General features: G+C 45.4%; 1 long non-coding RNA gene across 1 annotated transcript; it reads left to right on the plus strand.

The window, feature by feature from the left end:
- Nucleotides 1-14,244: 14,244 nt before the first annotated feature.
- LOC141416428 (uncharacterized) lies at nt 14,245-45,495 on the plus strand. The gene is made up of 3 exons (XR_012441154.1): nt 14,245-14,408; nt 40,916-41,004; nt 43,976-45,495. It is a non-coding gene; the product is annotated as an uncharacterized lncRNA (long non-coding RNA).
- Nucleotides 45,496-72,089: the final 26,594 nt, after the last annotated feature.

Below are 72,089 nucleotides of genomic sequence, written 5' to 3' on the forward strand. Positions count from 1 at the left end.
ACATGCGCAGGTAGAGGTGGGGTCAAACTCAGGGCAGCCCAGTGACCCAGCCGCTGAGGCCAAGGGACCCTGTGTTCCCAGTGGTAGCAAGTGATTTGAGGGACATAGAAATAGAACCAAGAGAGGAAACAGGAGATAATCCCAACTATAGAAGGGGGAAAGGGGGAGGGAAGACCCAAACTGAAACCAAAAAAACCCACTCTGCATCCTGAGGTCTTCCAAGACTTCTGAAAATCTGTAAGATGGTGTGATGTCTTCTGCGCACAACGACAACGTTGTCTGCTCCTATCCATCTGTGTTTTCTCACGCCTGTGCGCCTTAGAACCACTGAAATGAAAAACAAGTTAAAAAATACACAGATGTATATAGAGTAAGACTGAGAAAGGGAGGACAGTGCTCTGCAGCCTGTGTTTGCTTTTTTTTTTTTTTTTTTTTGGTGCCAGTGTTTGTTGTAAGAAAAATGTGTATTAAAACAATCCTTAGGCAACCGGAGGAAATACTGTTGACACATCCCAAGCAAGTCAAGATCCAGTGTTTCCATCCTTCCTCTTTCTGACATTAATGGTAGGAAAACAAAGGAGGTTTTCCCGCTTCTAGGTAATTCCCTGTTTCTTGTTCTGGGTGAAGAAGGCTCTTTTAGTGGGGGCTTTGCTTTGCAAAATGGACCATGGTGAGGACTGGCAGCTGGTCCAGCAGTTAGGGCTGCATTGAGAAGCCCCCTCTGCAGCTGAGAGGCATTCTGATGAGAGGAAGTGACTAGAAGCCCAGGCATGGGGCACAAGCATGTGCCTGCACTGGAGAAGCTGGGGCCTGTTGGAGAGTGTCAGGGAGGATGAGGTCAGCCTTGGTGAACTCATCCCTGGCCTTGAGGGCTGCAGAAAGTTGCTTTCCAAACAGCACCCCAGCAGCTGCGCCCCTGTAGCCTGCATGGGCACCTCACATGACTTCCTCCTTGGAACTTCAGAGGCTGAGTAGGAGGGTCCTGAAGGGAGTGTCCAGACAAAAGAGGGAACGGGAGGAACTGGGAGAGGTGGGAGGTAGAGGAGAGCATCAGGTAGGTAGGAGAGAGACAGGACAAAGAAAAGAAGTGGAAGAGAACAGAAATTGAAAGAGGGTAGAAGAAAGAACTGAGAGAAGGAAAGATGCAAGAATTAGATGACCATGGGATAGGAGTCAGCTCAAGAGAGGCAAAGACAATTTAATGAGGGCAACTTGAAAGCCAGCTTTGACCAACAGCTGGCGGGGTGCCGGGTTTGATCTCCTTGTGAGTTGGGCGGTTTGATTAATCGTGGCCTGTGGCGGAGGATGGACACCTGGCCCTGCTGCCGAGCTCTTTGATCTCAGGGAATTCTCAGGGCCTGTGGGAGGGGAGTTGCATGAATGTGCTACTCCCAGGGCACTGGAAGCCTCCCTGGCTGGCTCCCTGAGAAGGAAACAGGGAGTTTGGGGCAAACAGCCCTCAGAAAGGCTGGGAGAGGTGCGGTGGAGTATGGGGGAGGTCAGGAAAGGCAAGGGGACACAGGGCTCCTAGAGGTAAGAGGCCTGTGGGAACAAAGGCCCCTGGAGGAAGGTTTGCAAGGGAATGTGGAATGGAGGGAGGCCATTTATAGGGGGAAGTTCACATATATTCTGGGGTGATTTGGCAGTGAGGGACCTCCCACCCCACTGCTCTGTGCCAGGGGATAACTAAACTTTCAGGGAGAACCAGTTGAAGGGAAGGTGAAGTCATTTGCACAACATGGTGCTCTATGGCTGGTTCCACTGAGGAGCAAGCTCTGGTAGGAGTGTGAGGAGAAGGGAGGTGTAGAGCTTCTCAAACTGGCTTCACTTTATACGTGTTGGATGGAGACAGATTTGAGAAAAGAAAGCGACATATTGCCAAAAAAAAAAAAAAAAAAAAGAACTTCAAGAAGAAGGAAAAAGGAACTAAAACCCTAATGCCCTTAAAAAAGAAAACCAAAAAAAAAAAAAGTCATAAATTATGTCTTTGGACTAAATCCATTGGTGGCCTGCCAACTTCAAATAATAGTGTAACTTGATTAAAAAACTTTACAGGATTTAAAGTTACTGGCTTCTCTGACTCTTCCCTGAGACTTCTCCTTAAGTCACTGTCTATACCAGGCTAATTTGTTCCCAGATTCCTTAATCTTCTGTGAGTTGATGATGACGTTTATAACTGTGTAGCCATATTTGAAATACTTGCTCATGACTTCCACCTGGAATTTTGGGGCAACTTAAAACATTACGCTGAAAACATGGTGCTATTGAAACTGTGTGTGTGTGTGTGTGTGTGTGTGTGTGTGTCTGTCTGTCTGTCTGTCTGTCTGTCTTTGGGTCTCTGTGAGTATGCGATTTGGGGGAACTCGTCAAGTTTTGCCTGCTGTTGGTTGATTTTTTTTGACTGCCAAACTGCTGTTTGGGAACCATGTTAAGTCTCAGAAAAGGGACACACATGGAAACAATAAGAATGTCTCCTAAGAGTTCAGCCAGGACACAGGATGTGGTCATTAGGGATATGGGCTCTGATGACTAGTGGCAAAGGGAATTCCAGAAGAGAAGGGCACGTTTTTCTGGTGGGATGGCAGTTCTGACCGAATGATGTTAGCATGATTTGGGAGGCAGAATCTAAAGGCTAGAATTCAAATTCCAGTTCTATGATTCAACCACTGGCTGTGTGACCCTGGGCCTGCCCCCCATGTCCCCAGAGCTTCAGCTTCTTCATCTATAAAATTAGTTCAGGAAAAATACTTGCCTCACAGCCTTGTTATGAGGATTAAATGTGTTAGTGTATGTGAGAGCACCCTGTAAATGATGAAGCCTTCAATTAACAGTAGGCATTAGAATTGCTGCTTATATTACAGAAATCCAGGGCTCTTTAAAACTTGTGTTGACAGCAGAGATGTTTTAATTTCAAACAGGGTTCGTACACGGAGGGCATTAGAAAAAAGGGGCCCCATGTTACCTTCTCCCCTTGGGGTACCTGTTCTCCTTTAATTATTGTTTACTAATAAGTATGTTTTGCTCATAAATGTTTCACTAGACTGGGCTGAAATCCTTTACCTGGCTGGCCAGGCTTTTCTGGATGGGTCAAGGCAGGAGCCCCTGGATGCTGCCCCCACCCCCAGGGGGTAAGACTCTTGAACTATGGGCTATTTCACCTGGTTTTCCCTGGGAAGGCATGGCCAGTAGGACCCTGCAGGTCTCCAGCTGTGCAATGACAATACTTTCAAATTGGCACTCTGGCTGCTTCCTCCCATCCCTTCCCTTCTCCTCACAGCCTGTTTTGCTAGTTTTAAGGGTAATGTTGCATTCCTTCAGCCTGTGCTTCCTAGAGCTTTGTGGTTGTTTGTCCCTGCTTGTCAATAACCCTCCAGTGTGGGGATATTGCTGACATTTACAGCCAAATGGGTGGTGCCTGGAGCTCAATGTTCTATGTTTAAATGCCTGCACTGGCATGTGAACTAAGGGATATAAGGCCTGCCATGTCTGACACGGAGCAATGCCTGCCTTCTAAGGTTCTGGTGAGGAGAAAGAACGCCTCTGAAAACTCCCAATTAGTGTCTGGCACCTAGTTGATACTCAACAAATGATTATTGTTTTAAAGACCAATAGTCTCCATCCTGATTGAACGTTGAAATTACTGGAAATAGGTAAAATTCCAAGACTGGGGCCCTGTCTCTAGAGATTCTGATTTTGTTGGTCTGAAGTTAAACTTTAGCATCAATAGTGTCATAAAAGTTCCCAGGGATTCTACTGTGTAGCCAGGGTTGAGATATTCTAGTGTGTCTGGAGCTTCATGCTTGTTCACATCAGCTAGGTAACACATGGAAGGCAGAGTGTGAGCCTGTGGATGTGGGACAGTAGAGGGTGTCTGCATTTTTAACGGGCATGCCAATGCTGCAACTATGGATCACACTCTGAGCATAAAGTCTCTATCCTTTCCCAGCCCTTTTCCCTCCATGCACCTGGCCATTGCCATGGATGAGAGGCTCTGGGAAGCAAGTGGACACGAATACATAAAGACACCTGAGATACACGTGAGGCTTGCTTAAGGATGTTTCTGCTTGGTACCAATCCTAGAAGCTGTGATCCTCCACACACACACACCTACTACGGAACCCAGTCCTGAAGTCCCGTATAAAAAGCAACCAGAAGATATTTTCCAATTTTTCACTGTCTTCTCAGACTCCCTAGTTTATTCTGGAAGGCAAGGAAATAAAGGAAAGTATTTGTCACGGAACTTTAAGGACCCAGGTCACAAGTTTGAATGCCTATTTGCAATACTCACCTGGAAAAGTAACCCCTAACCTGGATTTATAATACCCTTAACATGGTCAAATGGAGCTCCCATACTGGGTGGTGATAATGCAGCAAACCCCAGGAGACTGCAAAGGATCAGATAATCCCAGGGAGGTGCTTGTTAGGGAGGGATAAAACTGACTGTGGAACAAAGGGCATCTGAAAATGGGAGAGGGTCTTTCAGACCAGAATATTTACCCTCTCCCCAAATGACAAGGATGTCATTTATGTATGACTGTCCTTCTCCCAACACAGTTGCAGAAGGTGCTTGGGGTTAGGCATTTTCGCAGTGGGCTTGGACAGAGTGAGTTTTTCATAGAGTAGTATCATATTTATGCCATATTTCATGAATTTATAGGACAATAAACTAAAAAAGGAATAACTACAGTACATAGCTGATGGAGATCCTTCATTACAGAATGAACTTTGTGTGATTGAGAACCCTCTGAAGTGGAACTAATCCACTAAGACCCTGGAAAGGATGAGGCTGACATGGAGGGGGTCAGGATATATCAGCCACCGTGTATTGCATGGTCTGGTCAAGAAATGATGAACAATCAAGGCCACCACGGAAGAAAGCCCTGATCTGACCTGTGTCACTTGAGGAAAAGATTATGTGGTCAAAATGTTGTCATTTGGCTGAGAGATGGCATCTGGCACTAGAACCACATGGCAGCCATGGCTGTATTTTTGACTAGACTGTTCAGCTGGGTTTCAGTCAAGTGTTCAACAGAGAATATAGAGTTTTTCTTTAGTTCAGATTGGGATCTTCTGTCTTGGTCCGTTTTTATAGCCTCTGTCAAGTCAGGGGTTGTTAGAGATAGATGTCTGGACAAGATGAACACAGCTGTCAGTCACTGTGGAGGCCCTGCCATGTGGGGAAGCCAGGCAAGTGGCCCCTTTCCCCAACAACTTCCTGCACACGGCATATTCTTGCCTTGAGGTGCCACCCGTTCCTTGAACATCCTGCCAGCTTCAATCGGCTTTCTTGAACACATTTGCCTTTAAGAAGTCAGGGGCCTGTTTGCATGCAGAAATTGACATGTGCCATTCCGGAAATCTCATTTTATTGCTCCTTTCCCCTCCAACAGTCCTCCTCCTCTGCCACCTCCTCTTTCCCTCCTTTGGAATCCTAGTTCCAGATGTGACTCGCTCTGTTTCCTTTGGCTGGGAATTTGCCGTTTTCCCATAACCCTGTCGGGTTGCCTGTTAGAAAAACCAAAAAACTCCAACTTTCTGGGAAGACAGCTAATTAAATTCCCAAAGAGGGGAGAGGAAGGACCCCTCTGAAACAGACAGATACGACCTCATAATAGACAATAATCACAGAAGAGAAAGTGCTGGGGAGAAGCTTAGAGAGCTGGTAACATGGTGTTCTGTTTCTTCATGTCCTCTGTGAGCAATCTGGCCCTGGGTTTAAAATAGCCCTCTGGTCAAAGCAACTATTTAAAGAGTATTGGGGTCTGAGAAATGCAAAACAAAGTGTTGTTGATTAAAAACACATGGTTTGTTCTTGAGACGTGAGTAGCCAGCAAAATCAAATGTGACAGTGTTTTGGCTTTTCCTATCCCACAAGACATGATGGTGATTTATTAGAGTGATGTCAGCTGTGGTTAAAAAAGTTTGCTATGTTGTCTTAATAAAAAGAGGCTTTACCTTGGAGCTGTCAAAGTCCCTCTCTCCTCTGGCTTGAGGCAGTGGTGGCTGCGCTCTTCTCCCTTCTGCAAGGGTTTCTCTCCAAGGGCTCACACAGGGCACTGGGTGCATCTTGATGGTGTTGTGTGATGGTCTTTGAGGTGGGCTGTAGCCTGATGTCAGTGTGCATGGTTTATAGTGTTTGGATGCTGCCCTTACCTTGGAGCTAGAGCATGGCTTGACAGTGAGCCAGTGGGGCCTTTGGATGGAGGGAACCCCGTGGGAGGGGAAGAGACCCTAGCCCATGGCCTTCTCTAGGAATGGGTGAGGAGCCTGGTAATCAGCAGGGCAGATAACTGCTGACAGTTGGATGATTAGCTGAATACAGATGCTGCTTGATTGACAACAGGTTATATCCCCTAAACCCATCCTAAGTTTAAAACATCCTTAAGTTTAAAATGCATTTAATACACCCAACCTACCCAGCACCCTAGTTTAGCAACACGGCCATGACCACATGGCTGCTGCCATCAATATTTAAGACAGGATTGTACTACAATCACTATAGCCTGGGGAGAGATCAAAATACAACATTTGAAGAATGTTTATCACTGTATGTACCACATTGCAACACAGACACCATCTGCATAGGGACCATTCTAAGTGGAAGCTTTTTGGTTCTAAGGGAGAGAAACTCTCCCAATCCAAGCAAGCAGGACCCATTGAGAAGATACAACGGTTCATCTCACAGATGCCCAAGAGCAGAAGTGGACACTCAGGACCAAAGCTGTCCCTCTGTCTGCAATGGACACATGAGGCCCCTTACCTGTCTCTGTCTACTCCATTCTCTTCCTGGGGGTGTCCTCTGGGACAGTCTTAGTTGTTCTTTTTCATGACTTTGACTCACTACACTTCACCTCTGCCCTAATTCTGAAGGACTACAATTTTGTTTAAGTACCATCACCATTCTCCAACTTAAGTTTCATTGACTCAATTCCACATTTCTGAGAGAAAATCCAACGGGCTTGACTCAGATGACAACTTCTGGTCCAACTGGCATAGTTTAAGAGCTGGGGCAAAGCGAGATGTTTCAGAGGGGAGCCAGTTCTCTGAGAAGGGGTGGCCAGGAGGCCATGGTGGGCAGGTCAGCTCCACAAAGTAATTGTACATGTTGTCAGGGAAGTGGAGGAGAGTGATGCCAGGTCTGTGGTTTGGTCATAAGGAATGGAATATGCTGAGAGTACGATCCTGGTCTTTCTGTACCCCATGGCTTTCCTGCTCTTCCCCATGAAGAATACTAATCAGCATGGGAAGATGGAATCTTAATGGATGCCTTGAAATCTCTCCTGTGGACACACCCAGAAAGTGAGAAGGCAGCACTATTATTTTTAATTAATAATATGGATATTTTCTCTTAATTACAGAAGAAACGCACAAATGATGGCAGGACACTAGAAAACAGAAACACAGAGATGGAAGTAAAAAGCATCCAGAATCCCAGTTAATGACTGTGAACATATTGGTGTATTTCCTTCTATTCTTTTTTCTTTAAGTAGTGGCTTGAGGCTATGTGAACGATCTGTGCTTAAGATCTATCTTTCTACTTTAATTATATGTCTTCAGATGCTGTAAGACTTTAGGACTGCTTTAAATTTATTCCCATAATTTTCCCTGAGCACACAGGATTGTTTTTCCTCTTGCTCTTTTACCTTTTCCTGTAGGTGGTAGCTCAAGAGGAATCAATATTTGTTAGGACCTTTGTGCTGCTACCCCACTTTTGTGCAAGTCACCAGGCTCCCCTCTCCTCCCCCAGACAACAATAACTTAAGATGCCTTGCTCTTGGGTCCCTTCCATTCCCACCTTCTGGGTGATCTTTTGAAGCCACAAATCTGCTCTCATTATCTTTGCTGAAGATTCTTTGCTGGTTATCCCTTGCATTTAGGGTAAGTTAGAGAAGATATCAGCCACTTACAATTTCTAGCCACGCACTCCTTCCTTCAGCCCTTCAACTAACTTAATTGCTTTCCTGTCCACCCCCCATCCATCATCTGAACAATTTCACTGTCTTCTCCAACTGGTTCACACAGACTCAGTCTTCAGGTCTCAGTTCAAATGCCATATCCCCAGAGAATCCTCTTTTTACTGTGGTCCCTGTTGCAAAAGTCCCCTGTACAAGTAATACTTATCACAGTTTGTAATTATACACGTATTTAATCAGATCGCTCATTACATAGTGTCTGTGTCCCTGAGTCTTGGTTTGTTTTGTGCTGTTATAACAGAATATCACAGACTGAGTAATTTATAAAGAAAAAAAGTTTATTTCTCATGGTTCTGAGAGCAGAGAAGTTTATTCTCAAGGTGCTGGCATCTGGTGATGGCTTCATGCTGCATCGTAACACAGCGAAGTGCATCCGATGACAAAGGAGCTCATGAGAGCCAGAGGGTGGGAGCAAGGCATGTGAGGAAACTGAACACACTTCTGTGACAAAGTCACTCTTGCAACACCTAATCCACTCCTGGGACAGCAGCCTTCCCATGACCTAATCACTTCTGAAAAGTCTTGTCTCCCAATCCTATCCTAGTAAAGTCTCAACATGAGTTTTGAAGGGGGCATCCAAACCATATCACACTGATAGATATGCATGCCCTCAATGCAGGACAAATCTGTTTTGTCAACTGCTGTGCCTACTCCTGCTGACATTTCCAGCTCAGTTCTGGACCCTGGCTTCCTACCCACATGATAGTGCCTCTTAGAGATTTTGTGCTCCCTCAATACTCAAATGACTGAATGGTCAATTGAACCCGGTGCTTGTCTAGTATGAAGAGTCCTGCCATTGATGCGTATTGGATTCAGAGGTTTAGGGAGATAACCTGGTTTCCAATAGACCTTGGTATAATCACTTTTCACATTTGTAGTTGTTGGGTGTCACAAAGGAGCACAGCAAGTAGTGGCTGGTGATTGGTGAGATCTGAAATTGATTTGTTTTTGGCAGTACTGGGGATGAATTCAGGGCTTCACACTTGCTAGGAGGCTCTCTACTGCATGAGCCATGGCTCCAGCCCCTTTTTCCTCTGGTTATTTTTGAGATAGGCTCTTGCTTTTTGCCCAGGCTGATCTGGACTGCCATCCTGTTTTGGCTTCCCAGCACAGCTGCCATGACAGGTGTGTGCCACCGTGCCGAACTTATTTCACCATTGAGATGGGGATCTCGTGAACTTTTCTTGCACAGGCTGGCCTGGACCTGCAATCTTCCTGATCTCAGCCTCTCCTGTTGCTTGGATCACAGCGCACCATGGCACCCTGCTATCACTGATCATGAATTCCATGTGCTGAGATGCTGATGTATAGGGCAGGCTCCCGGGCTGGATAACAAGGTAGATTTCCAGTGAAGTCTGTACACCTTGGCATGGCTTTACTACTCTCTAGAGTTCATTCTACAACATCTCTGGCAGTGGCCAAGGCTCCGGGATTGGACTTCTCTGTGAAACAGCATCTTCTGCCTCAGCATCAGCCTGGAACACTGCTCTAGCTGTGAGACAGAGTTTCTCTAAGTTAGAGACAGTTTTAACTTCTAGAACTGGTACTATTGATTTCCCTCTGTCCTCTGGACAAACATCATGTTCATTCAATGGCTGTTCATTGAATGCTGGCATTGTATGAAACATGCAGGGTGTCAGGCCCTGGCTATAGAGAGCTGAAAAAGACACACTGAAAGAACTCATCTTGGGGAACACCAATTACAATTCACAATGTACCCTCATGTAATCATCTTGATTTGTCACAACAGCGATTTTCCAGTGGAGGAAATGGAGGCTTAGGTTTTTGCATGTAAGGGTGCTAGAGTTCAAGGCCAAGTGTTTTGATTCCAGATCCTTGTGTATTTTCACTTCCTGGAGCTGAATATTTAAGTACTTCTGCTTTGTGAAGAAGAGAACATTTGAGGGCAGCTACTGAGCTCCTAGAATCGTCTCTTCTGATAAACTACATCCCAACGTATGTGATGATATCCAGGAATCAGGGTTGCAAATTGCAAAAGGTCCCACTATTGCAAACCAGGAGGGTCTCAGCCTTGAGAGCTAGATTTTGGAGAGGAATTCAGGGTGGTTATTTTTCCTGGGCAATAATGCTGGTGGCTAATCCTAGGGCTTTTATTCTAGGACAATTTAGGAGACACTTTCCCATCAACCATGGTACAATGAAAGATGATATATGTGCTGATTCCCAGGACCAGACGTCTGACACTAGGGCATCTCACTAAATGGTTTAATGGTTCACATTACAGGGCACTCACGACCCCCTGAGAACTTGCATTCTAGTACAGACAGATCTATTAGATTTTTTGGCTCAACATATAAGGAAAATAATCTCTGTTTCTTTGAAGCTTCCGCTTAATGGTCTTCTTGTAGCGGGCAGCATAAACTCAGTGCCCCTACTCCATGGCAGGCTGTCATGCATTAAGTGTGCAGGGAGTCCCAGTTGGAGCCCAGGCCTGGCCCAGACATGTCTGAGCAGGCCTGGTGAGCTGTAGTGTGGGCCTGTTAGGAGCCTATTCACACCACAGATTGTGGAGCCTCCTGGGAAGGAAGAAGGAATGAGGCACAAACACCTGGCCTGATAACCAGGCCTTGATTACACAGGAAAGGAGCAATTCTGAGCCTGGCTTGGAAAATGGCTCAGGACTGGATCCGCCACATAGGAGACCTATGGAGAGAAAAAAACCCCTAAAAGTAAGTATTCAAAAGTGGAAAGCGTGGATTAAACTAGCAGGTAGCAGTCACCATAACAAAGCTCGTGGACTTGTCTTGAGAGTGAGCCACCAAGGGAAGTGCTCCACTGCACTGCAGAAGCTGAAGATTGCTGGCCTCCAGAGGTCTCCAGCACCTCTGGGATGGCAGAAACTGCAGCACCCAGCAAGAGGTGGTTGTGCCCAGTGTCCAGGCAGGGGACCTGGAGTAAGTTACAGGGGACAAAATGGTGGGTGAAAGAAAACTCTCTGTGTCTTCAGTATACTAGGGCACCCCATAGGCACTCTAGAGATATTTGGAAGTCCTTCTAGGCAGATGAGGTCCGAGTGAGCCAGTGAAAATTAAGTTACCATCACAGATTTGGATGCTCTTGGGCCAATGCTTGGGAGAACCATTATGGCCTTGCTATTTTCTCTTTTCTTGGATGGATGTATCCAGAACCCACATCTGAGTCCCCACCATTTTTCTTACATGTTGTTGTCTTTATTATGACCTTTGTCTGTTTCTCCCTTTTTTTTTAATTAGAATCTGAGCCAGAGGCTTGGATGGACTGGACAAACACACCCATGACCACCTTCTGGTCAGGAATGGTGGACCTTTGGACCATCTGCTAGTTGTCAGAGACATTTGACTTTAGCCCTGTCAGGGAAAGGGAGACAGATACAGATTTTCAAGCAGTTTTATGGAGTGGCCTCTGTCGCTGTGCCATTCTATCTCCTGAGGCCAGTAATGAGGCCAGCCTCAGTGGGAAGAGCGGTCCCTCTCTAGGAGGAATAAGGGTAAGGGCTCTAAAGTCAGTGCTAGGTAGAATGAGAAGTGAATGAAGGAGATACCTGTAGTGATCCCTGAACAAGTGGGACAATTGTCTTTATGGAGCTACTTAACGCTCAGACAGAAAATCCCTAAAAACAACTGATCAGGAAAATTCCTGCAATTAACTGTGGTCCTAGATGGAGGGCTAGGTAGGGCCCACCTCACCAGTGATGTCACACTGATGTCAGAAATGAGAAGGAAGAAAGACATTCTATGAGTCTCTGTCTTTGGCTGGGACAACACTCTGGTAGCCTGCAAAGATGAATATTTATTTCATAGACAACCCTGTTCTAGACCCAGAGTTTACTGAGAATAGTCAGGGTGGGCAAGTACATTTTACATCTAGGCCAAGTCAACCTGATCCATCATGGTGACTGAAGAAGAGTTGTGTTCAATAGAAATCTGAGCCTCAATCTGAGGTAGAAATGAGTGTTCTGATGAGCCAGTGACACCCCTGTCAACAACAAGGAAAAGAATGGAGAGGTTTGAGACCTAGGTAGGTAGAATAATGGTCTCTAAAGATGTCCGTGTCTTAATCTCTGGAACCTGAAAATATGAGATGATAGTTTGTGGGGAGTGTTAAGGATGAAGATGGAATTCAAGCTGCTTATCAGCTGCCCCATGGATGGAAGAATACCTTGATTATCTCACGAGTTTCCTTGCAGTACAAAAGGGAGGCCAGAGACCCAAAGTAAGTGACATTAGAAAAGAAAGACTTGCCTGGCCATTGCTGGTTTTAAAGACAGAAGAAGCTACTAGTCAAGGAACTGGGAAGCCTCTGGAAGAGACAAGGAAACAGCTTTTCCCCAAAGCCTCCAGAAAAGGACCCACAACTTGATGTTAACCCCGTGAGAATCACTTGAGACTTGTGACTTCCACAAGGGTGAGATAATAATAAGATTGAATTGTTTTAAGCCACTAAATATGTGGTATTCTGTTACAGCACATAAAAAAATATTCAGGTCTTCATTATTTTGCACCTATGACTCACCAGGGAAACTTTCTCTAAGTTTAACCTAAGGTTTTCATCTTTTGCTCAAGCCCTTTCTTTAGGATCCCAAGACAGCTTTCCTTAAGAAGGGCTATAAAAAAGGATCACCAGAAGGAAAGCTTTAAAAGGGAAAGACACAAGCTTTGCAATTTTCCTACAAACCTGAAGTGGGCAGGTGAAAAGGAGGGTCCCAGATGGGCAGGTTCTGAGCTGGGTTCTTCGCAGTCGCTGCCACACCACGAGGCACACTGCTGGAGACAGATGGTTGTACTGGGACCCCTCTCATTGCTTCTCAGTTGTCTTATCCATGAGATGAGCATTGGATGAGCTCAGGAGTGTCTTTGAGATTTTATAGTTTTAAGTACTCAGAAATGACGCTGGAGAAACTAAAAATAATGGAAGTTTAGTTCCATGGCCTCATTTGTTGCTCAGAACAGAACTGTGAGGTAGTCATACCAGGGGAGAACCTATTTTACAGATGAAGGTGGAGAGACTCAGACAGTTTAGGTAGTTTTCTAAGTCATCCAGCTGCTAAGAAAAGAAGCCACAAACCCAGTGTGAATGTCAGAAGCCATGTTTTTTCCTCATGACATCATGATATCTCCTAAGCAGGACTTTGACTCTGGATTATGCTAAGAACTAATCCAGGTGACCAAAACTTCAGGCTGAGCTGCAGAAGTGATGCTCTCAGGCAAAACTCTTGGATATGCCAGGAACCTAGTGATGAAAATTTGGGCAACAGTGATAATTGTTTATAACACAAATACCCATGTCTTTGTTCCTTTTCCTACTTTGGCTAAAAACCTGCTGTGTGATCCTGTGTAAGTCCCTTTCCTTCTCTGGGCCTTAGTTTTCTGAATTGGGAAAGATGAACTAGAATCAGTGTTCTAATCATTTTAAAAAAATCACGCCACTTTGTATTAGTTACTTTTCTTGTTGTGACAAAATACTTGACATAAACAATTTAAAGGAGGAAAGATTTTATTTTGGCTCACAGTTTCAAAGGCTTTAGTCCATGGTTACTTGGCCCCATGTAGTTGGGCAGAATATCATGGAGGCCTGGGCCTGAGGTGGACAGGAAGCCGAGAGAAATAGGAAGGGCAAGGACAAGATAGTGACTTGCTTCCTGCATCTGGGCCCCACCTTCCACCACCTCCTAATAATTGATTCACTTTTTAAATCTATCAATGGATTAGAACATTCATTAGGGTAGAGTTCTCATGACCTAATCATCTCTGGAAATGCTCTCACAGACACACCCAGAAATGTGCTTTACTAATCTCGGTTTTTCTCAATCTAATCGAATTATCAATTAAGAGTAACTATCACACACATTAATTAAGGAGATTAAATTGGACATTTCTTGCTGCAGTTGGTAGTCTAAAAGTAATTTATTATTTTTTATTTTCAAAGTAAATCATAAAATATTCTTTTTTCAAACTACACATCCCTACCTACCTCTACCCTCTCTGGGTGATGCTTTTCCTCTATCCTGGACATAGTTGAGACCCCCCCCTGCTTCTTTTGCACTGGTTATAAGATAATTGGAATCTAGGAATATATGCCTGCAGTCTTTCTTCTTCTTCTTCTTTTTTTTTTTTTTGTTTTGAGACAAGGTGTTGCTATGTAGCCAAGGCTGGCCTCACACTCCTGCTCCTCCTACCTCAGCCTCCTGGGTGCTGGAACAACACGTGTGTCTGGAGGAGAGGAGATGAGACAAGACAGCTTTTCTGTGTTGTTGCCCATTTCTCTTCTTGGAACCTCTCCCCCCACCTATTTTCCTTTGCCTGGAATGTTTATCTTGCCTTGTTTCCCTCTAGGCCACCCCTTGGTTTCTCATGTCTTTGGGGCATCAGGCACACAAAGACATTTGAGCTGGCCATCTCTCAGCGAGACTGTGAGGACAGTTATCTTTTATTTCAGGTATGTATTGCAACACGAGTGATTCTGACTTCAGAGATTATCACCTCTCATCTTTTCTTCTCCCCTTTCTTTTTTCCTTTTTCTTCCTGAAAGATAATAAAATTACCAGGCAAGCCTTTCTTTCTTCTTGGCCTAGTCAGAGCTCAGAGATATTTACTTCTTGGGTAAACAGTTGTAATCTTCCTAACCAGACTTTAGCACAGTTAAGCAAATTAAATTCTCCTAGTCTAATCCCCTGTGTGCTGTGGTTTTTTTTGAGGATAAAGCTTTTGACATCTTTTGATGTAAAATGGTAACTCTGGGCCACTCGATGTGATTAGACATCAGGCAAAGAGGTTTCAATTTGACCAGATTGGAAAAGAAGGACCTCTCTGCAAACAGTTTTAGATGAGACAGAAATCTATGGGGAAGAAGCGGTGCTCATGAGAAAACAGGAGGAAGGACTTGTAGGCATTTCACAGGTTCTGGGGACTCTCCAGTCATGCAGGTCATTGGTGGCCAGTCTGGGACACCAAGTTCAAAATCATGTCAGCCTCACACCATGCCCTACTGTGTTTGCCCTAATCATGTGCTGGATGTAGAGGACAATGTAGGAGAGCAGGTGACAATGTTCCTGAAGTCAGGGCCATGCCATTTTTAGTGGCAGAAACAAGATGTACTTGAACCTCTAGAGAACAATGCAAGAGCAGATTAGGATCAAAAGGCTAAAACACACTTGGCTTAAATTTTCAAAAATTTTGGGGGTGTGGGGAAGAACTACAAATGGTTAGAAGATGGTAGATCAGTGTTGTTTGACAGGAAGACGTTTGCATGTAGATAGAGACTGGAGCAAGCCTCGAAGACTGGATAGTTGGTGTGTGTGTGCAGGTGTAGGTGTGCAGTGGTGGAATAGCAACATTCCAAGGGTGGGGATCAGCAGAATCAAAGGCTTGGGAGTCGGAAGGAGCCTGATATGCTCAGAGTCCAGCAGGAGAGCACATGGAACGGCAAGTTCTTGAAGCCCAGAGTCAGCCGTGAGTGCTCTGCAAGTGCAGAGCCAGGCTCCAAAGCACTGCGTTTCTATGTATAACACCGTGCGTTGGCTTTCTTTCCTTTCTTGTCGACCTTCCAGTCACTCCTAAATTCGGTTCCCATTCTCTGCCTCTCCCTGCCTGCCAGTGCTACCCATGCTCTCAGCCAAGCAGTGACATTTCTCTAAGCACAGCATGTGCAGTTCAAAAGCTGGAGATGCGCTTTGGGTTTTGACTCCTGAGAGTGTGGAGAGTGGGGGGCCTTGAGTCTCCATTAAAAAGAACAAGAAAGTCAATTGCCAGGTTGAGGGTTGGTAAGTCATTCACAGACTCCAACAAATGGTCCAGTCATCCCCACTTCTGGCTTCATTTGGATGGAGGTAGACCCATCAGCAAGTCAGGTTTCCCCTCTGAGAGCAGCCACAACACTCTGGTGAGAGTGCCATGGGGGTGGGGGAAGTTCTCTGCCACTCACTGTCCCATTTAGGGACAGATGGCCCCAGGCCCCCTCTTCAGGGGATTGTTCTCCCTTCCTCTGGTTAGGGTAGCCCTGTAGGGCCTGCCTTCTCTATTCTTGGGGTTTCCTCCTCCATTTCCTGGGGATAGGGAAGGGCTGCCCAGTCTCAGCTGAGCCTGGTACTCACTCCTAAGGGCTAAGTGCACTGTGCCAACTGCAGGAAGGGCTTCCAGTCTTTCATGAGCTAGGTGCCTTCTTGCCACAATTGACACATGTCTCTAGACACATTCTTTGCCTTCCCTGCAGCCTGCCTTGGCCTCTTCACTCCTCAAGGCCCTCACTGGAACCCTTTTTTGTTTTTGTCTCAGTGTTTGTCCTTTGCAGAAGTCCCTTGTTATATTTTGCTGAAATGTGTGTATGTTAAGAGAATAAAATCAAGAGAAGGGTGTTGGTTTTATATACCTGCCACTGAAATACCATGCCCTTTCCCCTGTAAAGATTCATCTTTTTCAGTTCTTTCCCACATGGGTAATTTTATTTTGTTTTTTGAGGCGAGGTGTTTAAGACTCTCCCTTCCTTTGCTCTAAGTGCAATAAACTAAGGGCATTAATGCTTCACTGTGAATTGTCCTCTTCTAGGGGCAGCTGGTGGGGGCTGGGTTTGATGGGTGGGGTGGTCTTGCTAAGGTTCTGCTCTGACCTACCAAGGGAGCTGAAGTATTGCCCTTCCAAGTGACCAAGAACAGTGCTGGAAATGTATATTGGTACCAAGAGAGGAAGAGCCAGGGCATTGAAGGCAAAAGGGAACAGACTTTCAACTATCATCATGTATTCTTATTAGCAGCGTGGGGACCAAATCAAGGGGCTGGCAAGGCTGCACTCCTGAGCTTTATCCCAGTCCCGAACAGACTTCCAATTATGAACCCCACCTGCTCCTTTTCCTCTCTCCATGCTTACCTGTCATGGAGCTTCCTTGGTCTCAACTGGTAGGGTGAGAGGCAATGTTCGGGAAGGGCGCTGATATTGCCAGGACTAGCCAGGCTGTCAGCATGGGCCGAGCCCCAGGTGCTGGGTTGGGCTGAGCAGGCAGCTCCCTTCCCAGGGGAAGGCTGAACACAACTTGCTTTGTGCTGTATGTGTCAGGCCTGCCTCTGAGTCCCTACTCTGGTTTGGAGATTCCCTGTCTAAATACAGGATCCCCTCACCTTATGAATTTGTTTTAAATTACAGTTAAATAAATGTAATAATTTTAGCACTATGAATGCTAAATATAGAAATATCTATAGCCATTGGAATAATCAAGAAATCAACTGGAGTATGATTCCTTAAGCACCTATCATGTCCAAAGCTTTGAGCATGCATTGGCCACTGTGGGACTGGTCACAAAATCTACCGTAGCTAGGTTGACAGGTACCACTTGTAGAGTGCCTTTCAGGTGCCAGGCCTGTTCTCCTCCAATCTTGACAATAACCCTTTATCTCCAACCGACAGTTAAGGAAACAAACTTACAGAGCTTCAGTAACTTGCCCAAGGCTACATAGCCTCCTAAAGGGTAAGCCTGGGCTTCACACTTAGGACCAGGGCCCAGCCCCACAGCCAGGAAACTCATGAACACAGGAGCCAACCAAGTCAAGTCAGTAGAGAGCAGTGCGTAATTAGATGCTAATTGACGACAGAGGAGAGTGAGTCCCAGAGGAGGTGGGAGGGAGAAGGTCCACAGAAACTCATGTGGGATGGAAGTTTCTGGAAGGAGTTGAGACTTGATCTGGATTTAGGCAGGCAGGGGGTGGGCAGCAGGTGCTTTAGGATGGATTAAGATATGTGACTGAGTGTGGGTGTGTGGGGGACAGTAAGGAGGTAAGAGGAACTCAGGCCTGGTTTGGGGAATGAGTGGAGCAACAGATTAGTGTGGCTAAATTCTAAGAGTCCTCACCCCATTCTCTGTGTGAATTTGGAGGAAAATTAATAGACCGTCTAAGTCCCAGTTCTGCAAGAGTAAAACAGGGATAATTGTCTTAGTTTGTGTTCTTTTTCTTTCTTCCATTTTCTTTCTCCTCTTCCTCCTCTTCCCCCTTCTCTCACCCTCCCTTTCCCTTTCCGCTCCTTCTCCCTCTCTCTCTTTCCTTCCCTCTGTATCCCCCTGCTGCTTTCTTTCTCAACATGGCCTCATCAGGAAGCCTAGGCTGGCCCCTAACTCTCAATCCTGGCTTAATCTCCTGAGTGCTGGAATTATAGGCATATGTCTTGCTCAGACTGGGTTTTGCTGCTCCAAAGGACACTGGGTCACTTGTATACCGTAGAAGGCTATTTGTCTCTGAGTTCTGGAGGCTGGGGTGTCCATGGCCTTGGAATTGGGTGAGGGTCGTGTCATGGCAGAAGACCAAAGGCCAAAAGGTAATTGAGTGTGTAAGAGAGAAGAGAATCAGGCCAAGCTCATTCTGTTCTGTTTTTTTTTTTTTTTTGAGACTGTTTATTTTGTAGTCCATGCTGGCCCTGAATATCTGATGTCCTTGCTTCAGCCTTGTGGGTGATGAAATTACAGGCATGTACTGCTATACCCTGCATATTAACACTTTGATAATTTCTCAGTTTCTTATGTTTTCCTTTCTGTGTTGGGGCTAGAACCCAGGGCCTCATGCATACAAACACTAAAACTACTTCTTTTATAGGGTCTAATCCCGAGATAATGGACTTACACTGCAGTCATGACATTCATCTGCTCACGACTTCATTGTCTCTTAAAAGTCCCACCTCTTTACATCGTTACAGTGGCATTACATTTCAGCACACAGTAATGATGGGACCTGCCTTACGTTCCTATGAAAGGATTTTGCAATGATCCATGCAAGTGCGTAGCACAGTGTCTGTGCACACTAGCTGTCACACAAATGTCACCTGCAGTAGAAAATGTTCTGCCCTCAGCTTCCTATTATCTTCAGTCTTCCCCCTTCCTCGGTGTCCTTGCCCCTGAGTCATCCAGTCCAGTTGTTGTGTTTGTTTTCTCCCTCCGTCAGTGTCAGTGTTGCCACCCTGTTTGACATTCTTGTCATTCCATGCCTGTGTGATTGTGGTAGACTCTTGACTGGTCTCCTGCTTCTGTCTGTCTCCCACTCTGCACATTATTACTAGATTATTTCTCTAAAGTACTATTCTCCCCATCTTCTTTCCATGCTCAACCCTGCAAGGACTCACCTTGCTTCTGGGATTGAGGCCAGACTTCTGACCAGAATCACCTATGACCTTTCCCCTTCATTTGTCTCTGATCCTCCATGCATGTTGGCCCAGGAATATGCGATGCTCTTTCCTGCCACTGAGTCTTCCTCTTTGTGTCCTGTTCCAGGAATAACTCTCTTCCTCCTCATCTAATCAAATGCCAATCTTCCAGCTTGGCTCCTCAGAGCTCGCCTCCCCATGGAGTCCATCCCTGCACTCTTTCCCAGTGGACCACGCCTATGCTCCTCCCGTGCCTTGCTCGCTTGGCCAAGAGCTGCCTTGCTAATGACAGGCCCTATAGAAAACAAAAAGTGTCCGCAGATGGGCTGCAAGGTCCTTGAGGGAAGGCGATTTCATCTGCCTTTTGGTCCCCTTGGCTCTTGACAAAGGGCAGGGCAGCTGAACTTAAAATAGTTATTCAATACAGTATTTAAAAAATATATGCAGTTTTGAGTATGATGATAAAGCAATAGAAGATAATAAAAAAGCATCTCTTTAAAATATTATTTGTAGTATCATATTATTTTGCACTTACAAAAGATCTTGCAATATGTCAAATACATCTTGCTTGAATTCACCTCCTCCATCATTCTCCTTTACCCCCCCACCCCACTCCTGGAATAGTTTCAACAGGTCTCATTTTTCCATTTTCAAACATGAGTACGTAGTATTTCCATCCTATTCACCCTCCTACACCCTTTCTTTTATCCTCCCCCCTTCTACTGGTGTCATCCTCCAGATAGGACCTGTTTTACCTTCCCGTTCTCTGCTTTTGAAAAAGACATTTTTGTTTCTTAAAGGTATCTATACAGCGAGTTTCATTGTGACATTTCCATGTATATATGTATTATAACCTGAATTGATTCGACTCCTCTATTTTTCTCTTTTCTTCCTTAGTCCTTCTTAAAGAATCTCTTTTTCAGTGAAGAAGGGTACAGAACAGAGCCACTCTCCCTGATCCCTGCATATGCAGCAGAAGCTTGTGGTTCAGGTTGACCTGTGATTCATGCCCTGGAAATCTGTAAATGTTTCCCCTTTGTGCTCCTGTCTGGGCCATTTTCATGTCCCCCCTAGCCCCCAGCCTTGCTTCTACTCTTAGAAACTGCTCTGTCCCACACTCTGTCTCTTGAAGAGCTTTTAGTCCTTTCAGAAGGCAAAAATGGAGTGGCACTGGTGTTCAGATGTAAGTCCTACAATTGACCTTCCCCAGTGAAGCTCACTATTGGTTGGGAGTGTTTGTTGAATGCCTCACCAGATGAGTTTAGAGTACGGGAATGAAGAATGGCACACAGTGGAATACATGCAAAGCCTTTAACACTAATATATGGCCATTTATTATGTTCCTAATGACAATACCAGCAATTATAGTGATTATGATGTGATGGGAAGAGCCAGAGCAGGATGGATGATGGGTGGGGACACCAAAGAAGCCTGTTCTCATACTGGGGACTTGTAGTTTCAAGCCAGTTTTTCCTTTTTTTTTTGGGTTTGTACGCCATGCCCAGCTGGCAAGATGCCTCTCTGATCCAAAGGGGGAAGAAGAATCCCTCACTCGGGATCTTGGGGACGTCAAACTGTTCCTTACGCAACAGCCTCCTAATGAGTTAAGTGTAAATGAATCAGAAGCAGATGGATTGGATTGTTCTGGAAATACACCCGAGGTTTAAAAATTAAGGGAAAAAGCGTTTGGCAAAAGGCATTTTGGGGTTTGCCAAGACCCAGAACATTTGAAAAACAGTTCAAGATTTTTTTTTTTCCCCTTTTTCTTTTTCTTTTCTCTTTGGTTGCAAAACCCAAAATGCTGCCTGGAGGCAGTAGAAAGAGATGGGCCTCCATTCTCCTTTCAAAGTGAAGTTCTCCTGCCGTGTGGGTAATGGGCCCCAGACAGGAAGCAATGGGCTATGGAATTGCACCAGGGAGAGACTGTCCAGGGACAAAGCAGCCTTTCTATTTGCAGCCCCTTGAGCCTGCAGCCCCTGGCCTGGGCCTCAGCCCTCTGGGCCTGCTTTGGGCTCTACCTAGGCCTTGTGCTGTGCTCTGGCCTCTCATGACTTAACTCACCTCCTCCAATCATGGGGAGGCTCGTTATGTAAGGGAAACAGTCTTCAATTTGCTAGGCAAGGGACTTTGGAGGTTAGCAAACACCAATCCAATAAAATATAAAGTGAAATGTTTATTTTAAAAAAACCCTTTAACGACTTTTTTCATTAGTCACATTTGGCATAACTGAGGCTTTCCCTGGAGGGAACCATCTTGCTGAGGGAAAAGAAAGAGAAAAGTGTCTCAGAGGAAAACTCAACTCGGCAGTTTTTAAATCTTCTGCTGACTGGCTGTGTGATTGTACATCATATAACAACCTCTCTGTGCTTTGGTTTCCTAATAACTGTCCAAGGATTTGCTCTGATTTAATCCAAATATATGACTCAAATAGGTTAGGGACTCTGATAGTGGCAATTCATGTCAGACACTGAATCCTTATGTTGCAGGCACATTAGGTCCTTTGTGTCTAATACAAGGCCCACTTACATTTCAGTAAAGTTGCTCCCTCTCTCCTCTTTCCCAGGCACCTGTCTATAAGGGGCAAGATGGCTCTTAGATCCTGTGGGTTTAAGGGTGGTGAACCTGGCCATTCCCGAGCTGCGACTAGGAGGGAGCAGCTTGGTGACCTGGGATCCCTCTATGGAATTTCTATCCGGCTGTCCTCATTTGTGTTTCTGCCCCACCCTTGTCTGTCAGAAGCAATATTGGTGCTCCCTTTGAGTGGCCTCTTGCTGTTCTCACCTTCACAATCGGCTGCCTTGCCCGTTTGTGACGGGCAGGGGACATGCAGGGCTTCCTGCACAGTGGTGAAAGGCTGGGAGTTGCAGCTCAGGCTGTGGTGCCAACGTCAGAGCAGGAGCAGAGGCCTGGCTTGTTCCTTCATTTATTTGTTCATTTGCTCCGTCGCCTGTCGTGTTTGGTGCTGGATCATAGTTTGATTCCTTGGTGAAGACAGGCCTTTGCTGGCCAGCCTACAGCGACGATAACAACAACGAGCAATTGCACAACTCTTTACAAAGACCTTTTGAGCATAAAACCTCCCAGCTCCTCTTCTCAAAAGCCCATGGTAGAGGGTCAACCATGTCATTTAGTGGAGGCTTGTTCTCTACCAGGTCTCACAGCCATTTGCCAGCAGGGCTGGCTCTGGTGACCTCTTCATGTATCAGGCTTGCTTTCTGAACTTGAACTTACTTTGTTCTCCATCAGGATCTGTTTTGTTCTGTGGTATCTTGTTTACATCACTGTTTCAACACCCAATACAGGCTGAAAACTCTTTTAGGACAAGATCATGTTTTGCACTTCTCTGTAATTCATACTGTGCTGAGCAGAGTGTCTTGGACATAAAATGTGCTTAACAAATATTTAATTGGACGGAGTGGTGGCAATCCTAGTTCACTGCAGAAAGATTGACATTGCAGTCCCTAACTGAAAAGACAGCAGCTCTGGGTCTCTGGGTTTGTCCCCATTGTCAAGTCAGACCCCTTATAGTCTGGATCCAGCTTCCTTGTCCTTATCACCAGCATTCCCGTGCTGAACTCCTAGAGCATGCCCAGAAATAGAAAAGAAGGTGTTAGCGTTTAGATTTTGTCCCGGCCAAGTGAAATTAGGCAGAAGTTCTGGAATTGGCGGGAGGAATTGACTAGGTGGGGAGGGAAGAAAAGGAACATGTGGTCTCCTGGCTGGCCTCATCCACACCCTCAAGTGCTGGGTGACCCCATGTCCCCCATCTCTATCTGAACCTGAGAAGAAAGAGTCTTTCTGTCCCTGCCAGCTTGTTTCTTAACTGCAGGAATAAGAGGGCAAGTGAAACCCCATTTTGAAGTCCCAGGAGGAAAGATGGCAGTAAGAACTATGATCTGGAGGTTATGGCTTGTGCAAGCTGTCGCCAAACAGAGAGCAGCTTACCCTGAAGGGCAAAGGAAAGCCACATGCAGGAGCTTTTATTTACCTCTCTGACTTTGGAGGTAGAAGTGACACAGGCGGATGGACAAATAATTTAGCAAGAAGGTTTGTTTCAGACTTTGCCTGGTGTTTTTGGTGTCCTAAGCAGATGGAAAGCCTACTTCCCCCACTTTCTTCCTCTAATCTGTGAATTCTGCTTCTCCAACACTTCTGATGAGGACAAAACTGGACTTCTGAGACAGGAAGAGAAAGGTAAAACAAAGTAAAGATAAAAGTAAAATAAATGGTTAGCCAGGATTGTACGTTCCTCTCCCCTTACTTGGTTCTCACCTGTACTTCTCATAAACATCCACAGCCTTCAAACAAGAATCCCCCAACAGTGCCCAGATTGGGAACCAGACTTGGAGCTCTAGGGAGAGTGTCTGCCCAGGGGGAGTGGGGTGCCCTCAGGGTCCCCAGGAGGCAGGGCTGAGGGCAGCAAGTCCTGCCTCACCCTGCAGTCTGCCGCCACTGCCTTGGTTCCCCCTGCCAGCCAGTGGGGGAGCTGCCACCCGATTGATGGGCCTCAGCTTGAGTGGAAAGTCTGGATTCCAGAGAGACAGCTAAGTAGGTAGGAGGAGAGCCACTGCTAACATCTGCAACAAAATTAAAAATTAAATAAAATTTGTTAGTTTACAAATAGAACTGTTACTTGTTACTCGGGGTATTAACAATCTCTTTTTTGGATTAAATTTTTTTTTTTATTTTTAATTTTTTTTCAGTAACACCCGTGAAAGACGTTTGTTTCAGTTGCCAACATTTCTGCAGAACTAATGTGGGTGGATTGTGACAGATATAATTTCTCCATCCTACAGTTTCATCAACTTGAGTTCTGTTAAACTATACCCGCTGGGCTTAGCTCCTTTTAAAGTTTCCGCTTTGACAGGTAGATTTATTAGTCTTGAAATTTGTACAAATCAGATGTCACTCGTGGCAACTTGTCAAAATGTCAGTCTGGCGAGGCGGCTTGAAAGGCTTTCTGGAGAGAGACAGACGCGAGGCAGGCTTTAAAGAACTCCAGCGTGCGCTGCAGAAAGGCACGGGAGGGACGACAGCCCCTTGATCCTGAGGGCTTTATTTTATTAAATATCTCAAGCTGTACGGGGGGACGGGCCTTTGGGTCTGGCTCTTCGAGACATCAAGTCTGACAGCTCCCAAACGATAGCTCCTGCCGCTTACAGTGTCAAGTTTCTTGGCTTGTTATGTTCACTTAGTGGCAGAAGGCGAGGGGTGCTTGCGTGGTGGTGCGGGGAAGCAGAGCAAATCCAGGTCTTCTAGTTTCAACAAATGCTGAATGGCTCTGTGGAGCTGGACTGGTGTCACCTGGTGGGCTCTTTTGGCCAGAACTAGGGGGTGTCTTCTGGCCCATAAATGTAATCTCCTAGTTCTATCAGGGAGACGAAGAAGCCTGGATGGATGGTGAGCCTCAGGTGCAGGCCCCTGGAAACAGGCATTCTCTGTTCTCCCACATTCATGGAGGCACAGTCCCAAGAAGTCCTAGGAGATCCCGTGCTCACCTTCAGTCTGTGTGCTTCCCAAACTTTGCAGACTTCCCTGTTCGCCAGCCTCCCATTAGTCAACGATCCTGTGATTTGGTAAGCTCCATAATTATCTTAGTTTGACATGGCAGGAAATGTTATTAATAGTCAGAAAATGATCTGAATGTCTTCCCTGGGGTGGGGCAGGGCGGGGGAGTGAGGGAGCCAGGGTGCTGCATGCGGTTTCCTCCACAGACTGCAGGAGTCCCTCTGGACATGGACCCTGGGACATAGGTGAGAGGTGAGGTTAATACTGCTAAATGATGGCCCAGAATATCATTTTGGATTATTGTGCTGTTTGCCCATCCATCTGTGTGTTTACTGGGGGAAGGTGGGAGACACCAAGTAAAGCTGGTTTCTCAGTATTCCCACAGCCTCCCTCTTCCCCTCCCAGAAGCCTGGAGGATTTAATGTTGTTTGTCTTCAGAGTGGGTGAGGATTCTAGAAGATAGGTGCATGCCCCCAAGTGTAGGTTATGAGGCTCACGTCCACACCCTGGGTGCCCCCCTCACTCTGCCTCAAGGAAGGGTGCTGGGTCACCCATTGCCTCTGAGAGGCACAGTCAGTCTCCACACCAGGACGAGGCATGCCTTGGCTTGAGGAGCATGGGGCTTGCTCTTCCCACCCATCCCCTTCCTCCTTTCTTCCTTCTGTTCTGTTGCTTTGGGCGTTGAATTATTGAACTCCCCTTTCTTCATAAGTTTGCAGAAACTCCTGCTACAATGCAAATCCCCTTTGAAGAGTGACACTCCTTCCTTACTGGGGATTAGGTGACACATTGCTGAAAGCAAGAAAGCATTTTGAGGGAAGGGAGTGGGGCCAAATCAGGGCAGGGAAAACATAAGGCCCACTGGGAACGGGACCCCTCCCCCCATTATATTTCTGAGAGCCCTACCTGCTTGACACACTCTTACCCTGTTCCAAGAGCCTGGGAGCAAAGCTCACTTTCAGAAGTAGGAGGGAGAGGCAAGGAGGGGCCTTCTGCAGCCTCTCACTGCCTTGCTGGGATGTGAAGAGAAGGGAAGGGAAGGGAAGGAAAGGGGAGGGGAGGGGAGAGGAGAGAAGGGGAGGGAGGGGAGAGGAGGGGAGGGAAGGTCCACACAGAGCCTGCTCCCCCAACAGCTCAAGGGCTCAGCACACTGAGTCATTTACTGCCAGCAGCATAGAGTCTAAGGCATGAGTGGGGATTTTCCTCTCTCTGGGCCCAGGAGGCCGCTTTGTTGGATTCTTCCTGAGAGGGAGAAGGGTCAAGTCCACTGTTTATAGTTCTGACAGGGTGTGGTATGGTGAACAACTCTACTGACCTGGCAAGTGTGTGAGATTATCCCAGGTGAAAACTTCAGACATCAAGAGGCATCATAACGATAATGGAATGATGATGGAGCAATCATGGTTAATTACCCTAAGAATCCCACAGGTGTACATCATGTCTCAGGGCTCAAAGCACTTTTGTACTTGTGATCTCATATAACCTCAGCCTACTTCTTTTGGAGCCATGTGGTGGGTCAGGCTAGGGTAGCTACAGGGGGAAACTGAGGTATGAGTTTCACTATGAGCCCTGTTACTTAGCCACCTAAGTATTGGAAAAGTGACTCTTCTTTTTGCTAACATCCAACTTGAGTTATTGTCCTATCCTGAAAGTAAAGCACACATACACTGAGACACATAGACACACACATATGTATACATTACACACAAACACACAGACACAGACACACAGATCAGTGGTTTCCAGCTCCTCCCCCCGCCCCGCCTCCAGCGTACAGAGGTCAGAGGCTCACTCACCAGCCATAGCCCTGCTCTGCTAGTTTATCAGAAGGGAACAGGGAGGAGGCAGAGCTCAGGAGCACATCACAGGGAGGACTTTCTTGAGAAGGAATTGCTTTGTGACAGTGCAGAGTGACTGATTTTCATGTTGCAAATGCATTCTGATGGCGGCTCCCTATTCCACATTAAATCAATGATTAAAGTACAGGCGAGTGGGCGAGTTTTCCCAGCTCCTCCTCCAAAGCCAGCTCTGCCTACCCTACTCCGGTTTCACAGGAAGAGAATTGGTCCTAAGAGGCCAACAAGTGGAAACTGAGCATGGGTGCTCACTGCTAGCTGGATCCCTGTGTTTCTGCAATGTGTCTCTGCTTAGTAATTTCAGGGCAGCCAGCGGGAAGGAGTTGGTGGGGGGTGGGGGGGAGGGCAGCGAGGCAGGGAAGAAGAAGAAGGAAAAAACCCACCAGCCAGTCTGGCATTAGTTCAGAAAGCTCTCCAACTCACACATCTGGTTCTTATATTTCAAAGTTAATTAGTCATATTGAGGCTGTCTGAAGATAAATTTATCATCCAGAAAAAACACAAACAGTTTGAAAAATGAAAGGAAGTGAGGTGACATGGCTTGACGTTTAAATAAATCATTTTAACATGATTAAAAAACTTGTCCTGTCTGACACCCAGCACTTGGGTACTTTGTAAAGATTTTTTTTTTTTTTTTGACAAAGACAAGTCCCTGTTTGGTATACAAAAGCCCTTGCCATTCAATTACTCAGAACAATCTTTGCCCAATTGCTTTTCTGAGTGACTACTGGGGCATACAGCCCACAGCTGGCCCCATTCTCTGGGGTGGTAGCTGGGGGCTTGGGATAGGCAGTGATTACCCCAGAGAAAAAGCTGGGGGAAACATTAAGGGCCTGGGCAACTAGAGAGTTTTTCTGAAGGAGATGTGACAATAAAGTAAATTCCTAATCCTGCCCTCTTTGACTGATGGTTGTTTGAGGAGGAAATCCGTTCACCACCCAAAGAGGAAAGACCCTCCTCTAATGCCCAGGCAGATACTTCCAAGAACCAGACGTGTCCTGCTCCTTAACCTCCCAGGGCATATGTGACAACTTCAACTCTGTACTGATGGAATTGAGAGTCAGGGCTCTCTATCACTTTCTCTCTGGTCAGGCTGCAGTGGGCAGAGGCCCAATGGGGTGGTAAAAATGTAAGTCATTGTGAGTTCTCATGTGTTGGTTTATTCTTGAGGCAGATAGAGGAGACCAGGAATCTAGCACTCTGTATATTCAGATGCACCGCTGTCCACTTGTCTCTCCCTCCTCTGGCCCTGCCGGCGTATTTTGTGTGCTTCTCAAAGGTCACTGGCTCCTTTTTTATGAAGTGACTGACTGCCCTTCCCAGCCCAGCTCAGCCATATGAGCAGATGCCAGAGGGGTAGAGGCAGCAGTGCTGGTGATTTGGGCAGGTGTTCCTGTTGTGGTGGAAGAGGGAAGGCATTCTAGGGCCTTTCCCAATCTTGTCTAGGGTAAATTGACACTTGGGAGATTTCTAGGTGACTTTTGACTTGTCCTTGGGTCATTTTGTCTACCCAGCACAGGCGTGATATCATACAATGTGAACATTTTCTCCTATTAGCAATTTGATCTATTTGGTTTTGTTAATGGGATAACAAGAGGTGCTGGTTATGGTGCAAAAGTCTCATCATGTTGGTAATTGTCACTGTCACATGTTAGCAATCTGTCACTATTTGTTTCCAGCAATACTGGCAAAAGTCTGCTTATATCGGGGGCTCTCATTTTCTCTCCACACCACAGACTGTTCTTTCTTTCTCTGGCTACATTGCTTCCCCTACTTCAATCTGTCTCTGTCCATTTGGCTGTGGCCTTGTTTCTCTGCCTCCCTGTGTTTCTCTCTTTCCCTCCTTCCACCTCTCGTCTATTCCAAAGTTGTATGAAAGGGGAGTGCCCCAGGCCACTGGCAATGATGGAATTTGAGAACTGGAAGCCCCAAATTATCATTACCAGAGTCTCTCAGCTGTCAGATGGAGAACAAAGGCCCAGAGGACAGGGACTTGCCCAAGGTACCATGTTACTTTAGGTTCAAGGCTATGACTAGCACCCTGGTTTCATGATTTCAAATCATTGTGCTTTCTACTAATTACGTGCATCTGTCATATAAAAAAAAATGACAGAATCCAACTTTCTTACCTAGGAGACTACATCCTGGTGAAGTTAAGTCATAGAGAGCATGGAGTCCCCTTCATCAAGTTGATGAGGCCTTTCAAAGCTTAATCAGGAAGGGACCCTCAAGCCAGGTGGGTTTCTGGGGTGACCCATCCTACACTGTGAGCTGTGAGGCCACGCAGACTCAGGGTCTTGGTGCTAGAATCAAAGGGAATGCTCTTCTGGGAGAATCCTGTCCTTTAGTAGCTAGACATAGCATGTGGTCCCTGCTGTGTTTACCAGCTGTCTAGCACAGAAGCCCTGGACATAAATAGCTTTTCCTAGGTGATCCAAGATGTTCCTGCCTGCCTTCTGTCCCTAAGTCCCTGTTGTAATTCCAGGAGCCATTCATCTTGCTCTTGTGTATTTGCTGGGGTGGCTGAGGTCTATTCCTTCCCATAGCTGGTGTTCCAAGGTGTAGAGGCTGGAGAAGCCTGAAGCACCACCCTCTCATGCAAGGATACCAGATTTTGAGTTAAAGGGACTAGGGTTTGAATCTTAGTTCAGCCACTTGGTGGCCATAGGACCTTTCTAGATACAGAAGCTATTGGTCTCAGTTTCTTTACTTATGAAATAGTAACTCATCATTGTTTGCTCGTAGACTTGTAGTTGAGAGTAGAGAAAATGTATGTGAAGTATAAATAATGTCACAAGGCATCTACCAAGTCTTGGTACGCAGCCCTCATGCACAGGTGGGCAGCATGACACAGATGTTTTCAGCACTTAGGGTGAGAGCTGACTGTGTACAAATGGTGTGGAGTTAAAGCGGTGGTTCTCATTGAGGGTCAAGGAGAATTTCCATGGTTGAGGGATTCAGAGCATACATGAAACAATTGCCAGTGGAGGGAGGAAACAGCTGACTAGAGTCACCAGAGATGTTGATAGGTAGGAGAAAGAATGAATATTCAAATTTCAGTGGCAAGGGAAAAAAAAAAACAAACAAGAAAAAATGCTCTGACTTGGGTGCTCATGAGTGCTACCAGGATTGCACACGTTGTCTCTGTTAAAACCTTCCCATTAATTGTCCAAATCTTCCTTGATTGCTTCTAATGAAACCGCCAGCCGACTTTGAAATCTCAGAACAGTCTCATCATGCCCCGCTGAATAATAAACACTGTTCACAGGGGCAGAGGAGTTGGTCATGTAATCCTGGGAGGGGGCTGGGTGCCTCCCTAGGAGCTGGCTTTCCTGCCTGCCCCGAGAGCCTGCCAGGTCTGCAGGAAGGCAGATACTGGGCTGGCCCAGTCCCTTCTCCCCTTGTCCTTAAGGCAATTTGGCTATGAGTTCTGACTGCCTGTTTGCCTGTCTGCTGCTGCCTTTGGAGTTAACAGATTGTGACGTGTGTGCAAGTACACATGTTTGCATGTGCATTTACCATATCCTTCCATGGGATCCAAGTCTCTACTTAGAAATCGGGAGGATGGAGGTGGGACTGTAGGCTAGTCATTTAGCCTCCGTGGGCCTCAGTTTCTATATGTCGCCCTTCTCGTGACTAGCTGGTGTTTGTTCTGTACCTGTATCTCCTTGGAGGACTCTCTGAGCATACTGCCTAAGGTGTCTCTTTCTCATGACTCTATATATAGATATTTTAAATTATTAACACTTACCTGGATTCTAACTGCTTTCCTATTCATTTGTTTCTTCTTCTGGAGATTGTAAATAAGTCTAGGGCAGGGCTTTTCCCAACCTGTCCCCTCTGTGTCTTCCGAAACACAGAGGCCACGGTGCTCAGGGCCTACCTGTTGGCTGGATGAGGAAGCCTGCCTGGAGTGGTCATTAATGACTTCCTCTACCTGCCTCACAGGGTTTCTGTCAGGGTCAAATAACGGCAGCTGTGAAAGTAATTTGAAAAAGTGAAAAGAAATATGCCAAGTGTAAGCTATTAACATTATTCTCCCACGGGAGGCCTAGGACAGTCCTTTGCCAAAATGTCTCGGTAGCCTTGAGGTGAGCCTGGCAGAAGTTGGGACCCCTTCCAGGTTGCTCCCTCCCACCTACTCAGAGACCCTTAAAGCCAGACCCATTCACTCACATTTCTTGCATGCTTGCTGTTATGTGCTGGGTGCTGGGAGGCAGGGGTGCAGAAATGTGTCACTCAGCCTCTAGGAGCAAGGCCGACTTGCAAGCACGCCAGGACACCTGGAACAGGTCAGGCAGGTTTCTGTGCTGAGGTTGTTGAAGGAAAGGAGTGATTTGCCTTAAGAAAACAAGGAGCTGACAGATGAGCAGGACCACTTGCAAGGTGAGGACCACCCTTCTAGGAACATGAGAGAGATGTTTCCTAGAACCCTATGTTTGTCAACCTTGATTTTCTTGATTAACTCTGCACGCCCCCATTCCCACCTGCCACAGGTGACTTTTAAAACCGTTTTTCCTGCTCACCCCAACGTGAAATTTTAATATCACAGATAGGCAACATATCTGTTTATATACCATAAACTTTGGAGGGCCACAAATAATTGCAACATCTAAGATTTTTTTTTAACCATCAGGAACTAGTGTTTGCCTTGTTGGAGGACTATTGCCTCTACTGTGAATGTATGTTGCACCTCATGCTTTTCTGCCCTGCTGACTAATTCCGATGACCTCAGACAACCTCCACAGGTCTGATGACCTTGTTTTCTTTTCTATTGACCACTGCCAAACGACCAGCCCTGGGCAGACACAGGCCAGAACTCAGGGCCCCACATTCAGGGCTCCTAATCTCCTTATCTGTCTCCCCATGGTCCATTTCCAGAGCCCTCCTACTTTCACCAAAGAAGTGTGGCTTCTGCTCCCAGCACATGGGCGGGACTCTGACACCTGTCCCTTGGCTGTTGGCTTCCATTTGCCATGTCCCCACTTGGGCAGCACTCATAGCCCATGCCACCCAACCGGATGCCACTTGGCCCTGCACTGATGCTGTGTTAAGCTACCTGCTTCCCATGCATGGCCCTAGTTCCCACACTGTCAGCTTCCTGAAGATGGAGATGTCATCTGGTTCTTTCTTTTTATTTCTCCCTCTGTCTGAGCCAGTGTTCAATAAAATACTTGCTGGTCAATTGACTCCCACCACCACCCCAACCCTTCTTGTATGACCAGGGGGATCAGGAATTGTTCCTTTCGTAAGTCTTCCCATTGAATATAAGGCACTGAGCAGGGGTTAGAAAAACCCTGAAAACCAAAACAACCACCACAAAAAAATGTTACTTGAATGAGTTGATGTGGGGAGAATTTTTGTGTCTGTTTGCACCATTAAAAAATGTTTTTCACTCAGAGCCTGACATTATTGAGCTTCATTCTGAATCAGTTGGCTGCAAAGGTTTGGATTCATCGCAGATTTTCTAAGCTTGTATTTTCTCAGGAGCTGAGTGAGACACCTGGAGGAGACTGGTTTACCCCTGGAGGGAGAGACATTGTTGGGAATCTCCACATTTTCTTCTGCTGGAAACCAATTGCAGTCAAAACAGCAGTACCTTTTGGGTTCTGTTCTTGGTCTTTCTCAACAACACTTCTTCTAGGAGCTCTTCCCTAGCGCAGGCTCTGGTTGAGTTGGACTAGCAGACATTTAGACATTCTGCTTTGTAAATTACTGGAGAAATTATATTCCTGTCATATTTGAACACTCTGAAATAGGAAAGAATTACTTTACTGGGTGCTCGCCCTTCCTCCTCCCAAATGTTTGAAGCTAACAAAATGTTTTCAAGCAATTTCTTGCCACTAGATTTGGTGAAACTTACTTCAAGTGTCTTTCCAGAACCTTTCATAGGAAAGTAATTGTGTAATTAGCTATAAATTAGTAAAAATTATGCTAATTACTTCCAGGTGTGACATATTTTGTGCTTAAAAACAAGTAAGAGAAATAAAGGGGCTGTCACGGTGTTTCCCAAGTGAAGGTTGGCCCAGCCCAGGCAGCTGACAGGCTGATGTGCACATTTACTTAATACTATTTTTTTAATTATGTAATTTCTGAGTCAGTACAAACAGACCCGGGAACAAAAGTACAACAGACAAAACCCAGGGGTGGTTCTTTGTGTGTGTGCTTAATTAAAAGAAGCCCAAGCAGGAGCTCTTTCTTTCCACACTTGTAATGGGGGAGCTGGAGGTGATGGGCTGGGGGTGCTAGTGTCAGAGAAGTCTTTGGACATCCAGTGGCCTCTGGGAGTCTGCCTCTGTCACAATCCCTTGAGCCTTCCAGTTCTAGATATTGAGGTGTGTGCACCCTGGCCAAGGAGTGGCAGCTGCCACATGCTAATGGCATTGTCTCTGGTGTCTCATTTGCATACGGTTCTTTGTGTAGCACAGTGCTTTACTATACTGGCTTTGTTGTAACCTTCTCACCTGGGAAGTGGTAGGTCTTATGGCCTTCATGGAGTACAGTCATGTATCACTTAATGAGAAGTATACACTTTGAGAAATGTATTATTAGGCAATTTTGTCATTGTGTAGACATTGTAGAGTGTGCTTACACAAACTAAGATGGTTTTGAGGTCACTAGGAGATCGAACCTTATAAGACTGTTATTATATATGTGGTCTATCATTGACCAAAACGTTGTTTTATGGTACATGATTGTATGGGAACATCTGAAGGACTATGTTCTCTAGGATGGAGTAAAGTAAGAATAAAAGGAGGAGGTGGGATCTCCCCTGCCCCCTTCCTTTCTTCCTTCCTTTTAAATTCACTTCACAATGATTGGTACTATCTTCACACATTAGCAACAATGCTAAGGTGCAAAGCAATCCGTCCATCTGTAGGTCAAATACATCAGGTTCTGTGGTAGATCTGGTCATACAAGGACCACTGTCTCATTAGCGATCACTAACAGAAGGATGGATGTGAGGAAATAATCTGATGGGGTATGAACAGTAGTCTAGTTATGTTGACAGTAGGTCTTGGGTTTTCTAAGGGTAGTCCCATTTTCAAATAGTTTGTCTCATTGTCTTTCCATACTACATTTGTGCTCATGAAACACTGTGTCCTGGACTTTGGTTTGGAGAACTTAGTCCCTGAAGCTGTATTGCAGAAGAGTGAAAGCACCACAACAGGAGGAGAGTTGTTTTCACTGAGAGGGGCTTTTGGGTGGGCAGAAGTGTTTTTGGTGGAGGGTCTTTCAGGACAGGAAATGCCTGAGAAGATCTTGAGGGCTGCCAGGAGCTCAGCAGGAGTTATGGGAAGAGGGGTTCTTCATAGGGGAACAGTATGGACAAAAGCACAAAGACATGAAGCGTGGTGATGTGTTTGGGGAACTTCAAGTAGCTCAGTGTCTTTAGAGCATCAAGAGCTGAGGTGAGTTGGGGGCAAGTCTGTGGTCCCAGCTACTCTGGAGGCAGAGACAGAAGGATCAGGTCCAAGGCCAGCTCTGGCAAAAGCACGAGACCCTGTCTGAAAAACTAAGAACAAAAAAGGCAAGGGGTATGGCTCAAGTGGTAGAGCCTCACTTGCAGTGTGAGATCCTAAGTTCAGACCCCAGTACAGAGAAAAAAAAGAGTGAGGTGAGGGAAGGAAGCAAGGCCAAAGGAGAGTCTCTTAGGCTACAAGGAAGCTAGACTTTGAAATAAAGGGAAAAATTGTAAAATTTAAGCTGGTATGTGTGACACACACAGGTAAAGAGAGTCAGAGAGAGACAGATTCAGAGAGAGATAGAGGCAGAAGGATACAGACAGAATTGGGAGGGGCAGTGGTTAGAGAGTGGCAGAGCCAATGTCTCTCTTACCATGCTGCCTGTGTTGTTTGACCGTCACTAAAGACAGCCAGCCCGTATTCTCAAGAAGAGAAATTTTAGGAATGAAGGTCAGTTTGGGCTGGAGGTAGATGATCCTCCCACCCTGAAGAGGTCAGAGAATCCATTTTGCTCTGGGACACCTCCTTGGAGGGATATCTTGACAGAGTAGCTTTCTAACCTCTGCTGTCCCCTTGTAGCCACCACTTGCCACCCAGGCAGCAGGCATTATCTTGAATCTTTGTTCCTACACAGTTAAGCCAACTGTTACTTCCAGGGCAGCTGAAACAGCTGCCTCAGCAAACAAGGACAGTAGCTTGGAGGAAGAGAGAAGAAAGTGTGCTGAGTTCCTCACCACTGTGAGTATCCTCCACAGTCTTCTGATCTCCGGTTTAAAGATTTCACCAGAACATCTTTTCGGAACCAGGAAATAGAGAAATATTAAGGAAGTATAGAAAAACACAATAAACCAAAAACATCAAACCCAGCTGAAAAGGTGCTTGGACTGTGCACAGGAGTGCTGGATGTGGGGCCCCGTTAGCTCTTCCTGGTCTGTCAGACTTGAGTCACTTTCCTGTCCAGGCCTCTGATTCTGCATTTTTTAAAACAAGAAGATTGGGCTAATTTATCTCAAAGGTCTTCCAGGTCTGATCTGTAATCTTTTAATTTTTATTTTAGGTAGTGGAATGAAAAAACCTGCCTTCATTCTTAGTACACAGTGGAAACAGGAGAGGGACAGGCAATCATAGGGACCGTGAAGGGGCCACAGATGATCCCTTTGTCACAGTTCAGCTGAGGGACATTTGGAAGTGTTCTACTATTACTATAGTTCCTTTCCTGAAACTTCCATTTTCTCATGACCAAGGTATTTTATGAGGAACCTCACATTGTGGGGTCAGAAGGCAAATTGCATTTGTTTCCTGTGAAGCATGCCTTAACTCGTGTTTGCTGTCTACCCCAATATAATTATGGGAATCGTACTGATAAGGCGAGGACGCTAAGGATGATAGGAGCTAGCATCTTATCATGCGTGTGCTTCTGTGTAGCAAATTATTTGAAGAGTTTTGTGTTTACTAAACTGTCCAGTCCTGTGTGGACAGATGGGGACATGGGCACAGAGAGAAGGCACTAGGAGTCTCAGGAAAGGCATCTGGACTTGGAATCAGATACCCACAGCCTTGAGCTATGGATCACCAAGTCTCCTTTCCCCAGCCAGCCTCCCAGGGTTCTTTCTCTCTCTCTCTCTTTTTTTTTTTTGTGGTACTGGGGTTTAAACCCAGGGCCTTGTGCTTGGTAGGCAGGTGTTGTATCACTTGAACCATACCCCAGCCCTTTTTTGCGTTGGCTATTTTCCAGGTAGAGTCTTGAGCTTTTCCCTGGGCTGGCCTTGGCCTTGGCCCACAATCCTACTATCTGTACCCCGTGAGTAGCTGGAATTACACTGTGCCACCACACCAGGCCCTCAGGGCTCTTGTCTCAATGAAACAATCTTGGTGACAAGTGCTTTGCAAATTGTAATGCCCCTTACTAATGTGGACAGGTCACAAGGAGGAGCCATGGAAGATGTGGCTCCTCTGGCCGGAGCTGGTGCAGAAATGGGACACAGAAGAGGCCAGGACAAGGTTGGAGGCAGAGACCCTCAGAGGCAGAGTAGGGCCTGTCTGCCCCAGGCTCTCTTCTTCTGGGGTGCGTGTGGTCCTTGGCTGGGCTCCTGGCAGCAAGTCTGGACCTGGTGTCATGAACCCTGTGAGTGGGGGATGCTTCCTGGTACAGGTGGTGTTTTGCTCAGAAGCTCAGCAGGGTGATTCTTTCTGGTTTTCTTCCACCAGATGGAATAAGCATGGGGTGGCTTCTCATTATCTATAAGATCAAGTCCAGCCACCTTGGCTGACATGAAAAGCTCCTCTGCCCTAGAACTCTGCTCAAATTTCTTGCTACTCCCCATGTAGCACCTTTATCTGTCCAGTAGCCGCTCTGATGGTGCTCCCTGCAGACAACCTCTATGACCACCTTGAAGTCTTGTTGGTGCTGCTCCCTTCTGAAGCACGGACTTGAGCCAGTCTTCTGCATGCTCAGAGGAAGCTCCACTTCCTTCCAGTCTTTTCCAGTAGCCATTTCCCCTTTGTTTTGGCTCTTAGAGCCCTTACCTCCACTAAACAGTGCCTGTTAGCCACCTGGGCATGGTTTTCAGGTAGACAGAGAACAGGACCAAGACTCTGACTCCTCTTTTTTTAAACACCCTCAAGATTTGTGTTTTAGGGTTTTCTCATAGTGGGCACTGAGCCACTGCTGGTCAGAAAAAAGAAAGGGTTATACTATTTTGGCCTTTTCACCTGCATTCCTTACGTTGGCGGTTGGTTAAATTTTTATCTCAGAGGTTGGCTAGATCCAGGAAAGCTCTGCAAATGACTAGAAAGGGCTCAGTATTCAGTGCCTACAACCCAAGTTTGTTCTTGGACCAAGCCCTTTTAATTGGCACCACCAGCTGAAGACTTCTTTGTTGGGAAGGTCAGTTGTGTGATTGGAAGCCCACCCTTTGACCGGATGAGAGAGCTGTACAAGCAGATCTTTTGGAGGTCAGCACTACTTGTGATAATGCCTGAGTGAATTTTAAAGAAGCCAACACATATTGAAAATGAATTTGTTAGTGGGTCTTTGTAGATGTGGTCATGATGGGCTGCATCATTTACGGAGTCAAGTGCAAAATGAAAATTCCAGCTTCTTGTTAAAAAGTTATTAAGGGCAAGATGGTGACGAGCACAGCGTTATACGAAGTACGGCAGAATTCTGAGTGTGGGAGGGGGATACTGTGACCACACAACTCGCACGCTTGTGAAGCTGGCTCTTCTGTGCTGCGACAGTGAGTGTGTGTTGGCTGTCGCTACTATTGTGCTGGTGTAGAAGTTGATGGTGTTAGTATTAATTTCTTTTTTAAATTAAATTTTTTAAACTGATACATGAAAACATAAATATTGTAGCCACTAATGAGGTAATGTGTATTTTAACACACATATACTTTGTGTGATGTGTCAAATAGGTATTTCCTCAAACATTTATCATTTATTTATGGTAGAAACCTTCAAAATCCTTTTTTCTAGCTCTTTAAAATGTAGAGTACATTATTGTCATCCGTAGTCACCCTACCGTGCAATGGCTCAGCAGAGCTTCTTGCTCCTATCTTACCGTAACTTAGTACCCATTGGCCAACCTTTTCCCATCCCTCCCGCCTCTGTCCTCTCCCAGCTGCTGGTAACCTCCATTCTACTCTCAACTTCTAGGACATCAGCTTTTCCAGATTCCGTAGATGAGTGAGACTACATGGAACTTATGCTGTGCCTGACTTATTTCACTTACCATAATGATCTCAGATTCCATCCATGTTGTCTTAAATGACGGGGTTTCCTTCTTTTTTATGGCTGAAGAGTATTCTACTTTGTAGACATACCACATTTTCTTTATCCACTCATCACCTGATGGACACTTACGCTGTTTCCATTGCTTGGTGATTGTGAATAGTGCTGCAGTGAACATGGGAGTGCAGATGTCTCTTCAACATACTGACTTCATTTCTTCTGGCTATATACCCAGTAGTGGGATTGCTGGGTCCTGTGGAAGTTCTATTTTTAATTTTTTGAGGAACCTCCATATAGTTTTCCATAGTAGTTATACTAACTTACATTCCCACAAACAGTGTGCAGGTTTCCCTTTCATTTTGTTTCTTCTTTTTACCCAGGACAGTTTCCAAGTTAAGTAATAATATTAAGTATCTACCATATGTCCAGCACTGTTCACAGCACCGATGGGAACGGTTTATAAAACTGATAGGAGGTTAAGGTCTTCCCTTGGGAAATGTTCACAGTATTACAGAAAGGACAAGAGATATCTGTATTCAGTTTCACATTCATCAGTATCAGATAAAGAAGGTGAGGCTTAGAGAGAGAAAGGTTAAATGATGTTCACAGGATCACACTCCAGGTCTAGACAACTCTCTACCTGGCCTTGCACATAAACTATGTCGAGAACAACTACTTGGTGTGGAGCCCTAGGGGACTATGGGAGGTCAGAGAAACTGTGGCCATTAATCCTGGATTAGACTCTGCCTATTTGTAAAGGAGGAAGGATTCTGGTGGGGAGTAGAGAGTGGAGAGGCAGGAAGGGGACACATGGCAGTGAGAGAGGGGAGTCTATGAGACCCACTGGGATCTTCCCAGGATTCCTTCTCCCTCCTCCCCTCTCCTTCCCTCACTCCTTTACTTCTAAACAAGGTACCTGTTCTCTAGGGTTATTTTTCTTGTCATTCTAGTTCAACATAGACCAAACATGGACCATAACTCACAGCAGGAAATGTACTTTCCACGGTGGCCCAAGAAATATACTTTCCAGTATCTGCATATTTAGCTATGTGTATAAGTGGATTCTTTTGCATGTATTTTACTTACCTTTGAAAACTGTTGTAATCTGATGCTATTATGTTTTATTATATGATTAAAATTCAGATAATGATACATTCACTTGAGGAGGCACAACCCCCAATAAGAAAAGCTGCTTTAACTCTACCCTTCCACAACTAGTAGATAGGAAGGACTCTTTTGTACTCAGAACCCATGTGGAAGGGAGGGCTGTGTCTTCTGCTGCTGTGCCAGCCTGTGGAATTCTTTTTTTCTCTCTCCTTCCGGCTGAAAGCTCATATTCCTGCCACCTCCACTGGGATCTTAGCTTCTCCCACTGCAGGATTAATTACATTTTATACATTTGCATCTTCTCTTCCCAACCAGAGAGATCACACATTCCTGGGAGGATAGGCAACAACACATAGACGGTAGTAAGAACACAGTGAACTCATTTTTCTAGCTTCTGACCCAACACTGGGTCTTTTCCAGACTAAATGCTCAACACATCTTTATAGACTGTTCGATCAATTGGTTGAGATGATGGAAGAACTTGGGGATTTACAGAGAGGTTGAAAGTAGCCTCAGCATTGTGGGTAGATAAAGTCTGTGGGTGGAGTGGCATTGGATTACCCTCCAGCAAGCTCTGGGAACCCTTATGGTTTGTGGTTCCTCACCCCATTTCCCCTGACTTAGTCTTATTATTCCAGTCTCAGATACTTCTGGGGCTCATACATGCACCCCATTGCCTCCCTGTGGAGGCAGTTGGGATGGGGAGACTGACAAGATCCATATACTTGACTTTGCCTGCCCCTGAGCCAGACAACAGAAATCCTTCAACACAACCCTCCCCACTAACCCCACCCACACAGTGGGTAACACTGGAAAACTTTACTTCAAGAGTTCCCTTAACCAGTTGAGTAACTTTGGGGATATGGCTCCTGGTGCCTCATTTCCCTCTGTTTGACATGTCTTGCCACGTGAGATGATCCCCCTAACATAACTATGGTGTTCAGTGATGCCCTTGCTGTAGGAACTTACAATTGTGTGGCAGCAGCTTCCCCAACTCATTCTTGAATAACTGTGTGAATTGCTTTTTTGATTAACCCAGATTTACTGAGGAAACTGAGGTTTAGTGTCCTAAGATTACTTGGCTAGTACGTGGAAGTTAGAATGCCAGCTTAGTTTTCTTTTTCTAGTCTGTGTTCTTACTATAAGCATCATTATTTAATGTAATTATACCAGCCGATTAAGTTAATGATTATTTTCCCCAGCCCAGGGGTATTCTTAAGGGAGTGAATTTCTGTTGATGTGAGGAGGTTTGACTTATGGTGGGTGTAGGGAGGCAGTGGTAGCAAAATGAAAGAGAAGAAAGCGTATGAGGGAAAGGCTAAGTTTAAGAATCATGGGAGGCTCATTGTTGAAGGATTCCAAGGTCATCTTGCTGCTGTTTCAGCTTCCTGGGTCTCCAGACAGCCATCAGATCCACCATCAGTGTTTTTTTTTTTTTTTTCCATCAGTGGTTTTAATCAACAAACCAATGAATGGATAATTACTTGGGGATTTAGAAACTGATGCAGAGGCTCCTTGTTGGAGGGTGCATGGTAGGAGGGTCATTTTCTTTGGCCACACAATCCCAGGCATCCAGCCCCCAGGAGGTGGACAATGTTCTTTGGAGAGTGTATGAGCATTTGGCAATTTCCAGCACTTTGGCAGGTTCATCCAGAAGGGGACAGGGTCTTATCCCCTTCTGACCCTTGGGATGGGATTGTCCTCTGATGACCCACCTTCTCCTGTGGGGGGATGCCAATCTCAAATGGCTTCACTTCCTTTGATCACTTTCCACCCCTGCCTTTAAGAAGTGCTTTTGCCTTTTCAGTTCTTATGCACGCTTCCAGCAATCCTATGTGGTGGGTGCAGGCACTGCACCTATTTTACAGATGAGAAAACTTAGATCTGCTCCAAGTTCTGAAGCCAGGTTTGGATCAAAACTTCTGGTGTCAGGGCCCATTTCTGATCTTCTTAGTTTCCTTCAGGTGCCTCAGGTCTTGAAGAAAGAACTAGGTAAGTGTGAAATGTGAGGACTCCTGAAGAATTTTATTATACCTAGGTCTTTCCTGAGGGACTCAATGTCTCAGGCTCTAGATTCTTTAAGAGCAGGCTGGTGTTGACTCTTGTTTTCTGGTCCTCAGTTGATTCCTCTGCCTTCAGAAAATTTTTCTTTTTAACAGGTGGCTATTATGGTTAGAATGTGAAGTGTCCCCAAAAGGCTCATGTGTTGAAGGCTTGGTCTCCAGCTGGTGGATCCAATCATTGAGAGGTAACTGGGTGATGAGGGCTTTGACCTAATCAATGGATCATCTATTTATGGATTCATTGTTGGGAGAGGGTAGAAACTTTCTGAGGTAAAGTCAGTAGGAGGCAGTAGGCCACCATGTGTATGTCTTTGGGGACTATAGCTTGTCCTTGTTCCTCTCTCCCCAGCTGCTATGAGGTAAGCACACCCTCTGGTCCATCACACCCTCTTCTCCATGATGTTCTGCCTTGCTTCAGGCCCAAAGTAATGTGACCAGCCAACCGTGGGCTGAAACCTGTGAAACTATGAGCCAAAATAAATCTTTCTTCCTTTCAAATTGTTTCTCTCAGGCATTTGTCACAGTGATGAAAAGCTAACTAGCACAGTGGTACACAGTGACCTGCCTCAATATCATTAAAATCTTTGACAGTAATACAGGATCAGTAAAAGCAAGCCAAATATTTCAGAAAGCCCCCTGTTCTGCGCCCCCTCTTTTGTGGTAGCTATTGTTAATACTTTCGTGTGTGTCTTTCAGACAGTTTTCAGTATGGCTATGATATATGTGTGTTATATTTAAAAGGTTTTTAAACAAGAGTAGGATCATTCTATCTCTATGATATTGTGACTTGCTTTTTCACCGAAGAACCTTTTGGACCTGCATTCACTCATTCTTTTTAATACATGTATAGTATTAATTTTTCATTTTATGAATGAACCAGTTTATTTAACCTATTGCCTACTGATGGACACATAGGTTGATTCTCGTTTCTTTCCTACTATAAACAGTGCTTCAGTGAGCATCCTTGTACAGTTGGATAAATTCATATAAATGAAACCTGTGGCACACAAGATTTGTGCATTTAGAATTTTGATCGATATTGCCACATTGCTTTCCAAAGAGGTTGTCCCCATCTACACCATCAATCTGAACATTGTTTTTTGCATGCGTTCAGTAAATGCTATAGAAATTGCTCCTGACAGTTTATTCAATTATTATTGTGATTCAACTCGCCACTCTACTCGGGGGTGATTCCATCACATTCTGGAGTGTGTGAATTCAGTCCCATCTTGGCCCTTACTGGTAGGGGAATGTGGGATTTGCTTTGACTTCTCTGAAGCATCATTTCCTTGTGGAGATAGCAATTCCTCTCTTGAAGAGTAGAGTCAGGGTCCTAATGAATATTTGTCAAACCTCCTGCCCAGTGCCTGGTTCAGAGTAGGCAATATATGTGATTACCACCTCCACCAGAACGCCACCCCTGCCATCTGGCCTCAGTGAGAGAGGACTCACAGGATCTCAAAGGGCAGCTGAGGCATGGGTTAGTAATAGATTGAGTTTGTAGTGGCAGAAGAAATTCCCTTAATTTCATAGACTCTAATTCTCTTCAGGGCAGAGGTTTTGTTTTCTGCTTCTCTGTATTCTTATAAGTGCAGGGCTCCATGTCTGGGACGTGGCAGGTGTAGTTGGATGCTGGGGTTGAGGGGAGTGAGGGTTTCGACTAGGAGGAGACCCTGTGGAGGCATAGGGTCACCTTTGAGGGTCTACATAGTTTAGAAAACATAGATTATGCTTCTGGCATTTTCTATTAAAAGAAATTCAGAAATAAGCCAAATGGGAGTTGGGAGAAGGGAGAAAACAGTCTAGGCACAGACATCCCCCTTTAGAAATTGCCTTTGGACTAGGCTTTGGGAGGGGGATCTGGATGCTATTTGGCAGGATGTGGGATAAATATACATGGACTGCAGTGGGATTTGTTCATCCCAGGTGGAACCTTGGCTTCTCTGGATTTGGTATTTTGAGCTCTCTCTCTCCCATTGGATCTGGTGCCTCTTGTACTTGGGGCACTGCCTACTCTCCTGGTCTTCTCTCTCTCTATTTTTGGAAACAAAGTGTCCTTTATCTCCCCAAGAGTCACCCTCTTCATCCTGACAGCCCATTCAGGGTCAAGAACTTGGAGAAGTGTGGTCTCTGAAGTCTAGAGATGCCCATTGAACCCCAGGGTTTAGATACAAGTGGAGAGAGGAGAGAGCAGGGCTGTGTCATGGAGTGTAGGAGTAAATTGGGGCTGAGGGCCAGGTGACCAGAGTTATAATCTGAGTTTGAGCACCAACTTCTTGCCATATGGTACTTTTTGTGCTTTTGACTTCCTGTCTGCTGGCTGCAGTACTGTCTGCTCTTGCCTCATCATGAAGGAGCTACAAGAACAGCTCAAACCTTGACACCAAAGCAAGAGAAATTGCAAGAAGCAAGTCCTTCTGCCGGTAATTCAAGATAGTGGTGTTGTCTGTCGTTAACTGTCTTCAAGATAGTCATGTCTCTCATTGGTCCTTCAGATTTGGGAAGATGTGCCAGAGTAAGAATATTCCACATAGAGGCTGGAGTCTCCTGCCTGCCTGCTCCTAATATATTCAGAGAGGGTTAGCTTGGAATTCCTTCTCTGCCCTTTCCTAGCTATATGATCTTGGCAGGTTATTTGACCTCTCTGGGCCAGTTTCCTCATATGTAAGATGGTGGTAACAATGCACCTCATTAGATTGTGAGAAGAATCAATATTATCTTTGGAGCTACCTGAAAACTTTATCACAAGGCAGATAGACTTTGGTCTATAATCAAGTAAGCTACAGTACGCCATCAACCATGCTATATGTATGTTATATACTGTGTTATATATACTCTGTGTTATATGCCGTGTACCCCGTACGCCATCAACCATGCTATATGCTATGGTGTATGCATGTATGTATATGTATGCTGCATGCTATAGACTAAGCTATATGCCATGAATGCTGTATTTTATAGACACTCTATAGACTAGTCTATATGCTATAGATTATGCTATTTGTCCCTTATGCTCTATGCTATGACTATCTCTATGCTATGCTATGCACTCCATTCTGTGGAAATTCCTCCATTTCCACTTGGGAAGCTTGCAGAAAAGAAGGGTCTCTTTGAATGGCAGTAGCATTTTTCTAAGCTATCTTCTATCTCTTCCAGACCATTGCACTCTGCTCAGTATCCTTTCATTGAGTACCCAATCCGATGCCTTTCTCTGGTTCAGCCTGAATCCTTCAGCAAGAAACATGGAAAGGAAAGGCAAAGAAGAGTCAAGGCCTACTGAGGAGCTTTTGAAGAAAAGGGTGGTAATCTCTGAGCTCTGGCTGCTGATGCAAGTCCTGTCTGGGCCTGGACCTCCCACGAGCCGGGGCCCAGCATTGAAAGATGAGCCTGGTCTCTAAGCCACAGGTTCATGTTGGTTCAACTTCGGGATGAAGATGAAGGCATGGATTCTACTCTTTGGCATCTGGGCTTCACCCAGGCTTTGGATATTTGACAGAAATGAAGTTGATTGTTCCCTATTGCAGTTTGACCAGGGTCCTTTTATTCCTATCTTGACTCCATTTGTAAAAAGATATAGGCCTATGTATATGTTACACACACATGCACACATATCCAGAGAATAACAAATTAACAAACTTATTAACCAGACCCTGTCTGTAAGTCTGTTGTGAGGGAGTGAAGACCCCTGTGGCTTGAATGTTGGTGTCAGCACTATCAAGTGTTGATTGAGCTTTGGTCTCAGCAGTAAAAAGCATGTGTGAAATTCAAATACAGAATTTCAAACCCTTGAGCACTTCCTGAGAGTCTCAATGGCTTTAATAAGGAATGGGCATCTCTTTGATGGCAAATGATTATTTTTCACAGTGTAAGCACAAATTGGATTATAATTAATGAATTTGATATATGTCCTTCCTTGCCATGGATGGGAGCTGGCATTTAGTTTCTATTTATTTAAATCTCTATAATTTTATATTCCCCTTTACAAGGGGGGATGCTTACTATGCAAATGAAAGATTGCACTTGTAAGTTCTTTGGTAGCTTAGTGGCTAGTTCAGGGCACATCATTTCTTTCTTCCTTTCTTTCCTCCTTGTGGTATGAATTTTGCAAATTTTGAAACATCATGGCTTTCTAGAGCTGCTTGAGCATTGCTTTACATGCTGTAGTGCCTATATATGGTGAAAAGAGGAACATGTGGCTTGACTAAGTCTAAGCGTGTTCTCTCAACACTGCTCTGTCTTCTTGCTCTGTCCTTTCCCAACATCTTTCTTCTTTCCTTATGGGGTGATCCATAGGTACTATGGTAGTTGAACTGATGACTAAATAGTATACGGGTGCATACACTAGGTCTTCTTGGTGCTGAAGAGCCTAGGACAGTCATCATATAATATGATTCCTGTCCCCACTCCCATTTCATGTGGCAAATGTTTCTTGAATGCTCACTATGACCAGATGTTATCCTTAACACTAGGAGTAGGAAGACCAATAAAGCCAGTTATTGAACCCAGCCTCATTTAACGTTTTTCTCCTTCACCCCATTCTTTGCCAATGTGGTCCATTCTCTCTCCTCCCCATCTCACATTGACTTTGATGTATCCTAAATGATTTAGCCATTTCCAGGGTGGGCACACATACTCCTATCCAGCCTTCTGTAGATAGGGCCAAAGCCAGACATCTGTGCCAGAGACATTAGATTTGCTTCTGGACAGATGTAAGGAGAAGATATGGGGCAGAGATGTTTTCCACAGTTACAGGGTCAACAGTGGCTATGCATGAGTACTGATGTCCAGCCTGGGTGGCAGGGAAGATTTGGGACCACCACGTTAACTCACTCTTAGATGTGCAGCCTCCATAGTTGTTTTTGGAGAAAGCATCATCTGGCTTAGAAAGAGCATGGACAGGTGGGTTCTCTCCATCCACATTAGATCTCAAAGGTCAGTGCCACTCAGGTGTTCAAACAGGCAGGAAGTGACTCTCTGAGAGGCTTGGCATTCCCCAGTATAACTGGCAAGTACAGGATTTCTCACTCAGTTCACTGTATGGAAGTTACAAGGGTCAACTCAGCCCATGGAAGGATTGGATTTTAGTGGGGTCCTGGTTACATGAGCTTGGCTTATGTGACTGGTGTCCTTAGGAGGAGGTCAGGGCCCTTCCTTACACAAGGGAGCCAGAAATCTCCGTATATGGGATCACATTGGGGCAGGAGGTAGAATTCTGAGGCACTCCTAGAATCTCAGCCTAACAGGTTCTTTTGATAGAAGCAGGGAAAGGAGGCAGTGAGGTGTAGTTGGATGGACCAGGAAACACAGCATCAATTGGACTCAAATAGGTTCCATTTCCCCATCTGAACAGTCCTGGGTTGCCCATTTTCTGCTCCCCAAAGCACCAACACTGAAGTTGTCTTACAGCCCCTTTTGGGAAGCCCCTGTAGCTCTCTGGGTTCCTTTGCTACAAATCCCCTTTGAGACTCCCCAACTCTGGAGAAATGGGCTGGGGAGGGTGGGTTTCTGTCCTCTGTAGCACCAGGCCACTCCAGGGCGCACAGAGAGGCTCGGTCAGTCCTCGTGCACTCCTTGAGCTGAGGGAATGCTCACTTCCCACTGCGTGAGGTGTGTGACAGGCCGGGAAAATGCAGACGGCGGGGGCGGCGCCGGCAGGCAGGGTGGGATGGCGGCGCAGCCGTCTGGCGGCTGTGACAGCGGGTACCTGCCTGCCACCCGCCCGGCGCTGACAGGCTGCCTGATAATTGGGGAGCGTGAGCGAAGCGCGGTGGCGATGCGCACGGGCTCCGGGGCCTCGCGGGCCGCGCCCCGCGCTCGCGCCTCCATCAGGGGCTGTGCACAGCCCGAGGCCTGTCACCCGCCGCGACGGAGGGGCCTGGCTGGTGCCTTCCATCTTTGATTTTTCATTAAGAATTTTTTATTTTCCTTCTCGAGAAAAGAAGGGCGCAAGAATACAGCCTATCATTGGGTTTTAAAAGGCTACTGCTTGTTGAAGGGGCCTGGAGGAGAAGCCATTAGCGTTTCTCCCAGGCCTCAGTCCTTCCCAGGAGCTTTCTGGCGACAGAAGCCGCTTGCTCCCCTGGATGAAGAGGTCAAGGGTGGCCACAGGGTGGCTGCCTAGCTGGATTTTAGACCTCTGAGGATGCTGCCCCAATCCCTGATGGTGTAGACACTAGAAGAGACTGGAGGGATGTACTTTGGTATGGCTTAGAGACACACACAGAGCTCACACACGTGTGATGACTTCCACACTCATTGTACGGCGTGATCCAGGGGAACTTGAGTTCTTCCAGTACAGCTTTCTCAGGAGCAATGGGTGCTGAGAGACACTCTAGTTAGAGGAAGGGTTGGGTGGCCCTCCAGTCTTAGTCGGGGGTTCAGAGTGATGGTAGGGATTCTGAGGATGCCTTTTTACTTCTTTCTTTCCCAGCTAATACCATTTCGACCCACAGATGTGACTGAAATCACATTCTTAGAGATTTACTCATTTCGATTCAAGCTTAGCTCACAATTATACAGCAGAGGCTCATGGGAGGACTTGTACATTAAGCTCTGTCAGTAATTTCTCCCTTAGCAAGAATAAGAGAGATAAAGATCTTGCACACCTGGGTCTGGCGTGTGTGAGTGTTGGGGGCAGTTTGAAGGAAAGAGAGTCTGGTGGGAGGGAAACATCTGGTCTGGGGCACATCAGCAGGGGTCATAAGAGCTGCAGTGGGAGTCTAAGGCCCTTCCAACTAATTTCCTCCATGTTAGAATTTAACCCTGATCAGGCTTGGACTTTTGAGTTTCCCCCCCCTTGCACCTGTGGGCAGGTGAGGGGTCCACGGCAGGCTGGCTGTGTCTCCACTGATGCAGCCTGTGACTCCCCAGCTGCCGTTTTCCTGGAGTGTGACAGAATGGGACCTGTGGGGAAAGCTGCCACGTCAGCACCCAGCCCTGGTTTGCACTCCAGCAGCTAATTAAAGCCAGGAAGGTAATTTATTGCTGAGGGAGAATGTGCGGGAGGTTTGGCTTAGCTGAAATGGCCCCCAAAGAGTTATGGAAAGCTAAAGTGGGTTTTCAGAAGCAAAAGTTAATTGCTCTTCACTTAGCATTTCAGTGTCATGTGGCTCTGAGTTACACACACACTGAGTGAGGCCTTTACCCAGATGTGGGGATGAAGGCTGAGGAGTGTTGCGCTGCCCCAGGGACTTCCAGGTGGCTGGAGGGCCCCTGACCATGGATTAAAAGTGCTGCTCCTCTTCCCACATTGGGCAAGGCTTGGCCTGTTCCCAGGTAACTCTGCCCCAGCTGGGGAGGCCCAGGAGGCATCGGTGTATGGAGAGTTTTGTGTGAAAGAAAGTGCTCTGGAAATTTGGACACCGTGCATAGAACTGGGGACAGTGTGGCAACTGGTTCTGCCCAGATGGCCCAGTGACTTGGGTGAGCTCCTGCTTCTGTCTGGGTCTCCTCTCCATTTAATGATGGTCACCTTCGGCATTCTCTGACACAGTGGTCCATCTCCCAGTTTGGGGTGTGACCCATTTGGCAGAGGGGAAGACTGGGGTATAAATATCCCAACAGTTTATATGGAGGGGTTGGGAGTGACTTGACTTTTAGTTGAACTCTGATATGGTTGCCACCTGGAAAGAGGAGCCCTGAAGTACTTCCTATATTCTTTGTAGGTAATGTGTTTATTACTCTTTGAGTAATAGCATTTGGAAAGACTTTTAAAAACCACTGAATCTGAGTCACTTTTGCCAGGAAGGTGAAAAATTCTTTCAGTTAGGAGAGGCCAAAGGGAAAGGATGCAAAATTGCCTTGCATCAGACCATCTGAATCTAAAGGCAGTAACTATCCTGCCTGGGGGCAGGACCAGTACTGGGTACTAAGTACTTAAAATGATGGCTTCTGTTTACATGTAAGGAGCTAGGCTGAGGGGCTCCCACCAGACTCTGGGTTCTTCTCTTGGGAGTAAGTGGAGGGTAAGGCCTCGTTTGAATGGGGGTAGGGAATGGAGATGGTGAAAGTGATGGAATAAATGAAGGCATTTAATCTTCCTCAACACACAGTGTAGTCAGTTGAAGTCATGTGTGAGAGATACCCAGATCTCACTGATCATCCTGCCATTACAATGTCGGACCAATAATTCCAGACAGAAAGTTCTCATGCCAAAGTATCTGTAGGTAATAGACGTCCAATGAGAATTTCTGAATATAAGAGTGAATAAAAGTTCTTTGAAAACTTTGCTCTCTCTCCTTACTGTGAACAGTGCAGTGGTCTAGATTACACATGCCGTGGACAAGGTTGAGTTCAGTGGTATCTCAAGAGTTATACTGAAAATAACTAAGCTTCCTGGAGACAAGACGTGACGACACTCAACTGCAAAGCTTTAGCTGTTCGCCTGTGTAATATTAAGTCTCAGGAATACATTGCAGGAGCGTTAATCTGAGAGCACTGGAAACGAGATTGAATTCCTCTTGCACAAGCCATCTACCCAGCAATACGTAGTGAATTCAAACATTGTTGAGCATTCTTTTTACCACTTCCCCCCCTCCTCCACTGCCTTTTACTCAAAAGTTTCTGAATGCAGGGTCAAATAGTCCCTAGTTTTCTTGAGAATGAGCCATAGCTCAGAGTGCAGTCAGAACTCCAGGGAAGGTCTGAACACCAGCTGAGGATGGCACTGAGGTTGTCCTCTAATTGGCAACCCCAAACTTCCTTAGGGAATTTGTTGTTTAGCTAAAGGCCAAATTAATATTCTGGTATAGGGCTGAATGAATGGAGATGGATGGCCTTGAATTTGGGAGCATGGGTCTTTAGACTGGAGACCACAGTTAGCAAAGTACCAAGTGCTGAGGAAGCACAAGTCACCTCTGTTCCCCTCCCTCCCCTGCTGAGGTATTATGAGTGTGAGCATTTCTGAAACACAGGTATCTTTTTGCCTGTCTGGATGGAAAGATTCTCTTTGGTGATCAGGTCCAATAGCTCTGTTTCTGGTTGAGTCCCTGTCTTTCCCCCTGCAAGGCAGCCTTACAGGCACATTGTTTACCAGGCACACTGCTTATAGGCTCATGGCAATGTGACGGGTCCTCACTGTCAGGAGTCATATGGAAGCCTTTGGAAGAGTTTGGTGTCTATGGTGATGAATGAGAGAGAAAAAGCCTTTATTTTCTTCTGGAAGCAAATCCTAATATTTTGTTGGGGTGGATGTGGAAGCCAGGAGTGTTATTTAGATGACCAGAACAGGAGAAAGGGAAGAGAATGGAGCTACTGACCATTGTGTACTTTTAAGTAGAGAGAGTACGGCAATGGGCAAGGAAAGTCCTAGAAATTAGCAAGGTCAACAGCCTTTTGGAAGTCAGAGATTTTCCTCTCCTGCACTATGCAATCTGGTTCAACCATCCTAAATGAAGTGTGCTCTTCTGCCCTTGAAGCCTTCTGGGGAGAGAGCTGTGGGTAAGCAACTCTACCACTTGAGCCACACCACTTGCCAGGGGAGAAAGTTCTAGAAGCACCTCTCCATAGACTATGTTGAGACCATAAAGATTTGAATGGTATAGTTAGAGAATGTATAGCCAGGAGGGAAGCTAACTCAGAGAGGTATCCCCAAACCTCCTCATCAAGTAAGGAAGGGCAGACACAGGTCCCCAGGGATGTCATGGCCTGAAACATCTTAGTGCAGGTGTTGAATGTCTGCAGTTTAAGGTCTCGTGTTAAAAATCCATCCATTTTTATATGTTCTATCAGAGTTTATCTGTGTTTTGGTACAAAAGTAGTGTTTTAAATTACTATTTGGAAAAACATCTAGGTCCACATATGTTTTGTAGCATTCTTAAAGGGGAACATGCTTTTGCACTGAATCCATTTTGGAACACAAAATTTAGAAGGTTGGGTGGGAAGTTGCCGTGCATTCATCCTGGCAGGTTACTATGATTTGGCTTTAAGTATGTCCCCCAAAGGTTCATGTGTGTGTCAGTCAGCTTTCTGTTGCTGTGACAAACTGCCAGAGAAAATCAAATTAAAAGGAGGGACTGAGTGCCGGTGACTCATACCTGTAATCCTAGCTACTCAGAAAGATCGAGTTTCAAGACCAGCCGGGGCAAATAGTTTCCAAGACCCCATCTTGAAATACCCATCACAAAACAGGGCTGGTGAGTGGCTCAAGCTATAAAGCACCTGCCTAGCAAGCATGAGGCCCTGAGTTCAACTCCAGTACCACCAAAAAAAAAAAAAAGAAGGAATGGTTTATTTTGACTCATGGTTTCAGAAGTTTGGGTCCACTGTCACTTGGTCTTTTCACTTTGGGCCTGTGGTAACCCAGCACATCATGGCAGAGCTTGTGGCAGTTGAGATCTGTTTACCTTATGGTGGCTAGAAAAAAAAAAAAAGAGGAAGAAGAAGGGCTAGAATGCTAATATTCCCTTCAAGAGCACACTCTTAAAGATTCTACCTCCTTCTAGCAGTGCCTCAGGTTGATGATCAAACCTTCAGCACATGGGACTTTGGGTGTCATTTGAGATCCAAACCACAACAATGTGCTAGAAGCTTGGTCCCCAACATAACAACATTAAGAAGTAGTGGACCCATAAGAAGTGGGGCATAGTGGAAGATGATTTGGTCATGGGAGCCCCACTCTCTTCTTGCAGGGTCAGTTTAGTTCCTACAAGAATGTGTTGTAATAAAAGAACAAGCCTGGTCTCTCATTTTTTGCTTCCTTTTTTTTTTTTTTTTTTGTGGTACTGGGGTTTGAAATCAGGGCCTACACCTTGAGCCACTCCACCAGCCTTTTTTGTGATTTTTTTTTTTTTTTTTGAGATAGGGTCTCGCGAACTATTTGCCTAGGCTGGGTTCAAACCACAGTCTTCCTGATCTCTGCCTCCTGAGTAGCTAGGATTACAGGAGTGAGCCACTGGTGCCCTGCCTTGCTTGTACACGTGCCCCTTCTGTACTCAGCTGGCTCCCTTTCCACTTCTCTGTTGTGTTGTGTTGCATCCGGTTGCTGGGGCCATGATTGTGATCCAAAACAAACCTCCTTTTAAAATAAGGAACTCAGCATCAGATATTCTGTTACAGCAACATAAGAGGCATTAAGACCGTGGCCATTCACTGTAGTGGTCAGGTCTTTTTCCTTTCTGAGAATCAATGAGCAGATTCAGGTGGTGCATAAGGAGCAATGTCCCTTTCCTGGTGTGACAACCAGGATATGGCATATTCAGAGGAATCAGGGCCCAGATGAGGACCCTCAGGTTTGCTTGTCATGGTTTGGCCTCTTCTGTGCACAGGAAGCTGCCATGTGTTCATCCTGGGACCAACCAGGTGTCTTCAGCCCACAACTGCGTAAATCTCAGAGCATGGACACTTGATATGAGCAGCTCAGTGTTACTCCATGTGGCCTCCTTGTCCAGCCCTTTTCAGGGACAAATCCCATGTTTTAAGAAAAATAATGGTGACCAATTTCCTTCTGTAGCCTATATCAGCCCTCCATTGTATTTGGAGTCCACTACTTCATGGTTGCTTTTTAAAAAATTATTCACAGGTATTTATTAGAGATGAAATACCAGCCACTTTCTAGGCACTTGCAATGCTTTAGTGAACAAGACTGACAAACTCCATGCCCTCTTTGGCCTTTCATTTTAGTGGAGTGGGACAATAAATAGAAAGCACAATCAGGAAATCACCTGGCATATTCTCGATGCTTCAAAAACACATGCACATATATATTTACTTATACACATTACACAGGGCATAGCTGAAGAAGCTTCTGGTGTGGAAGGAACACTTGTGAGCCTTTTTTCGAGGGAATTCTCTGGTGACAATGGAGTGTGAATGACTGGTGGCAGGCTCCCTTGCAAAGGGAGTGTGTAAAGGACTTCCCTCCTGTGTGGAAACTGAGGTGAGATTGCAGGTTGGTTTTGTGGCTGAAGGACTTTTCACACATGCTGCATGTGAAAGATTGCCGTCTTGTGTAAGAGGAGAAGAAAGAAGAAAATCAAAGATGAAGGTTTTGTCAGTGCCAAGCCCTCAAGAAATGGGGCAAAACATCTAGAGACACAGGTCAGTTGTATCACCAGAATCCAGGGCTTTGTTGAGGGGACAGCTGCTGCGGCTTCTTTCTAAACAGAGAACTTGTTGCATGAGTGGCAAAGAGCCCACTGATAACTGAGCTGCACTTTGGAAATGAATCTGATGAGCCCTTTAATAGAAGGAAATCATCATTATTTCCCAAGAGTTCACATTCCCGTAATATTTTTATTAGCAGCCTCTCTTCTAAATAAAGTTCAGTAGATTGATTTTGGTAGGGTTTTCTCACTTTAAATATTCCCTTAAATTATGACCATGGATGTATTCCCATCATCGCTGTTGTTAGCAGCACCAGAAACTCCGCTGTTGTATTTATGTCGCACTTAGAAGCTCTCAGAACACTTCAGGTGTATTACCTCATTTGTCCTCATAGCATCCTGGTAATGGAGGGAGGGGCCCACATCACAGCTAAACACCGAAAACACACCTCTCTATTCTGTGCCTCTGTAAGTGAAACCCCCTTTGGGGGTGTGACCCAGAGGCTTCAAAGCTCAGAGGACTTGGCTCAGGGTGGAATGGGTGAGCCCTACCATTGGGTGGGGCTGTGGAAAGGGGCAGAATTGCCTTGACCACCTAGCCTTGCCTTGGTCACATAGGCCAAAACCTCATATAGAACGTGGCACCATGGAATAGTTGAAAGGCAATGGCCTGCTAGTCAGGAGATTTGAGTTCAAATCCTGATTCTGCCACTTATAAGCTGTGCTTCTTGGACTTGTCCATTAACATTTCTGAGATTCCATTTCCTCCTTTATAAAAGAAAGGGTCTTAAGATTTACATTGTAGGTCTCATATGTCAATCACTTTTCATTGCTGTGACAAAATACCAGAGAGAAATAGTTTAAAAGGAGTAAAAATTTATTTTGGCCCACAGTTTAAGAGGTTTCAGTCTAGGCTTGGCTGGCTCCATTACTTTGGGCCTGAGGCAATGCTGAATGAACATCATGGCAGAGAGTGTACAATGCAGCAGAGTGTCTCACCTCATGGTAGCTGGGAAGCAGAGAGAGAGAAAGAGAGAGAGAGAGAGAGAGAATGAGAATGAGACAGGAAGTGGGTCCCAATGACCCACTTCCTAATAGTCCATTCAGCCATGAATTCATCAAGAAATTAATTCACTGATGAAGTTAGTGTATTCATGATCCAATCACTTCCCAAAAGTCCATTGATTGGCAAGTAAGCTTTTAGCACATGAACCTTTTGAGGGGACATTTCATAGCCAACCCAAAACACTGAACTACAATAACCTATATAGATGTGCCTAGCACAATGGATGGGGTATGGGTAACAAATGTTGGTTCCATTTTTTCATTGACTTTTTCTCTTGCAGCAAAACCTAAACTGCTTGTCCAGTATGATTTTGAGAACCAAGGGGGAAAGTAGAAATTAGCATCTTGGGTAGATTCATCCTTATAATTGGTGTCATGTCATAAAGCATGCATTTTCTTATAGAGTGAAAGCTAGTGATCAATAATTAGTATATTTTGAAGATTGTGTTAAAAATAATGCTGGCTTGGAAAGCAAGCAGCCTGGACTATATTCTCTTCTCTGCCCCTGACCAGATGGAGGCCCTGGAGCAAATCAGTCAGTTGGCATGTCTAAGCCTTAGTTTTCTGATCTATAAAATGAAGAGCTTGGAATACCTAATTTGGTAGTTATCTGTGAGCTTCAAATTCTATAATTTTATAAGAGGTGATTTTTAGAGAAAAAGCCAAATTAAATATGCGAGATTTGTTCTCTTGATCTCTGGGCTATCTGTGCCACTGGTAGGCTTGGCACTGCCACAGGAAACCCCTGCTGACTTGGGGGGCGGTACCCATGCTGTGGATGCAGTGCCCAGAGGAACTGAACAACCTCTGGAAGGCGAGTTGGCAAACCCAGTCTCAGAAGTGACTATGGATGGCACAGATTCATTCCTGATTTGTTGGTGAGCCTAGGCCCCTCATCCCCTCCTGTCTCCCCCCACCTGCTCACCTGTTAGCTTTGGGAAGAAGAGAAGGGCTCCTGGGCCTGGACCGATGGCCAGGCAATCCAATGGTAGCAGATGTACCTGCACACAAAAGACCCAGCTGCTCTGAAGGTTGCAGAGAGGCCTGAGGCTGGGCCACCTGGCCACTCTGCTGACCACATCTCCAGGCCAGTATTATCTTGGGAAAGTGTGTCATTAACTCCTTTGCTGATCTCTGTTGGGTCTGCTTTGTGACAGAGTGCTCACATTCCAGAGTGTTAAGGTCTTCCCAGACACCAAACTTCCTGGAACATGCTCTGAGCTAGGAGTCTTCTAACACTGTGCTCTTTCTGCATTATCCCTGGAAACAGAGGGCGTCTGGGAAGATAAAACATTAGGCATTTTCTCACACAGGCTCCCATGTACTTGGATATGCCAGGGAGAACACAAAACCAAAGACGGCTTTACCTTGCATGATTCAAACCTGTGTCAGTCAGCTTTCTGTTACTTAACAAAACACCTGAGAAAAATCAACTTAAAAAAGAGGAAAGGTTTATTTTGGCTCACCGTTTGAAGGTAATAGTCCATAGTTGGCTGGTTCATTGCTTTTGGGATGGTGGCAAGGCAGTTCATCATGGTGGGGTGCAAATGGTAGAGCAAACCATTCTCCTCATGAAAGAGGAAGAGTGGCCAGGGTCACAGAGTCACTTTCAGGGTATGCCCCCATAGAACTGAAGACCTCCCACTACACTTTAAAGATTCCACTACCTTCCAATAGCACCAGGGCTGTAGACCCTTTTAACACATGGGCCTATGGGGACACTTACCCAAACTGTAACAAACCATTCCTTCTTTTCTTTTTTAGTTTTAGAAAACAAACAAAGTCTAGATGACTTTTTTTGTCCCTGGGGTGTGGACTCAGGGCCTTGTGCTTGCCACTGTATCACTTGAGTCATGTCCCAAGCCCTTTTAACTTTACTTATTTTTTTTGAATAGCATCTCATGTTTATCCTTGGGCAGGCCTGGACTCTGTCTCCTACCTATGTCTCCTGCATACCTGTGACCATAGGCACATGTCACCATGCCATCATTGTTTGTGGAGATGGGGGTCTCACTAACTTTTTGCTTCGGCTAGACTTCACCTGTGATCCTTCTGATCTCTGCTTCATGAGTCACTGGGATTACAGGTATAAGCCACCCTAGTAGGCCTAGATGTCTTTTTAGGTTAATTCACTAAGTGCCTACAAGAGCAACTTCCTGTACCAAGTGCTATGAGGCTGCATGGGTGAATATGGCCTCTGTACCCTGCTTCAGGGCTCACAGCCTAGACCAATGGGCAGACAAACACATAATTTACGAGGACATCAAGTCAGGAGTGCTTTTATAAAGTCTGTAAATATTATGGGAGAATAACTCCAACTGGGAATGAGAAATTTTATCAAATCTTTTGTTGGGAGGTAGATAGGTCCTGATTTGGCTCTTAAATGATTGGTGAGGTTGCAATAAAAACACATTAAAGGGTGGAGAGAGGCATTGAAGATAGAAAGAATAGTTCAAGAGAAAGCAGTGAGAAGAGAAAGATTCCTTTATTTGTTGTGCAATCTGTCCTGTTAACACAAAAGTCCAGCACCTCTTAACATTTTCTGGTCTTATTTCAGATCATTTCCTACTATATGTGGACCAGGAACACACAGATTCTGAACTATATCTTCAAGTTAGTTAGGAAAATGACATGAATGGAAAAGGTCTCTCTTGTGAAGTATGAGTAGAAACTCTTAAATATGAATATCATTTGTAAATAAGTTTTGATACTCTTACTTCTTTGGAGGTAATATGCTTTGAAGTGGAGCTGAGAGAAAGTGACATTTTTCTGACTTTGTCCTTGACTGTGCCCTTGTCAGACATCACTAATTGAACCTGGCACACCTTGTCCTTCAGCTGGGGCTCTCCTTGGAGCGCCCCCTGGTGTTCCAGGCAGGCCCAGCGAATCAGTCAGTTGTATTATACCATGTAAATTCTATTTGCTATTTTCTGTTTAAAGTCTTAAAATCTTACTACTACCTTAAATACCAAGTAGCATTTTTATGAAACCCGAAGACTGAAAGCAGAGAGAAATTTTATAACATCTGTTGCTGTTATATTTTTGAGAAACTCAAAAATATAAATGGAAGTTGTTGATGGGGCTATGACACCAGCAAAAAGATGTCTTCACTCTTTTTTCTCAGTTTATATATGATTTAATGGTGTAAATATTAGGTTCAAAAAGTCAGAAAATACATGACAAAAATATAATAAAATACACAGAAAAAACCCATTGGCTTATAAGGATTGATGGTTCTCAACCTGGATGTACATCTGGATCTCTGGCTTATTTATAATGAAGATTCCTGGGCCTCATTTTAGACTAAATCATAGTTTCTGGTCTTAGTCTGGAAAGCAGCACATTTACCAAACACTCTATGTGCTTCTCTGGCAGTATGTATGAGCCTAGGTGTGGGAGCCAGAAACTTATTAAAATGACAGAAATTTTTCTTGGCCTTCTCTATGTCTTTGAATGGATGGCAAAACAAAAATAAAATCACCCTCCTCAAAAAAAACCCCACAATAATTTCTTCTGTCTGAGCTCCCTTATATTCCATAGTATACCCGGTAGTAAAATACAGTAGTCATCTGGAAACTGGAAATGAAGTCATAATTTCCAAAAGGGAATGGTCATTTGGATGAGCATGAGTCATGCTTCTTGGAGATCAGTCTTCAGGATGGATCTGAATCATTGTGAATCCATGTTCTTTTTTGGGCTTGGTTTTAAGAGGAATCGAGAGGGAAGAAAGTTTTCAGGAAGACCTGAAATTTCTGGTTGTCTCAGTCTGTTTTGTGCTGCTGTAGTAAGAGACCCAAGATGGGGAAATTTATAGAGAAGAAATTTGTTTTTCATAGTTCTGAGGCTGGGAAGTCCATGGTCCTGATACCAGGTTTGGTATCCGGTGAGGACCCTATTGTTGCATCCTCACATAATAGACAGTAGAAAAGGAAGCAGGGGAAACATATCCTCATATGGTAGAAGGGTGGAAGAGAGAACCCACTCCTCCAAGCCCTTTTAACAGTGGTATCAATCCAGCCTAATCTAGTCTTACCCCCAACACTGTTACATTACCCCTCCCCACCCTCCCACCGCTATTGCATTGGGTATTAAGATTTATCATGAGTTTAGGAGGAATAAAAAACATTAAAGCCATAGTACTGGTTATATGACCAATGTTTGAGTCTACTTGGCTTTCTGCAAGCTGTAGTCATAATAATAAATACTATATATTGTATATTTATTCTGCACTGGGCACTTCACTGTGACTATATAAGATTATCTGATTGAGTCTTTAAAATAATACCATGAAAAAATAATAGTATTTCCAGAAAAGGAAACATGGGCTCAGAAATACTAAGTAACTTGTTTTGAATGACACAAAATCTGAGTGTGAGTCTTGAACCTAAGGCTGTACGACTCCCAAACACTTATTCTTATTTACCATACTCCAACTTCTGTTTCTAAAAAAAGCTCTGTTTTCTGAGATTGCTGGAACCCAAACCAAAAGCCATCATCTGTGTTGCAAACCTACAGTCAAAACTGAGAAGTAATACAGTAATAGTGGTCTGTTAAATGCTGGCATTCCCATTGGCTCGAGGGAAAATTCATCAGGTTGAACAACAGATCTCTTACTTGTCTGCTTTTGTATGAACAAAGTTTGTTAAACTGTATTAGAGTTATCTTATGCCCCAAATTCATAGTCTTGAAAAGCTGAAGGGCTCTTCTCTACTATTGTCATTAAATAAACAAAAACAACCAATGTGGTCCTTATACACATGGCTTTCTGTGGAGCAGCTTGGATGTCCTCCTGTAGAGTGTGTTCTGGAAGGCCATGTGGAGAAGGAGCCATGTGGTGCCCACTAGACTGACTGATCACCCAGTGTAGGAAAAACCACTGATCAGTAGTGCCATAGTTTGGGTTTTAATTATCCTCCAAAGGTGTATGTGTTAAAGACCTTCTTGCAATAGAGAGATGGTGGAAACTTTAAGATGTAGGGCGTTGTGGGAGCTCTTCAGGTCATTGGGGATGTGTTCTCAGAGGACATAGTGGGACCCCCCCAGTCTTCCTCTTCTTTTTTTTCACTTCTTGGCCATGAGGTGAGCAGTTTGCTCCTCCATGTGTGTCCTTCCATGGTGTGCTGCCATCTCACCACAGGCCCAGGCAACAGGATCAACTGGTTATGGACTGAAACCTCTGACACTGTGAGCTGAACAAACTTTTTCAATTAAGTTGTTTATCTCAGGTTTTTTTTTTTTAAGTGATGAAAGATTACTAACACAAGTGGTTAGGTTTGGCTTCTAGGGAGCTCTGCCACTGAGTAACTCTGTGATCTGGACAAGTCACTTTACCACTCTGCTCCTCAGTTTCCATGTAAATTCACTGTTGCAGAGATTGTAATGGTCTTTCTATACCATGATTCTGGAAAAACAATGTCAGCCATAGAGCTAGTAAAGGGACTGACAGGGCCTTGGTTGAGGCATCATTGTCCATGCCGTTACCTGCTCAGGATGGCCTGACAGTGAACAAACCTGGACCAGGCAGTCTCCTGAAGTATCTGTAGCTCCACCTTCCCACCCCTCCAACTCTGGCCTGCCCAGTTTCTTGGGTCCAAGGTTGGTAGAGACTATGTTCTCCTCAAGAGTGAGTCATAGTGGGTTCCAGTCCCATCTTCTTTGATATTTCTGGTTGGGGCAAATTAAAATCCCAGATCTTCAGGTCAATGTTGACCGTCCCTCACCTCTTCCATGGGCTGCTCCGGTGACAGCAGGACTGTAAGACTCACAGATATTGCAGCTGAAGGGACTTTATCTAGTACCTACTCCAACTCCTTTATTTCCCAAATGAGACAGGAGGCCCCACGGGGGAAAATGACCCAACTCAAGGACACTCAGCCAGTGAGTGAAGATGACACCATGCTTTCAAATTTATATTGAGAGTATAATAATAGAACCTACAGCATAGAATCATCATGAAGGCATTTAAACTAAGAGGCACCATGTACAAAGTACCTCAGCATAGTTCTTGACCCTCAGATGTATTGTTCTAGAACTCGTATCTGCTTCTCCCCACACAGTGGTGCTATAGAAGTCCTGTTAGTTGGAACGAGCAGATTTTGTTATTGTTTTTCTCCTGGGAGCCCCACACGCACAGGAGTAAACCAAGCGGCCCAAGTGGAATCATTGCGTTAGTGGTGAAATCTGACTTGGCCTATGTTATGTACTCAAAGAATGTTTGCGGTTGCTGCCCACTAAAACCCAGCCTTCCTGACTCTTAATCCAGTGCTTGCCCCATTATACCTGCTGAGTGACGTGTGGGTGGGGACCAGCTCCTTTGCAATGCTATGAATACCAGCGTGGTGACAGACGCCTGGGAACACATGGGGCCACCCTCCTGATGGATCTTAAGACTGTCGGTGTAATTTTATTAGCAAGTATCTGTCAAGCTACTGGGTGCCAGGGTGTTTGCTTACTGCTGAGATGGATATAAAATGAATAGGATACAGACCCTGCCCTCAAGCAGGGCCACTTCATTTCCTAACAGAGACAGACTGAGCGGTATATAACCCAACTGTAAGGCCGATGGTAGTCCATGACTGCTCTATACACACAAAAAGGAAGAACAGGGGCAGGGTCTCACCTATTGACATGGCGGGAGGAATGGGCTAGGAGAGGGTGTCCCCCAAACGTCTCTATCCAGCTGAAAGCACAGGACACCTGGGGAGAGGGACTCTGCCACAGTGGCCATGCTGGGTATCAGGAGGAGAAAAATGGTTTAAGGCCCTCTGCAGACTCTAGCCTTGGGGGCGCCTTTCTCCTGACTGTGGTGACATAGCTGGGTCACTGTCTTGCTCCGAGCCTCTGTTTCTTCTGCAGCCATGGGATGGGAGAGTATCTCCTTTCTTACCCTGAGTTTGATGGGGACAGGAGAGGTCGTTTGGTCTAGACCTCTGCTTCTGAGCAGGGGTTTCCTCACCTGAGAAGACATGTAAGAATCTGTGTTCCATACAGGGAACAAGGAAACCCCATTCTTCTTTCTTCTCTCTGTTTTGTCAGTGGAGTTGGGCTAGGGGTTGAGGACAGAGTGAGGGAGAAGCAGGGCAGTGAGGGGACTCATAGGTCAAAGCTTGACAAGGGTACTTGGGTTACCCAGGGAAAATACAGCTTGATCTCTACTGGCACATTCCCAGCAACACTCTGACTGTTCCCCACCTGTCCTGTCCTCCTCCCTCTCCCCGAAGCTGCTGTCCCCATATGCACGGAGCAGGGAGGCGATGATGAATTTCCCCCAAATGGCATTACAGACAGTCATAAATAATGTTTTGCTCTTTGGTGACGGCACTTTCCATTAGAGCTGCCTGTGCTGGGCTCTTGCTACCCCCAGTCTTCTGCCGGGGACTTGCAGTAAAATTTATCAGCGAGCTTTCTGCACCTAATAAATCATCCCCTCCGGGAGCCATCTGGCAGATAAGGCCACAGAACCCACATGCTCTGCAGAGGAGGAGTCAGGGTGAGAGGCGGCCCTAACTGGGCTGCCCAAGCCCAGTGGAGGGGGACTTTCTCTCCACCAGCCTGGGCCTGTCAGACTTGTTCTGGCTTTTCTCTCCAGACTCTGAGGTTGGTGGCTGTACCAGCTCATGGAGTTGTATGGCTTCCCACTCTCAGGACACACCCACAAATCACATCATCCCCTTAGGTGCACAGAGTGTACTGGGAGCTGACACGTTGCAGGAGCAGGGGTCCCCAGACCAAGTACATGCTGTGATGGGTGTGACTGTTGCTTGGTGTCTTCTAGAGACTTGGGTGTTGGCCAACACTGATACAATCTCCTGGTGATAAGAAACTTCCTGCTGGGATGAAAGGATATAGAAGCAACACTTAATTCAGGGCAAACTTTCACACATATGTGCCCATATCCTTTAAGCCATATCTACAGTGATATCATAGTTTTCCTTCAAATATGTGCTATTTTACACAGTGAGAGACATTTTAAAGGGTGCTGGCCTATGAGGATAGAGAGACATAGATTGATGATCACTGTTCTTTCTATTTTTTCAGTGCTAGGATTGACCCAAGGCCTCGTGCATGCTAGGCAACTGCTTTACCACTGAGCTCTGTCCCCAGCCGCCCTTTAGTTTGTATTTTTTCTTTTCTTTTTTTTTTGAGACAGGGTCTCACTAACTTTCCCCAGACTGGCTTTGAACTTGGGCCTCCTAAGTAACTGGGATTGCAGACATGCACCATTATGCCCAGCTTAATGGTCACTGTTCTTTCTGAAGGCATGTGCAGTGTGGTTGGAGAGACTGTCTTAAACCCTGGTCTCAGGCCTGGTAAAGGTCATGTCTATTCTCAAAGTAAGACAGAGCACTTACAGGGTGTGAGCCACAGCTGCGGGGGAAAGAAGGATGGGTAGATTTCTGGTCTTGTCATCCCAGTTCCAGGAGCCTTGCAAGTGTCTGGCACATAGAAAGTACCCAGTACATATGTATGGTGCCATCCTGAATGGCAGTGGTGATGACAGCAGAGGATAAGGATGCAATAAGGAGAGCAGCACAAATACAGCCTCATCACCCCAGGCTCACAGTGTGGAGTTTGCTGCACAGGCTTAGCCTGGATCTAAGGTTAACTAGGGCTTCCAGGAGCACAGTTTGTTCTGGGCAGGGGTAGCCTGTTCTCTCACCTCAGCTCTACAGCTGGCTGCCCAATTTCCATCAAAGGACATTGGCTTTCAGTTCTGTCTTTTGTAAAAGAATAGACAAAGGAAGGCATTATTATTAGGTAATTTTTAGTACTGTTGCTACTAGATTATTTTCTATTTTTCTTCTTGATGGTACCTGCTTTTGAAAGATAGGCAGCTGAGGAGGTAAAGCCAGATAGAACTCTTCCCTTTTCCTGCCCTATCAGGCCACTTGCCATCTGAGACAACCTTGTCAAAGTCCACTTTTGGGGGCACCAGGCAGCGAGCTGAGCTCCTTGAGTTCTTCCCCAGGGGCTGATTGTGTGGAGGGACACCTGTCATGCTGCCCCTGATTACCTGGACACATCCCAGGGAAACATTAAATGGAGTGTCCTGAAGATGCTTAGCTGAGCTGTTCATTTAATTTGGCAGTAATTGAAGTTTCCCAACAAAGATTTGCATGTAATCTGTGATTTCGTTTTTCAATTAAAATCACTTTTTTCTCGTGGCTGGAAAGTACTTGGCTGTTTTCCTCCTCATAGCGCTTTGCAAACACTAATCCTCTTCTTTGGGAGCTGGAGGAAGGGGAGGGCTGTAAGGCAAGGAGATGAAGGCTGATGCAGGACTGTGATACAGGAGAGACAGGGGCCAGGGTGAAGCTGGTGGGTGAGAGGCAAGGTGGGGAAATGGCCTTGGAAAATGAGTTCCAGTTGAGGACATTCAAATCTCAGTTTCTAGGGGACAGCCAAGCTGCCTCACAGGAATGGAGTTTTCCTTCACTGGCTCTGTGACCTGGGGTTAGCACTTAATTTTCTTGAGGCCCAGTTCCTGCAACCATCCAATGACATAAAAATAACACCTAACCTAGTAGGGGCTTGGAGAGGCCAGCTGCTACAGTCTGAATATTGTGTTCCCTCAAAATTCATTTGTTGAAGGCTAACCCTAATCCCAAGGGAATGGGAGGTGGGGCCTTTTGGGAGGTGACTAGGATTAGGGTGCTTGCCATGTGAGGACTCATCAAAAAGGCTCCATCTTTGAAGGTGGTCTTGGACTTCCCAGCCTCCAGAACGTAAGCAATAAATTTCTATTCGTAAATGTCCCAGTTTAAGGTATTTTGTAATAGCAGCCTGAAGACCCCACAAACATCTGCCTGCTGCTCTGTGAGGGCAGGGCCTCTCCATTGCTTCCTTTGTCCAGCATGAGTCCTGGCTTTAGATCTTTCCTTAGGGAAGGCTTCAGGAGCCTTTGGGAAAATGGAAAAATGGTCACATGAGATAATGTGTGTGGAAGAGTGTTTTTAAGTTGTAGTGACCTGTTTTCTTTCCTTTTATAGTGTTCCTATTTGTGAAAATGGGATGAATTATTTGACCCAAGGATGGGTTGAGCTCTGGGTTGGGAAGGGTGCAGGCCAAGGGTAGGATGTTGATGACTTGGGTTTATCTGAGAGCTTGGAATTCTGTTGCTATTTGCTGCTTCATGTGCCTGGCTGGGTGCTTTCTGAGCCTGTGGACTCATCCCTCAGAGGCTGGCAGAAGGTCAGTCTGAACAAGCCAGAGGCTCTGCCATGGTGAGACAGGCCTCGAGTGCCGTCACCACGGAGAGCCAGCAACGGGGCTTATGAAGGACAATTTGGTTTCTACAGCCAGGCTGGAGGAGGATTTAGAGCCATTTAAGACTCAGCAGTTGATTTCAACCACAGTGGAGGGCACACATATCTCTGGGCAGAGCAGGGGTCTCTCTCTACCAGTTCAAATTCTTTTCTGTCTGCTTTCTTTCAAGTAGAGATAATCCCTTCTACCTGGCCAGACAGCTGAACTGTTTTCATTTTTTTTATTATTCAGTGATAAATCTGCCAACTCTGCGGGGCTCGAGCCAAGGGCTTTGCTTGCTGCGTCTACACAGAGGTCTCATAAAAATGGTGTAAAATGAAAGAGAAAAATGCATATTTCATACTTTGTCTGCTCCGGGTTATGGCGATTCTCTATCAACCCCATTACAAACAGCTGACCTTCCCACAGAGTTCAAGTATCTTCTGCCTGGCCGGGAAGAACCACATCTCTCTGTCCCTCTCCCACTGTCCACTCCTCACCCTCGGGCACATTCATTTTGCCCGAGAGGAAGCAGAGACTCTTGCTAGTAAGTGTGCTGCGCTGGTTTAGTGCATTCCAGAAAAGACCCCAGAGCACATGTGTTAATATTGCTCACAACGGGCAGGAGCCAGATGCCCCTCCCCTCCCCCACAGTCCAGTGCAGCTACTCCCTCTGTGAAAATTATGTCAGGATACCGGAGTACAAGCTATCCTGCGATTCGAGGCTGCCTTGTACTCATTACAGGTGATCTCCAACTATGGTCATGTCGCCAACATGATTAGTGCAATAATATTCAAAGGAAACAGCTTCTCCAAGTTTATCTTCCTCTATCCCGTTGTATGAATTTGCACGTCAGCCCAAACCTGCCAAGTTTGTTTCCATTTCCTGGCCTCCTCTCCCCACACCCCGTTCTTTTGCATTGAGTCTGCTCCTCTCTCTATTCTACCCAGCTCAGTCCTGCCTACTTCAAGGCTCACCTCCTCTTTTTTACTTTGTGGAGATTGAACTCCGGGCCTCACTCATCCTAGGCAAGTACTCTGCCACTCCTGCCACCCCCAACACTTAAGAGTTTTGTTGCTGTTGTTGAAATAAAGTCTCAAGCTAACTTTGCTAGGGCTTGCCTCGAACTCATGATCCTCCTATCTTCACCTCCCGAGTACCACCACATCCAGCTCTCACCTCCTCCTTGAAACATTCCTGGATCACTCAAGCCGACAGTGTTCTTTCTTTACTATGGATTTAGTCAGCATTACAACCTCCATCACCCTCTGTCTTTACCAACAGTCATACGCTGCCTTTTTTGGCTTTTTAAAAAGCTATCACCATTTTCCTATTTTACCATCTTTTTTTTATTCCATTAGACTGTAATGTCTTATGCATGTCTGCTTTTTTAATAGTGCCAAACACATCACTTTTACTGTTTAGTAAACAGTTGGTGCTTAGTGAATATCAAATTGATGAGCGAATGAGAATTTCCCCTGAGTATGGCTCTAGTGTTCTGGCCTGATTTTTGCTGGATGGAGAAATGATCAAGATAATACACCTGCAAGGCCAGGGGAGCATCTTGCCTTGGGCAGGAGGGAGATGCTGTCCAAAAGTTTCCTCATTTGAACAATGCTGGACAGTGAGGAGCTGTCGGGTGTCATAACAGCCCTGGATTCCCCAGTCTGGGACACATTGTTTTGAGATTTTTATGATAGGGAGCAAAACTAGTGGTTCTCCCCGGGCCCCCTCCCTCCATACCTTTCTCACTCCTGTCTGCATCCCCGTGTGCTCCCCCACGCAGTCTGTATTTAATTTGGAGCAGGAAATGAGTAATTCAATTTTCTTTCAAATGTGTTGAGCATCCCGCCGCCTGCCATCTTGCTTTGCCTTTGCTTCTCACTTCCCACCTCAAGGCCACTTTACAGATCTGTCTGATTTGTGGCTGTGGTTTGTAGCTGTCACATTTCTTTGTTGTTGTTGCTGCTGCTGCTGCTACCGTTTCCTTGCAGCTCGATTTTTAGCTGAGTGTTCGGGTAGTAAATATGGTTTACACCAACTCTGTTGGAAGTAACAGCATTTATGGGCTGAAGTTATTTCCAAAACCTGTGATATGTGTATACAAATAGATCCTCGGCAGGGCTGAGACTGGGAAGAAGAATGCAGACTCAATAAAGCCTTCGAGATGGAGTGTAAACAGGTGTCTGCGATGAGGGCTAGGCCAGCAGATCCAGGAGGAATTACCCCCACCCCTGACACTGGCTCTAAACTTAAGCTCTGCCATAAATACCTCGCTTATAGTGTTGGGGGAGGTAGGAGATAGCTTTGTGATCATACTTACCTGCTAAGTGCTCAGTTGCATTCTTTTGAGCATCTCACATTAAACTTCTTACTTTTCTATTCCCTCACCCTCAATGGTGCTAAACCTTAATCACCCTGGATCATGGTATGGAGAAAAATATGCCAAGAAACCATGGGATTGGCCTGTAAAACTGCTGTCCTCTCTTCTTCCAAATGACCGCCATTCTGGGGAAACTTTGGCATGATGGGTGGATCTAATCTTTGGGAACAGTGCCCCCCAAACTCTTGGTGGCTTTCTCTTAATTCTAACTGAGCGAGTAGAGGCAGAGAACTCTCAGGAGGTAAAGATGTGGCTCTGGTGTTGGAGTATGGATAGCATGGGTTTATTTGTGATCTAGATTCTTGTTGGGGTTAACCTGCTTCATCCCTGAGAACAGCACCAATCCCCATGTCTGACAGCTGTCCAGAAGCAGGGCTTGCACCTCCACCCTAGGTAAAGGTCTTGTTCACCAAGAGGTCAAGAGCCATATCAAAGGTGCCCCAGCTTTCTGTGTGACAAAGGCCTGGGAAGGTTGTTTCGATTGTTCTCCAACTTGTAAATGCCACGCAGAAATCTTGTTGCAGTTCCTAACTGCCACATTTCGGCGTGTTTATTGTTTCCCCCCCTAACGGGGAAAGATGGTGAATGGACTAATAATTCAGGAGCTGCGAACATGTTTATTTGATTTTTAGAGCTTTAGCAAATACAGTGTGTACAAAGCCCGGTGCCAACAGCGTGCATAATTCCTCCAGGAATGGGCTGATAGAAACACAAAGCTTGCATGCTTCAAAACTGTAACCAATATTTACACATCTGAGTGACTAATTCTCCACTCTGAGCAGGAGAACAATAGGCGTAATAGTCAGACCCATTAATGCAGAGCTTGCTCGTCTGGTGACTTGGATATTTGACACATAAACAAAGTTGGGGGGGTGATATGGGAGGGGGAGACACGGAGGCCTTTTATCTACCTGTATAACCATACACCAAACAGCAGGTTACAAACCCGCTCTGAAAATGCTGACCCAACGCTGTTCTCGTGCCTCAGATGCAGGATTGGCACATGGTTTGCAGCGCTGCGGGAGTTCTGGAGCTGACCTCATTAGCGGTGCGTTTCCTGGCTTGTTAGCATCATATTTGTATAATTTACAGCACCTTCGTTTTTATGGAATGTGTTTCTTGTAGAGTGTAATGGCAGCCATATATTTAACCTATCGTATTTAGGAATGCTTTTGCTGGAGGCAGCCTGTAGCTATAAAGGGGACATTTCCTCCTCTCCTGTGTGGCTGCTGTGTGTGTGTGTGTGTGTGTGTGTGTGTGTGTGTGTATAGCGTGCATGCATGTGCACGTATGCTCTTGTTTGTGTATGTATGTGCATGTTTGCGTGTATAGACGTGTGTTCAGTGCCGAAAGACAACGGGATCCTGGAGGTATGGCTGTTGCTTCCAAGGGCAGAAGCCTCTTCCAAGGACAGCTGTGGCTCCCTGGCCATCTTGGAGGTGTGGCTGTGGATGGAGTGAACTTTACATGCTTAGATGTCTTCCTTTGGGAGGATGCATTTGCAAAATGGAAAAGGGGGCTGGCAGGATAGATATTCAGGACTAATTATTTTAGGATGATGTGAAGATCCTCCTAAGATCCACACAGGGTGGATCTGGCCTCACATAAGTTAGAAACACAGAGCTTATGGATAGGGCCTCTCTGAGCCATGTAGAAAAGGTAAAATGGCTGGACCAAATGTTTGAAAAGGGGACAATGTTGTTAGGACTTTCTTTTTTTTTTGGTGGTACTGGGGTTTGAACTCAGGGCCTCATGTTAGCTAGGTATACACCTCTACCATCTGAGCCCTGTCCTCAGCCTTCCTGGGGTTATTTTAGTTATTTATTTATTTTAGTTAATTTTTTGAATAGGGTCTCACATTTTTTGCCCAGGGCCAGCATCAGACTGTAATCCTCCTACCTATGTCTGCTGAGTAACTGGGATTACAGAGGTTCTATTATGCCTGGCTTGTTTTGTTGAGTCGGGGGTCTCACTGATTTTTTTTTTTTTTTTTGCCCAGGCTGACCCCAAACAATTATCCTTCTGATCTCCACCTCCAGAGTGGCTGGAATTACAGATGTGAGCTATTGTACCCTGCCATGGAAAGGGTGAAATGTCAAAATCTGGAGGTTTTCAGGGAAGATCAGATCTAACCCCAGTCTCAGGTTACTGGGAGCCAGGACCAATTACTTCACTGTCTCAGGCCAGTCTTGGGGACTGGATTGAATGGAGTCTCTCTAGAAGGTGAGGTGTCCTTGCTCCTGGCCTCTCATCTGTTGTTCCAGAGGCAGATGAATACTGAAGGCTGGAGTTCTTACCAGCCACCGTGTCTGAGCTGTGTTCCTGAGGGTTATGTGTAGTGACCCAGAATAGAGACATAGCTCCCCAGGACCGTCAGTGGGTCTCAGTTCCATCTGCTGACAAGGCAAAGAGGGTGAATAGACTCATAATTCAGAAGCCAAGGACATGGTAGGGTGATTTTTTTTAGAACTTAAGTAAAACCCAGCAGCAGTGTGGACATCTGGGAATTCACTTCCTATAATCACTTTTTGGCCTCACCAAGAAACTCATCCCAGGGGCAAGATAAATAGGTAGGCCCTAGATTTTGTCAACCCATGTTACAATGATAAGAAATTAAGCAAATCTATCAAAATGACCTGAGGCATAGGGATGAGCTTTCCCTAACTGGCCAGCCAGCTTATGGCTCTCCTACCTTCTTCCATTCCAGCTTTGGAAATTTCAGGAATTTTCCTGCTGCTGGTATACTTTCTCATTGATTTTACTGAATGGATACAGTCACTCCTCAGTAGCTATAGAGACTTGGTCCAGGGCCCCCTGAGCACATCAGAGTGCCTGGATACTCAAGTCCCTTATGGAAACTGGAACAAATTTGTGCATAACCTCTTCACATCCTCCTGCATACTTTAAGTCATCTCGCCATTATTTGTATTATCTAATCCAATGTAAATGCCATGAAAATAGTTGTCATACTGTGTGGTTTACGAATAATGACAAGAAAGAAAAGCCTGTACATGTTCAGTACACAGTTTTTCTCCTGAAGAGTTTAGGTGTGCAATTGGTTGAATCCATAGACGTGGAAGTCACAGATATGGAGGGTCAACAGTATATGTCTCTCAATTTGAAGAGCTAGGCACTATGGTCATTATTAAAAATGCAGAGTATACTTATATCCAAAAATTCAATGTAAATTTATATTCAAAGGTTAAATTTACCAGGACTGCTTGCTGGTTATTTGAAGGTATTCACTGGTAGTGAAGTCTTTGGTAAACAAAATTGCTGCGTAGTCTCTAATTTTAACTTAACCGAATCCTGGAATAATTATTGAGCATCTATTAAGTATTGGAATTTCAGATAAAAATTACATAAAATTTCTGACTTCAAGAGGTTCTTCATCTGAATTTTGAATGGTCGTTTGTTTGTATTTTTTTCCAGTACTGGGGATTAAATCCCCATCCTGAGCTTACTTGGAAAGTGTTCTACCCCTTGAACTATGCCTCTGGACCTCCCTTTTTGCATGTATTTGAATAGACGTATTTGTTGTATAATGAAATGCAGACACATTCAGCATCCAGGATCCACACTAATTAGATTGTTTTCAAAATTTTGAAAAAGATAGACAATTATTATACATGTTTATTCAAAAGCTCTTCTCAGTCCCATTTGCCTGCTTTGACAATTGGCTTTCTAGAGTGATGGTAACATTAGGGATGTGAATGTAGACCCGGCTGGTGGGACAGAAGTGTGATTGGACAAACTCTCCCCCTCTATTAAGACAGAAGCCATCTTTCTCCCATTCTCTCTGTGGCCAGTTCTTCCACTTCACTTTAGATCAATCCATTCTTGCTCACTGAGTTGTGATCTAGAACTTTGGCCTATATTCATGCTCTTCTTTATGCTTATCACTTCAACCAAATCTCTTCATCTTAAAAAACACTGCCTGTGTCATCATCTCCAAATCAACTACCTCTTCTTGTCTCTTTACAGCCACTCATTCTGGACGGCCATGGCCGATAGTTCTTTCTGCTGCCTCCCAGCCCACTTGGACATGGCTTCTGCTGTCAGTGCACTGGAACTGCTCCCCATTGTCACCAATGAGCTCCAAGGCACTGACCTGAACACATGCTCCTCTTGTGCTCCTCTCTGACATTTGACTCCTTTCTTCTGGAACATCACATCCTCCTGGCCCACCTTTCTTGTCTTCTTCATTTTGCTTTGTCAGCTTGAGGTTTGGTACCTGACTCTTTCATTAGGGTCGTCAGGGTTTTGATGGAGTGTCTGAGTTCTCACTCTGTTTCCACTCTTGCCTAGACCATCTTATCCATTGGTCACAGTTTCCCTGGCCTTTTATGTGCTGCAGACTGTCCAACTGTCCTAAATTTCTCTGTCCAACTTTCTACCAGATAGCTCCACTTGGCTACTTTGCTGAAACAAAGAAAATATAGAGCATAATGGCTCAGCACCAAGGAAGCCTATTTCTCTTTCCCACATAGGCCAGAGTTTCTGGGTATTCCAGGGAGGGAAGGTGGGCCTGTGAAGCATCCAGCTACTTTAAAGTTATGCTATAAAGATGGCACGATGAGCACATTGTACTCCTATTTAAAGCCTTCCAGTGGCTTTTCATTGACTACGTTCTTCGTGCACTCTGGAAAGTGTGTCTTGACCCCTGCCATCCTCAGCAGGCTTATCTCATGCCTCTTTGACCTTGCTTCTCCCCAATCCTGACCTTAGTTGTTTCCAAATCTGACCTTGGTCCTTCCAATCCTGACATCTTGGATTTACCATGACTCCCAGTATCAGCCATGCTATCCCTTGGTTCTGGTCTTTGAAACATATTTCTCTCAGTTGGAGCATGTCTCTTGTCTCTCTCCTTTGCCTGGTTAGCTATTGTTTATCCTTCAGAGAGCTCAGTCAAGGGGTGAGTCTGCCAATGAGACCTCACTCCTTTCTGCCAGGCCTTCTTGTTCTGTGCTCCTACCTTGCAATTCATTTTTACTAACATTGATCAAAAATTAAATGGCTAGGACTTGTATTTGTGACTATATTTATACAAACAGGAAGGCTGGGCTGCCTTCTTTATTTGATGAATAAAACGCATGAAATTATTTGGAAAAATGCTAAATTTGAATAATTTCTTTTCCCCTTTAATCACTACTGCTCTATGCAAAGACTCTGGGTAAACGATGTTTAGATATTATAATAGCAAGAACAGCTTCTGTTCATTAAAATTATTAGAAATGTGTAGTGAAAGAAAAAATCAGCAATAAATACAAATGATAACTTAAACTTAATTATGATAATGATACCTTATATTTGTATATCATTTTATAATTTTAAGGCTTTTACTTGTATAATTTAATTGATCCTTGCTGGAGATGTCAGGTAAATTATTCCTATCTTATAGGTATGCAAATTAAGCCTCAGTGAAATGACTTAACCAAAGTCATTCACTGAGTAAATAAAAGAGGCAGAGCTTGAGTCCAGATCTCCCAATCCAGAACCAGGGCCTTCTTTACAGGGTCAGGCTGTGATGGAGAA

Source organism: Castor canadensis, chromosome 14 (assembly GCF_047511655.1).
Source record: "Castor canadensis chromosome 14, mCasCan1.hap1v2, whole genome shotgun sequence".
In the NCBI taxonomy this organism is placed as follows: domain Eukaryota; kingdom Metazoa; phylum Chordata; class Mammalia; order Rodentia; family Castoridae; genus Castor; species Castor canadensis.